The following is a 72,089-nucleotide window of genomic DNA, read 5'->3' as shown; positions in this document are numbered from 1 at the left end:
TTACGTCTCGTCTCTGGCAAACTTTTCAATCTGCTATGGGTACTAAACTCAACCTTAGCACTGCCTTCCATCCTCAGACTGACGGTCAAACCGAGCGTACTATCCAAACCTTAGAGGATATGCTTCGTTCATGCGTAATAGATTTTGGTGGCAACTGGGATTCACACTTGCCCTTGGTCGAATTCTCGTACAATAACAGTTATCACGCGAGTATTCAAATGGCACCTTTCGAAGCATTGTATGGTCGTAAGTGCCGTTCGCCTATTTGTTGGCACGAGATTGGTCAAGCCCAACTCACCGGTCCCGAGCTTATACAAGAGACGACGGACAAGATTTTACAGGTTCGAGACAACTAATTGAAAGCCAGGAGCCGACAAAAGAGTTACGCTAACAAAGGACGCAAACCTATGGAATTCGAGACAGGTGACTTCGTGCTTCTCAAGGTATCCCCTTGGAAGGGCGTGATTCGATTTGGCAAGAAAGGGAAACTCGCACCTCGCTACGTCGGTCCTTTCAAAATCCTCGAGAGGATTGGCGAGGTTGCGTATAGACTAGACCTGCCCGAAGAACTCAGCAATGTACACCCTGTCTTCCACGTATCTAACTTAAAGAAATGTCTAGCTGACGAAGGACTTCACGTTCCCCTCGAAGACTTGCAAGTCAACGAAACGCTTCACTTTGTGGAAAAACCGGTCGAAATCATGGACCAAGGAACCAAGCAATTGAGGCGCAGTCGAATTCCTATTGTCAAAGTTCGATGGGAAGGAAAGCGTGGCGCTGAATTTACTTGGGAGCTTGAAAGTGAAATGAAGTCGAAGTATCCTCATCTTTTCCCCGAGTCTTCCTAAATTTCGGGACGAAATTTCCTAAAGGAGGGGAGACTGTAACACCCGGCTCTTTTGTACTTTCCATTTATAGAAAGCTTTGTTCGTATTTCTATTTTTGGAAACCTTGTATTCTTGTAATCGCTCCTTTCATTGTAATCATTATCAAACCGAGACTTGGGTCATTAATGAAGCTTGTATTTTGTTACATTTATGTTATACACACTCTATGTATGCTCGTATGTTCGATTTGGTGAATCAATCGATGTTTAATCGTTATTCTTGGAAACTATGTGCGAAACTTGTAATTAATCTAAACTTATGCATTGAACGTGTTTTGAATGAGAACGATACTTGGTTATGACATTTATACGCTTAAACATACTTTGGTTTTGATTATCATGCTTAACTACACCTTATACTATGCTTTTGTATCAAAACAAGTCCCTAAACTCTCAAGATTGCACCTAAGAGGATCAAATACAAACTTCAGGGACTAAAGTGTAACAAAACGAAAGTTGGGAGACCCCTACCCACCGCGTGACGCGAGGGTCCTAGACGTCACGCGACGCCCTTGTTTCGGCAGAAGGTGTGTTTCTTGGGCTGTTGTGCACGAAATCCAACTCTCCAACCTCACCCAATCACCTTTAATCCACCTCTAATCACCTCCAATCATCTTCTAACTCCTCCATTATAAATACCCACCTTCTCCAACCCATTTGACACTTTCACAACTCTCTAATCTTCACAAATTCACTCTCAATCTGCAGTAAATCTGAGTTTTGGACAGATTCTTGTAACTTCACTAAAGTGAGTGTAACTTGCTTATTTCTTAACCAAATCACTTGGTTCTTCTTCCTATTGCTTTGTTATGTCCTTGGGTTTGAATCCTTGGTTTTTCCTTGGAAGAATCATGCTTGGATTTGCCCTAAAATGGACTAAAACTTTCTGTTTTGTTTATTATTAATCAACAACTTGTTATTTCTTATCCAACTTGTGTCTAACACATCTCACACCAATGTCCTAATGCTTACAACCTCTCCTATGGTTGGGTAAGCTTAAAAACATGGTTGAGACACTTAAAATCAGAGGATTAAACCTCATAAACTTGGTGTTTTGATTAGGGTTTTAACCCACAAGTCATGTCAAACTTAGACTTTGATGCATGAGTGATTATGGAACAACTTGGGTTGTCCAAACATACAATCCTCACATGATTTGATGATTTCTCTTAGCTTAGTTCATTTACATACTTGTATAAACCTTAGTTCGTGACCCTCCTTGGTTGTTTTTACATCAAGTGTAGTGGTGAACATCTAAGGGGTATCTAAATGGAAGCTTGTCTTCCTACCCCATACATGATATCTATGACATAACTTGAGGTACCTAAATGAAGAATAAACCTTCTACCTCTTACTTGAATATCTAAATATATATATTCTACAAGTTAAATAATATATATGTACATACACCTCTTTGATAATCATCTAAGGACCTAAACCTTGCCATGATTCTTATGAGTGTTCAACTCATGAAATCATTATAATCCTTGTGGTTACCAAGTGTCATGCAAGTGTTAAAGGGAAGATGAGTATTTTGATATTATACTCTATTACACTTTCGTGTCACCTTAATTCCGAATCTTCCGAACTCCCCAAACTCATACGCTTTGTTTCTTTGTGTAGAAGAACAAGGTGCTCCAACTAGCTAACTCAACCACCAACTTGCTCTCGGATTCTCAAGTTTAAAGACTTGCAAACCGTGAGTATACTCGTATTTTTTCCCCTTTTTACTTTTACCACTTTTGGGGTGTAACATGTTTACCTATTGAAACTTACACATGAACTTTTGTCTAAACACATGAACATTCCTATAACATGCTTGTATATGTGATGGCTTGATACTTTAAATTGGGTGATTCTTATGTGTTGAACTTATCATTAACTTCGTACGAGCCAAACCGTGACATATGTAGCGCTATAGGATTAACGACCCGCCTCTACTGAAACTTTGGTTATGTCATGAGCAAGTTGCGTTTTCTTGGTTTGATATGTTAGACACATGCCATATTTAATGTTTATCTTGAATCGCATGCTTGCTATGAGGGATTGTTCACACTTTTATCTTATGCTATTTATGTACCAAACTTGTATACTCGCCTTTGCTTTTGCATTGAATTGTATTTTAAACATGTTACAGGTTGATGATGATGAAATGAAAGAGGTAGCACGATGCCTAGATACACACTTTAGACGTTAGGTTTAATATGTTGTATCGAATTTTGGTTATGTTGGTTTGTTATTTTGATTAAACTTGTTGTTATTTGGGATCTTGTATTAATGACTACTTGAAGTTTGGAAATGAAATTTGGATTATTAAATTATTGTCACAAATAGCGTTATGATGTCTCGAGCAATCTTCACACTTCGTCTCATCCCGATGTTTCCACCATTGGTTGGGGTGTGACATCACTGTTTGTGACACCTGCTGATGACTTTTGGCTTACTACTTTGACCTTTTTGGCAAGGGCTTGTAGTTTTGCCAATCTTTCTTTATCTGAAGCTATTTTCTTCATAGCTTCTTTTATCTGTTCAGCTTCTTTGTTCTTTTCTACTCCAGCAGATAGCATTTCTTTCTTTTCTTTTCTCAATTTTGTGACAAAATCTTCTGCTGTGCTGATCTGTGTTTCAAAAATTTTGACTTGCTCCTGCAGCTTTTTGTAGTCAGACTTTTTAGGAGGGTTAGAGGCTTTCAACCTCTGCTTCTCAAGCCTTTCATAAGCTTCCTCAATTTGCTGCTTTGACCATTTTGCTATGGCCTCCGCAATATCCACCTTTCCATCCACCAACTCCTGCTTCTTTCTTTTATGCTCGGAAATAAGATCAGCTATGAATTTGTTGTATTTATTCCAATTTGGAGCTGTCTTTTTCTTCCATGGATCAAGTTTAATCTTTTCAATTCTGTCAGCTTCAAGCTTCAATGCAATGATTGGCCAGTCTTTGAACTCTGTGTCTTCAGCAGAATAGAACTTTTCTTTCATTATGTATGCAAGATATTCCTTTCTTAATTCATTTCGTTGTTCTGCTTCAGGAAATAAACTTGACACCTCTTTGTTCAATTCACTTGCATATTCTGCTATTTGTTTGACCTTGTTGAGCAGGAATTCCCTTCTTTCTAGAATGGCTTCATCGCCTTGATCCTTGCATTCAACTTTGCCTCTTATCCTTGCTTGTCTTGCTTTTGTTTCAAGATATTCATTCATGTTTTCTGGAATTATGAAACCTATGAGAGAAGGAAATTTCCTTTTTGTAAGATCATCTATGGTGTAAAACTGCTTCATCTCATTTTTCACAGCTTCTAATTCCAAAGGATACTTAGCCGCAACAGGATCATACTTTTCATCAGCAGCCTGTGCTGTTTCTCTTTTTCTTTTGAGAAGCTTTGTAGGTTGTGGTGTTGGAGTGATGAGATCAGTGGTGGATTTCTGACCAACAGTGGTTGAAACAACTGGTGTTTCATCCACTGTTGTCATTACAACTGCTGATATGTCAGCAGATGTCTTCTGCTTTTGAGCAGGGGATGGTGGTGATGGTGGTGAATCATCATCAGGAATGAAAACCCTTCTCCTTTTTAATGTAGGAGAGGCTGATGATGTTTTGGGTGGATCAGTGGTTTGAGATTTGATGGCAGTGGTTTGTGATTGTGATTGACTAACAGTGGTTGAAACAACTGGTGTTTCAATCACTGTTGTCATTACAGCAGATGTTGTAACATCTGTTGTCTTCTGCTTTATGGTAGGAGGCAGTGGTGTTATGATTTTAGATGATGATGGTTTGGTGGTTATTGGTTTTGATGAAGGTTTTTGTGCTGTGGACACAGGTGGTGGTGGTGGAACAGTAGTTGTGGTGGTGTGTGTTGGTGGTGTGTGTGTTGATGATATGGCAGTTGTTTGGCTACAGACAGTAGTTTTTGTAACTGCTGTTGTATCAGCTGTTTGAGTTGAAGTTTTTGTGGTTTTGGGTTTCTCTGGTTCAATATACAACCCATCTTCTATACCTTTCTTTTTCAGCTTGGTTTTCTCCCCGTTTTTGGCATTATCTGCCAGGGGTGTATCCATGAAGAAAATGGTAGATGGACCTTTCTCACTTTGAGCATTCTGTTGTATGCTAGCCTTTATAGCCTTGATATCAGCTTGAGTGTCCTTGAACCGAGATTCCACCATGTTGGTCAACATTTGTACTTGATTAGCATGCTTTTTAGCAGCCATTTGTTGCTGTTGTTCAAGCATGGGCTGGAAGATATTCCAAAGCTCATTTGCAGCAAATGCTTGTGGAGCAGGTGCTTGAGCAGGAGGAACAGTTGATTGGGCTTTTTGAGCTTCTAACAGCTGCTGCACCATATCTTTTATCTCGGCAACAGAAGATTCCAAATTTTCAACTCTGGCCGTCAATTCATTGTATTTTGAATCATCACCTGAATTAACAGGATCATCTGAATCCCCACCAGTGGTGGTTGTATCAATGTGTGACTTAGAAACAGAGTCCCAAAAATCATCCATTGATGCCCCTTTTTCTTGGTACTGGGGACTTCTTTCTTCAGCACTTGATAATCCTTTGATGTTACCAGCAGTTAAAGATAACTCACTGGTGGTTACCGATGTTGCCATGGAAGAAATTGCCTTCAAGGGAGTCTTAGTAATGTAACAACTGTCCAACTGAAGATCTGTTGATCCATCAGTTGTAGTTTCTGCTCCACTTGAACTACCACCGAGAGTTACTTGTAACTCAGGGGGTGTAACCTCCTCAGCTGTTGCTGGGGTAGCAGAGGCATGAGCATCAGACCTAGTCACTTGTAGAGGTATACTCTCAGTAATAGGTGATAGAGAGGAACTGGTTTGTGTCTGTGCCATATCAACTGCATGCAACAGGGGTATTATTGATTGTGGCAATATGATTGGTGAGGGTATGGGTGTTGAAAGAGACATGTCCTTGGGATCAGGACTGTGGAAGATGGATCCGAGTGGATACAGAGCTTCATAATTTGGTGTCCCTGTGCTTACAACCTAATCCTTTTGTGAGGATGCAGGAGGAGTTTTAGGTTGAGGTTGAGATCTTTCTTCCATCCAAGTGGATACAGAGCTTCATAACTCGTCTTTAGTAAATGAAGTTTTTCCTTTCAAATCATCGAGTTTAAAGGTTTCAGAAATGGATTTTGGTGAGATTTGTACCTTCTTACCCTTTATCGAGGAGTTGATGGCGGCGATGATATCTCCTTGTTTTTCAAGGGTGGCATTTTTCCAGAACTCTCTCTGGGTATCAAGGTAAATAGGAGCGTCTGCTGTTATCAAAGTTTTGTACTTTGATGCAGAAAGGATGTCAAGGATGGAGTTGAAGGTGTGGTTATCGGTAGGTTTTGTGAGTATACCTACATAGTTGTGTGGAGCTTTGTAGCGAATCTCCGGTGTTCCAGCGGCCATTTGAATGGCATCTGCTGTTGTGGAGGAAGATGATGGTTTTGATTTTGTTTTCGATTTTGGTTTCGTCATTTTTGATGAAGAAGATCGAAGAATATTTTTGGAGTTATGAGAGGGAAACTGCTTTGTGAAGAGAATGTTTGGAATTCAATTCGACAGTGAAACCCTGTTTGGATTTAATCAGGGTTTTATTTAGGGAAAAAAAGTGATTGCTGATGTGGCAGCGGTTATTTTGATCTGAAGGCTAAAAACTGACCACGTGTCAAACATCTGATGAAATGGAAAATGATGGAGGACAGTTGTTTTGACAACTACTGATGGATCAAGTATCAGTAGTTACGACGGTAATAAAATGAAACAGTGGATGTATCAGTGGATGGAACAAAGATTTTAAACATCAGTGTTTTGGAGAACAGAGGTTGACACTTAGCAGTGGACAGATTTTAGTGAGCAGATGTTGAGGCACAACAGCACTTTAGGAACAACAGTGCTAGAAAATAAAATTGTTTCAACAACTAATAGTGCAGCAGTATTTCAACTTTTGACAAACAATGTTAGCATCTGCTTGTTCAGATGTAGAACTTGATTTTGCTTTGTGAAGGCACAGTATCTTATCTAACATCTGTTGAGCATTTGAGATGCTATTCTTAACAAAATACATTTTAGATGTAAATTATCAAGATTAAATTGCCAGCAGTTATCTACATGGAATTTTGTTCAAGATTTTGCCAAATGTCTATTATTTTAGACAATGGTTTAGCATCCCAGATGATGAAGACATTTCTACTAGAACTGCTCATTTTGTGTCTAATTACTGGAACTAGAACATGAGTATCTCAGTAGTCTAAGTCAATTTGCAATCAATTTATGATCAGTGAAAACCTAACTTGAGCTCAACATGATCTTGATATGTGTTGCCATTTTCTTTTGACCAGTTTTAGGGATAGTAATTACACACAAAAATAAGGTAATTACATCCAGACCAGAGATGAACCTTTACTATATAAAAAATGAGTTAAAGATCATAATATATTTTACAAAAAAATAAAATACATCTGGTTTTTATTTTAGAGGAAAACACCTTAACAAAAAATCAAAGGAAGTTTTGAAAATAATCAAAAGGATCCAACAATTTTTCAGTAAATTCATGATCATATTATTCTCAAGTTATTTTGACCACTGTTTGGGTCATTTTCTTGTCAATTGATTGAAAGTTTCTTTTAAGCATAATCACTGGAGATGCCATTGCTACCAGAACAATTTCTGCATTGATGAGTGCACACAGTTGCATGATGACCACTGATGACCTAACTTTAATCTCAAGAGTGTTTTATGCTTATACTCTTTTCTTTTGATTTCAAAAGTTTTGAGATAGCCACACTTTGAGATTTGCTCATTTTCCTTTTCCCGTTTTACCCTTTTTATTCATATGTTCAGAAATACTCACTAGGAGATTATATTTTGAACATACTTTGTCCATAATCACTTGAAGCAATGTTTTGAGAGATCTGACCATATTCGATCATGTTTTATTACAGATCTCACATTACCTATGATTAGGACTGTTTTGACACCTTATTTTCTCAATGTGTTTTGGACAAAGTTGATTTGGTCCTTTTGAAGGTACTCAACCTGCCTTTGAGCACATGAGAGATTTTGACTAAAGTTTTATTTCCCTCTTTTCTCTGTCTGCAGTAGACTAGTGTTTTAAATGAACTCAAGTTCTGCTGAACTGAGGTACATACTTTAGTGTTTATTGAAAACATCACAAATATCGAAACAACAATTGAAATCAATTTTGAAAACATCGAACAAACCCATAATTTTATCAGATATTTTGCAGATCTGAAAACTATGAGTGACATATGCATGATAACACTTGTTGTGTGAGATTTGTGTGTCATATGACATCTGGGTTGATTTACAGAGTTTTGAATAACCATTTTGACCATGATTCACTCGTTACTCTGCTTTTTTTGTCACACCCCGATTTCCACGTGTCTCACCGGTGGGCCCGGTGGGGGATTACCGTGATGTAGTTGGCAACAATATAGTCAAACCACACAATATATGAATGCACAGCGGAAGCATAAAGATAAATATATATTTCAACGTTAAGTGTAATATCAAAGTATCACCATTGTTGAAATGAAATCCACAGGGGATCAAATAATAATAAAGTATTGTTCAACAGACTTCAGGCATCTTAAACTTGCGAGACTTCTAATGATGCTAAGGAGAAATCCCAGCCAATTACGCATAGTACCTGCATTTAGTCTTTTTGGGGAAAATACGTCAGTTTACACTGGTAAATACATTCAACTGACACTTTTGTAAAATGTTTAATAAAATTGGTTTAAATGCTCAAGGCACAAACTCTTTATAAATTGGGATAATTTATAATCAAATCTTGTAAAGAATTACATGTTACTATGCGTTCGGTCGCCCGGGTCGTGCCGGGTTAAAGTTTAATAGACACGCCACATAGCATAAAACCGTGGCGGGTAACCAACGGCTACACTTTTATAGTCATGGACATAATGCCGGGTGTACGCCTACACCGGGATGTCAAGGTCGTGGCCATTTCATAAAATGCTGCCAAGGATATCCGGGACATGGTCATTAAGCCCCCAAAGGCGTAAAGCCAACAAAACAAGTTTTTAAACGGGTCACATTGATAATACCCAACTACTAATGAGTTGGGGTCAATTGCCCGACCAAGCGGTATTTTAAATACCGTAACCCAAGCCCGTATAACGGAAAATAAGTTAAAAGTATTTACCTTTGCAAGTATAATTCCTTAATTGAAATAAATTGCAGATAGCTTTTACTGGTCCCCTAATCTGGAACGAAGGTTTAATTTAACCTATTAGAATCCTAACGGGTCTTTAATTTAGCCGTAGCTTAGACCGGTCAGTTTCAAAGTATAGTTACGGTTTAATCGCGTGAAAGGCGAAAACCGTGAATGGAGTGTGATTTTGACCCAACAAGTTTGAAGACTTGTTTTATATGGGTATGATAATCATACTCTGGATTTTGGGGTCAAAACAATATGGTTTGACCCGTTTCGGCTAATTTATGTAAACTAGTTACATAAGCCGAACCGTGCGCGCAAAAGGCGCAACGGGTAACCGTAAGTGTTAATGCATTATCTGTCTATCGCCTCCGTCAATCTAGTCCGTAGCAGAAACCGAAGAAAACGGGAGTTATATTGTTATTTTAGTGATTGTTAGTCAAAAAGGCAAGGTGGCATAATTGTAATTAATGAGATTCCTCCTTAAACTCCTTGGCCTATAAATAGAACCTTTAGGGTTCTCATTTAAAAACTTTTGGAACTTGGAGAGCTAGAGGTTAGAGAGAGAAGCTAGAGAGAGAAAGTTCATTGTTTGTGATTCAGGTGCTGTACGTTTTCAGATTTATCAATAGAATCACAGTTTAGATTATGTCTCGTGTGTTAGCTCACGTTCGTGTACGGATTTCGCACGTAACACGTTCGATTACGCAATCGTTTCAGAGTCAAACCGGTCCTAACAAGTGGTATCAGAGCAGGAGCTCGATTGCACTGATCTTTCACACGATTTCGCACAGGATTACATCAGATTCAGATCCAATTTCATCTTCTTCTTCATCTTTTTCATATTTTTCACGGTTTTTACTGTTTTTGGTCGAATCGAACAGGTTTTCACGGTCCGTTTCAGCTGATTTTTGGATATATTGTGCGTATACATCTGATCTACAACCCTACCAAGTTTCAGATCGAAACTCCTAGCCATTTAGAAGAAATCGAAGTTTTTTCGTTCGGATTCCCGTCATAGTTGCGGGTCCGCTCCAAAGTATATGGTTGGTTCGCTTTTTCGAACAAAAACAGTAGGTCCGCTTATTGGTTTAGTAGGTTTGGTCATAAATAAAGTTAACAGGTTCGCTTATTGGACAAAACATTAGGTCCGCTCAAACAAATCAGGTTGGTTCGCTCATTGATCAATGTTGTGGTCGTTCATAGGGTAAAGGTTAGTGGTCCGCTTATTAGTCGTTCAATAGGTCCGCTCATTGGATAACAAAGATCAACAGGTCCGCTTTTTAGTCGTCTTCATCATTAAGTCTGTCACATTTAATAATCGGTCATTTAATCATAAGTTGATATGCAAGTTTGTCGACCACATTATTAGGTAACTCATAAATGATCTTAAAGGCCCAATCGGCAAGTGATAGATAGTGGGCTAATCAAAACATTTGAACTTGTTGTCGGCTATCATCAAGATTGATTACTAAGTTGTGTCAGACCCATGTGATCGTGTTTAGGTCCAAGTTGCACCGCCCCACTATAAGTGAAGGCCCAATCAATGAATGATAAGCATATATTGAATGATAAGCATGTGTCGCCCATTTTTCTACAAGTTACATTTACAAGTTGGACGCCCACTACACAGACATAGTTGAAGGCCCAATCAAAGCATAGACAAGACATCACGAGGCCCATGTGACATGAGTGATAATTTCGGTCCATGAGAATTGTTTGGATTTAATTGCCGGTCCGCTTATACGAACTGTTTCTGGTCCGCTTGAATAAACAGATTATAGGTTCGCTCGAATAGACATTTACCAGATTCGCTCATCCGGTTATAACTTGGTCCGCTTATCCATACTTTAGTAGTTCCGCTTATTTGTCAAGTCTGGGGTTCGCTCGTTCGTTCAATCTGATTTCGTCCAAGTGTCAAGATCATTTCACGACAATCGAGTGTTACTGTATTTCAAATTACTTGATATTGTTTAAACTGATTAAGTTTGTTTGTGTGATTCAGGTCATTGACTTTCAGGTGATTAAAGATGTCAAACAACGGCGAAGAGTTCTACAACACATTCTACAACGCGTTCACTTCTGAATCATCAGATAGAAGATCTGAATTGAAAGAATATTCAAGAGAGATTTAAGAAAATTTGAAGTTCGAAAACATGTATGGAAGTCAGCAGAAGCCACCAAAGTTGATGAAAGTTGAAGACTATAATTGGTGGAAAAACAGATTTGAAGGCTGGGTTAAAGCGTTCGCTCCTGAAAGCTGGTTAAAGCTGACAAATGGATACATTGAACCTGTGAAAGAGGGAGGAGAGTTGATTGATCCAAAAGATTACACTGATATTGATATAAAAAGTGTTGTGGCTGAATCAAGAATGATAAAGTTGATCAAACAGTCTGTGAGAGAGGATATCATCTCTTTGCTTGAACAGGAGAAAACTTCAAAGAGTTTGTGGGAAGCGTTAGGGAAAAAGTGTGTTGGTAGTAATGAAATTGTTAAAAACAAAAAGAAATTGTTGCGTAAAGAGTTTGATGTGTTCAATTGCATGAAAAATGAATCTGTTTGTAAGATGATTGAGAGGTTTGGACATCTGAAAATGGAGCTAGCTAGATATGAAATCAAATTGTCTGAAGAGGAGATGGTGGATAAATTGTTTGATGCATTGCCCAAAGATCAAGATTGGCAATACTTTGCTCTAATGCTGAAGAATACAATCAAGCCTGATGATTTAAAGGTGGATTTGCTGATCGAAAGGCTTGAAAGCCATGAGTTGGAGAGCTAGAGGTTAGAGAGAGAAGCTAGAGAGAGAAAGTTCATTGTTTGTGATTCAGGTGCTGTACGTTTTCAGATTTATCAATAGAATCACAGTTTAGATTACGTCTCGTGTGTTAGCTCACGTTCGTGTACGGATTCCGCACGTCACACGTTCGATTACGCAATCGTTTCGTAGTCAAACCGGTCCTAACAGTAAGAGTCCTACACTGTTTTCCTAAGTCAACATGCTTTAAAGAGGTTGTGGTATCAATAGGATACCTTCCATAATGCCCGTAACGAGTTTAAGTTGATATTATGCCCCGTAGGGGTATTTCGGTCTTTTTAAAGATTATGAAAGAGGTTTATGAGTTCTACGGGAAATCTGAGTTTCCCGAACAATTTATAAGGTCTAAAATACTTTATTTATTAATTAAAATCAGTGGCAACTAGAATCGGGTCAAACGACCTTGTAGAACTCAAGTTATGGTCGAAAAGGGTATATCCGGTATTTACCGAACCGTTGCCATAACCGCAGGTTATGGGCAGGTTAAAAATAATTAAAAATCTTTAAAAATCCCAAAATATTATTTTACATCAGTGAGTAAAAGGTTTGGTGTCGAAATCCGGGTTTAGATAGGCGTTATGCTAATTGCGCTATTTAATTACTAAAGTTTCGCAATTTGCGCTATTTAGCATAACTCATATTCTGGACCTCGGATTGACGTGAAATTTTAGGGACATGCTTAGAAATCAGTAACCAAGGTTATGATCCTTTCACATGTCCGAAATTCTCGTTTTAATTTAAAAAGGGCGTTACGGTCAACTTTTAAGCATTTAACGGAAATGCGTAAAAGACTCGGACAAACAACGAACCGGTCACAGAGGGTTATACCATCATGTAACCTGGTCCTAAGAGAGTCCTAAGGCATATCTAAAACAGACTTTAACGGGTCAGAACTGAAGTCAATGCAAAAGTCAAACTTTTGCGACTTTCGGCTCCGAACCGGGTCTAAACGGAAAATGGTCGGATCAAACAAGCTTAGATTAGTTTATATACTTATTATCATGTTTTATGAGTGTTCAAACAGGTTACATATCATCTACATTACAGATTATGCAAGAAATCGCAAAAGGACATTTCTGTTGACTTTTTCTAAGCACGTTTGACTCGATATTTGAACTAGTTAGAGTGGGAATCAGAGGGTGCCATTTTAGGGGTTTAATGCCCACATGATTACCATCATATAACTATCTTTGATTCGACAAACCACTGGACCATTCGTGATTTATCTAAAGTCAATCGTTAATTACGACGGATTGACTTTTAGGCTAAAACTATGGAAAAACGAAACCACAAAGGGTTAGGCAACTTACAGAAGCTTGGTGCACGACTTAGAATGTTAGAAGAGTGCTTGAGAGCTCCAGAGATGGTTTAGAATGCAGGTTTGAGGTGTGATTTACTTGTGCACAATGTATGGCCTTTTATAGTAACATTTCATGCATAAGATCATTACACATCAACCTACAAGGCATCATGGATGTTCAGTAGGTGGCCCTGGGTGCTAGGGGGCATGTAGAGGGCGCCCATGCTTCATTTATTGCTCAAATGATCGTTCACAACTTCAAACAGCAAGTCTGTCCAAGAATTCTGCATCTGGGACTTGTACGCAACCCGCATTAGATTCAGGCTACATGCACGCCGGCCGCCTGAATCTTCATGTCAGGAAACGTATCCACAGGTGGCTCGCGGCCCGCATTAACTTGCTTATTTCACTCAGGCGGGCCGCCTGAGGCCTGATTTCCAAGATTTTCAAATCTTTTGTAATCATTAACCTGACCTTTCGGTTTCGAAGGGGTAACTTTACGATTTGGCCCTCGATTATTTACCGTTAAGGGCCTCGTGACCTTTACTCGCATTATTAAGTCCCCGGTTAGTTTAATTACTATCTGAAAAGCCTTAGCTTTCATTGTTGACGCTTTTAACCCCTCTCGTACGAATTTGATCATAACTTTCTCGTTTTAAAACGGAACTTCGCGAAATTTATATAGTATATTCTAGTGAGTATATTTTACTGTTACAAAGCCTCGGGTTCGTCAAAGGGTCACTCAGAGGTATAATTAAACATGTTGACACTGTTAACCCCTGTAGCTTGTAATCTCTCACTTTCTTCCGCGTTTCGCTCCGTACGATCCATGATTTATTCGTTTGAAGGTACGAGCATCGTTTAGGTTACTATACAGTATATTTAACCTTTGTTGACATTTATAACCCTCGAATTTACATACTTTCAAGGTTTGTCAACTTTAGTCCTTTATTTAATATTTAATGCCACGTGTAAACTCATGACACGTGTTAACACATTATTGGACACAAAATTTCGAGGTGTTACATCCTCACCCCCTTAAAATAAATCTCGACCCGAGATATACTCAAACAAATAAGGGTATTTTTCTTTCATTGTGGATTCAACCTCCCACGTGAATTCGGGACCTCTTCGGGCATCCCATTTGACCTTAACAATAGGTACATGCTTCCTTCGAAGCTTCTTTACCTGTCGATCTTCAATCGACAAAGGTTTCTCCACAAATTTCAAGCTCTCATCTATATGCACATCTGTGTGTGGTATCACCAGTGATTCATCAGCGAAGCACTTCTTTAGATTGCAAATGTGGAACACATTGTGAATTCCGTTGAGCTCCTCCGGTAAGTTTAACTTATAGGCAACTGACCCGACACGTTCGATAATCTCGAAAGGTCCTATGTATCTCGGGCTTAGTTTGCCTTTCTTACCGAAACGCATCACCCCTTTCCAGGGCGATACTTTAAGTAACACTTTTTCACCTACTTCGAAGTGAAAATCCTTACGCTTTGGATCTGCGTAACTCTTCTGCCTATCTCGGGCAGCTTTGAGACAGTCTCGAATCTGGACAATCTTGTCCGTTGTCTCGAAGACTATCTCTGGTCCTGATAATTGGACATCTCCAACTTCCGCCCAACAAACAGGCGATCTACACTTTCTACCTTATAATGCCTCGAAAGGCGCAACCTTTATGCTGGTATGGTAGCTATTGTTGTAGGAGAATTCGATTAGTGGTAGGTTCTTATCCCAACTACCACCCAAATCGATAGCACATGCACGTAGCATGTCTTCCAATGTTTGAATAGTACGCTCACTCTGACCGTCTGTCTGAGGATGGTAAGCCGTACTAAAATTCAAACGTGTGCCCAAAGATTGCTGGAAGCTTTTCCAGAAATGAGACGTGTATCTAGTATCTCTGTCGGAGATAATAGACACAGGTATGCCATGTAAGGCTACAATCTTATCAACGTATAACTGGGCTAACATGTCGGAGCTATTAGTCTCCTTGATGGGTAAGAAATGAGCTGACTTAGTCAGTCTATCGACTATAACCCATATTGTGTCATTTCCTTTCCTCGTCTTGGGTAACTTGGTAATAAAATCCATAGTTACACATTCCCACTTCCATTCGGGAAGTTCAGGCTGTTGTAGCAAGCCAGATGGCTTTTGATGCTCAGCCTTGACTTGCGCACAAGTTAAGCATTTTGCTACGTAAGCGGCTACAGACTTTTTCAAGCCTATCCACCAATAATTTGCCTTTAGATCCTGATACATCTTATCAGCTCCTGGATGAACAGAATATTTGGAACTATGGGCTTCCTGGAGGATAACGTCTCGTAGTCCTCCATAAATTGGAACCCATATTCGTCCATTCAATCGTATGATTCCGTCCTTGCTAAGAGTTAACTGCTCCTCAGTTACTCCTAACTTTTCTTTAGGATAGTTAGCTTCCAACACAGCTTCTCGCTGTGCAGCTAACAACCTTTCAATCAAATTATTCTTCACTTCAATGCTCTTGGCATTGATTCGGATGGGTTTCACCCTTTCCTTTCTACTCAGGGCATCAGCGACCACATTCGCCTTGTCGGGATGATATCTGATTTCACAATCATAATCATTTAAAGTCTCCATCCAACGGCGTTGCCTCATGTTTAGCTCCTTCTGATTAAACAGATGTTGAAGGCTCTTATGATTAGAATAGATCACAAACTTGATACCATACAGATAATGCCTCCACAGTTTTAGTGCGAACACAACGGCACCCAGCTCCAAGTAATGGGTGGTGTAATTCTTCTCGTGCACCTTTAACTGTCTCGAAGCATAGGCAATAACCTTGCCTTTCTGCATGAGCACACATCCCATGCCAGTGTGTGACGCGTCGCAGTAAACTACGAACTCTTCGGTTCCTTCAGGTAATGTCAGCACAGGAGCGTTGCTCAGCTTTTGCTTTAGAATATCAAAGGACTCTTGCTGCTTAGGGCCCCAAACAAATTTTATCTTCTTCTTGGTCAGGGAAGTTAAGGGCGCAGCAATCCTTGAAAAGTTTTCAATGAAACGCCTGTAATATCCTGCTAACCCCAGGAAAGTACGAATCTCCGTAGGCGTCTTAGGCTCTTGCCAATTCATTACGGCTTCTACTTTAGCGGGATCCACCTGGATACCACGCTCGCTGACAACGTGTCCTAAGAATTGGACCTCTCGAAGCCAAAATTCGCACTTAGAGAATTTGGCATAGAGTTTCTTATGATGTAGAAGTTTGAGAATACAGCGAAGGTGTTTCTCATGGTCAGCTCGGTTCTTCGAGTAGATAAGAATGTCGTCGATGAAAACGATGACGAATTTGTCTAAGTACGGCTTGCAGACGCGATTCATGAGATCCATGAACGCAGCCGGTGCATTTGTGAGCCCAAAAGGCATCACTAGGAACTCGTAGTGACCGTAACGAGTCCTAAATGCGGTTTTATGTACGTCTTCATCTCTGACTTTCAGTTGATGGTAGCCTGACCTCAAATCGATCTTCGAGAAATAACTTGCCCCTTGTAACTGATCGAACAAATCGTCGATCCTCGGCAAGGGATATCTATTCTTTATCGTGACCTTATTAAGCTCGCGATAATCGATGCACAGACGCATCGATCCGTCCTTCTTCTTAACAAACAGGACAGGTGCTCCCCAGGGAGACGAACTAGGTTTGATGAAACCTTTAGCCAGCAGTTCATCCAGCTGGGTCCTTAACTCCTTCATTTCGGTTGGTGCTAGCCTGTAAGGTGCTCTAGCAATAGGTGCTGCTCCAGGGATGATATCGATCCTGAATTCCACTTGCCTATCTGGTGGCAAACCAGGTAGATCTTCAGGGAAAACTTCTGGATATTCCGAAATGACGGGAATGTCTTCTATCTTCGGTTTAGGTTCTTCAATAGTCACCTATGCCATGTAAATGACACAACCCTTCTTTAGACATTTTGAAGCCTTGCGCATAGTCACTTGCTCAGGCAATCCGTACTGGGTATCTCCTCGAATGGTAAGCGATTCACCAGACGGAGTCTTTATCACCACTTGCTTTCTGTTGCAGACGATTTGGGCCTGGTTGTGAGATAACCAGTCCATACCCAATACTAGGTCAAAACCGGCCAATTTAAAGGGAAGTAGAGATAGAGGAAAAGAGTGGTTCTTAATGGATATCACACATCCATCTAACACAGTGGAGACGGTTTCTATGGTGCCATCTGCTAGCTCTACCTCGTAATTCACATTTAAGGTTTTGACAGGCATATTCAGCAATTTGCAAAATTTATGATCTACGAAAGACTTATCAGCGCCCGAATAAAAAAGTACTCTTGCAAAGATATCATTTACGAGAAAAGTACTTGTGATCACGTTGTCATCTAGCACTGCTTCTTTCGCCTCCATCCTGAAGACTCTAGCATTGTTCTTCTTGGCCTCTTCAGGCTTCTTGGCATACTTAGGGCAGTTGGTTTTAATGTGCCCCTTCTCGTTGCAGTTATAGCAAGTTGCATCTTTTATCTTTTTGCAATCCACGGTCTTGTGGTCCTTGGATTTGCATAACCCGCAAGCAGATGACTTCGACTGAGTCTGCGAGTTTGATTCGAGTCTACACTTTCCAAAGTGATGTCTCTTGCAGTTCTTGCACTTGGGCTTCTCACCAGACTGTTGCCCATCCTTCCTTGACTCCGACCCTCTCTTGTTATCACCGTTTCCACGGTGCTTCTTGCCCGACCTCCGTGAAGTATCATCTTCACGCTTTCTCTTTTCAGCCTCTTTGTTCCTCAGCAATCTTTGTCGGACCGCATCCAGAGTAAGGGACAAGGATATGTCGGCTACAGATCGAAAGGTCGCTGGCCGAGAGGCCTTTACGCTTGCCTTTATTTCGGGGGCTAACCCACCAATGAAACGAGCGATTCTTTTTGGCTCCGTGGTTACCAGATACGGAACCAACCGGGACATCGTGTTGAAGCTCGTTAGGTAAGCTTGACAGTCAAGGTTCGTCATAACCAACGATAGAAAGTCGGTCTCAATCTTTTCCACCTCATGTTGAGGGCAGTAATTCTCCTTGATGAGAGAAATGAATTCCTCCCATGTCATGCTGTATAGAACAGCCTTTCCCGAGGCCTGAACCAACGACCTCCACCAAGCCAGGGCCTCGCCCTTGAATGATTGTGACACATACTTTACCACATCTCTTTCTGCACAGCCACTGATGTCCACCACGGTGTCCATCTCGTCTAGCCACGTCATGCAGTCAACTGCGCCTTTCTCCCCAGTGAAGTCTCGGGGTTTACAAGATACAAAATACTTGTAGGTACAGCCCCTGGCGCGAGACGCATCAGTATACACTCTCTCTTGACGGACACTGTTTTCATTGGACGAGTGATTATCATCATCCTTTTTGGATTTAGATGGTGGTTTGCTGTGAGACTTTGAGTGGGTTTTTGGCTTTGAGTGTGGTTTGGATATGGTTCTGCTCCGAGATTCAGTATACTCCTCGTATTGTCGATCCAGGGCTGCCTTAACAGCATTGTCGACAAGAGCTTTCAGTTCTGCGCCCGTCAAATGAACCTGGGCGTTATCGTATTCGTCTTCTTTCGAGTGGCTATTTTCTCCACTAGGATCAGCCATGGTAACTTGAATCTGTTACAGAAGATAACGAAAATTTTATTTAGGAGTTTATTATGGAATTGTCTTTTATGGCAATTCATTAACCATGGTAAACAGAGGCCATATCTGGTTAATTTGTTACTCACTTTTATTTAGGATTTGAATATAACTTATCCTAATTACAAACAATATTGCTAGTGGCATAAAAGCCTAGTCACGAGGACGTTTTTATAATATTAGCCGAGATTATAGAGAATCAAGGTATGAAGGTTTGAACCGTAGTCCTTTTACCCTTTCTGACAGGGAGTCATAGACCACCACTGTCTTTTGTCTTATATGACAATCATTATGGCCCGTAGGCACGACATCACTAATGGATGTTTTATAATTTGGCCCGTAGGCACTACATCACTAATGGATGTTTAACAAGTGATCATCTTTATTGATGATTTAACCCATGATTTATAAATCATTTATTTGGGCTTTGGAATCCTTAGAAGGATTCTTATATAAGAATGACGCGTGCGATTTTAACGAATCACATCTGCCATGAACGTTAACATGATTACAGAGGTTAACTGGAATTCTGAATCTTTTAATCAGGTCTTACCATCTTGGCCGGGTCTAAAAAGACACCTGGCTAGGTTTCACTCTTAAGATTCTTTATTTAGGCAGATTTAAATTTAAAAGGAATGATTTTGATTTATTTCATATATAGTAATAACAAAAATGAAATTTGTAACATAGCATTCCATAAACTTCAAATATGATTACACGCTGCCCTAAACGGGACTTTTTAAATAAATAATTACCTACACAGAGGTTTATAGCAAACATATCCACGCAGGGACCAATTACAAGATAGATGTCCTCGTAGGGACTAAAAGATAAGTCCACGTAGGGACTGAAATACGATAAATGTCCACGCAGGGACTAAATTGCAAATACAACATTACATAAGGAGACTAATGGTCTCGTTTCTTCCTTCCTTTCAGTAGGTTTGCTAAGCCTTTGAGAAATCCGCGATTACTCTTACGTTCTTGTTCGAAGTCTCGTTCCACACGGTTTAAGCGGTGGAGTATTTCTTCTTGCTCCGGTGGAGAAAAACGTGGCTGCTGCGACGGTTGCTGAACCGGAGGTCTAGGAGGTATTGGATACCCATGAGCTGAGTAATCTGGTCTCCAAGAGGTTCCATGAAGGGCATTATAATTAGCCACTAGCACATATGGATCGGCATCATAGTTATAGTTGTAGTGTGTGTGAGTCGGCTGCTCAAACGGATTGTACGCCGTGGAAGCGCCGTACGCTGGTATCGGATTGTCATATCCGAATGGTGGCGGAGGTGGTGCAACTGGTGCAGAATTCACCTCTGCAGGGTGGCCAGAAGGTTCCCCAAATTGTGGTTCTTCTTCAGGTACCGACGGAAAGTGACTAGCACTCGAGTGGCGAGGGGTGCTGAAATGAAATTCCCCTCCTCGGGTAGACATCCGTGTGCCTGATCTTCTACGCCTTGGCGGATCTGGAATTACTGGTTGAACCGGTGGCGGTGGTGGTGGCGTAACGGCCACGAACCGTGAATCCTCAGAAGGATCCTGTTGTTGCTGTTGATCATGTGGCGAGTATTGATGTAAGGGTGTAAAGTACCAATTACATTGGCCAAACCTCGCCTGGTAGCTATCGGGACCTTGATAGGGCGTTACATGGAAGGACGACCCATCCGAGATCTCGATTGGATGATTGGGAGTACCCCGTGCAGGCTCGACGGGATCTGTATCCTCGTCCATATCCATTGCATTATCTTCAGAAAAGTGATCCTCTGGTCCTAAAGGGTTATACCCTATCGGCTCTTGGACATAATCCGCCTGGTTAATATGTCCTATGAAGAAAGGTGAGGGATCGCCATAAGATCGGTGCGAAGCAGATTGCTGGAGAGGTATAAAGGATAGTTGAGGGTTATTGGGATTATTTTCCGAATCTGGTCCAAATGAATGACGATATGAGGGTGTTGAGCTATGCGAGGTAGAATGTCTCGCATGTTCAAAAAGGTTTCTTCTTCGTCTCTGTGGTTCTTCACTCCTTGTACTGGAAGGAGCTCGCATGTTCGAAGGTCCAGCCTCGTGATCATTGTGAGTAATGATCGTTCCTCTGCCTCTTCCTCCTCTTCCTCGTCTGATTGCAGGTGGCATATTCCTGCTTTCAAAACTTTAAATAACAATAAACAATAAAAAGACAAACTGGAATAACAATTCGAATTTGTCCTATGTTCTTGTCTAGACTCAAGTATGTGCAATTGTGTAACTGAGATTAAACACAAAGGTTAGTGTTTAATTCACTCATTGTTGGCTCTGATACCAACCTGTCACACCCCGATTTCCACGTGTCTCACCGGTGGGCCCGGTGGGGGATTACTGTGACGTAGTTGGCAACAATATAGTCAAACCACACAATATATGAATGCACAGCGGAAGCATAAAGATAAATATATATTTCAACGTTAAGTGTAATATCAAAGTATCACCATTGTTGAAATGAAATCCACAGGGGATCAAATAATAATAAAGTATTGTTCAACAGACTTCAGGCATCTTAAGCTTGCGAGACTTCTAATGATGCTAAGGAGAAATCCCAGCCAATTACGCATAGTACCTGCATTTAGTCTTTTTGGGGAAAATACGTCAGTTTACACTGGTAAATACATTCAACTGACACTTTTGTAAAATGTTTAATAAAATTGGTTTAAATGCTCAAGGCACAAACTCTTTATAACTTGGGATAATTTATAATCAAATCTTGTAAAGAATTACATGTTACTATGCGTTCGGTCGCCCGGGTCGTGCCGGGTTAAAGTTTAATAGACACGCCACATAGCATAAAACCGTGGCGGGTAACCAACGGCTACACTTTTATAGTCATGGACATAATGCCGGGTGTACGCCTACACCGGGATGTCAAGGTCGTGGCCATTTCGTAAAATGATGCCAAGGATATCCGGGACATGGTCATTAAGCCCCCAAAGGCGTAAAGCCAACAAAACAAGTTTTTAAACGGGTCACATTGATAATACCCAACTACTAATGAGTTGGGGTCAATTGCCCGACCAAGCGGTATTTTAAATACCGTAACCCAAGCACGTATAACGGAAAATAAGTTAAAAGTATTTACCTTTGCAAGTATAATTCCTTAATTGAAATAAATTGCAGATAGCTTTTACTGGTCCCCTAATCTGGAACGAAGGTTTAATTTAACCTATTAGAATCCTAACGGGTCTTTAATTTAGCCGTAGCTTAGACCGGTCAGTTTCAAAGTATAGTTACGGTCTGAAAATGGAGCTAGCTAGATATGAAATCAAATTGTCTGAAGAGGAGATGGTGGATAAATTGTTTGATGCATTGCCCAAAGATCAAGATTGGCAATACTTTGCTCTAATGCTGAAGAATACAATCAAGCCTGATGATTTAAAGGTGGATTTGCTAATCGAAAGGCTTGAAAGCCATGAGTTGGAGAGCTAGAGGTTAGAGAGAGAAACTAGAGAGAGAAAGTTCATTGTTTGTGATTCAGGTGCTGTACGTTTTCAGATTTATTAATAGAATCACAGTTTAGATTACGTCTCGTGTGTTAGCTCACGTTCGTGTACGGATTCCGCACGTCACACGTTCGATTACGCAATCGTTTCGGAGTCAAACCGGTCCTAACAGTAAGAGTCCTACACTGTTTTCCTAAGTCAACATGCTTTAAAGAGGTTGTGGTATCAATAGGATACCTTCCATAATGCCCGTAACGAGTTTAAGTTGATATTATGTCCCGTAGGGGTATTTCGGTCTTTTTAAAGATTATGAAAGAGGTTTATGAGTTCTACAGGAAATCTGAGTTTCCCGAACAGTTTATAAGGTCTAAAATACTTTATTTATTAATTAAAATCAGTGGCAACTGGAATCGGGTCAAAAGACCTTGTAGAACTCAAGTTATGGTCGAAAAGGGTATATCCGGTATTTACCGAACCGTTGCCATAACCGCAGGTTATGGGCAGGTTAAAAATAATTAAAAATCTTTAAAAATCCCAAAATATTATTTTACATCAGTGAGTAAAAGGTTTGGTGTCGAAATCCGGGTTTAGATAGGCGTTATGCTAATTGCGCTATTTAATTACTAAAGTTTCGCAATTTGCGCTGTTTAGCATAACTCATATTCTGGACCTCGGATTGACGTGAAATTTTAGGGACATGCTTAGAAATCAGTAACCAAGGTTATGATCCTTTCACATGTCCTATATTTTCTCGTTTTAATTTAAAAAGGGCGTTATGGTCAACTTTTAAGCATTTAACGGAAATGTGTAAAAGACTCGGACAAACAACGAACCGGTCACAGAGGGTTATACCATCATGTAACCTGGTCCTAAGAGAGTCCTAAGGCATATCTAAAACAGACTTTAACGGGTCAGAACTGAAGTCAATGCAAAAGTCAAACTTTTGCGACTTTCGGCTCCGAACCGGGTCTAAACGGAAAATGGTCGGATCAAACAAGCTTAGATTAGTTTATATACTTATTATCATGTTTTATGAGTGTTCAAACAGGTTACATATCATCTACATTACAGATTATGCAAGAAATCGCAAAATGACATTTCTGTTGACTTTTTCTAAGCACGTTTGACTCGATATTTGAACTAGTTAGAGTGGGAATCAGAGGGTGCCCTTTTAGGGGTTTAATGCCCACATGATTACCATCATATAACTATCTTTGATTCGACAAACCACTGGACCATTCGTGATTTATCGCAAAGTCAATCGTTAATTACGACGGATTGACTTTTAGGCTAAAACTATGGAAAAACGAAACCACAAAGGGTTAGGCAACTTATAGAAGCTTGGTGCACGACTTAGAATGTTAGAAGAGTGCTTGAGAGCTCTAGAGATGGTTTAGAATGCAGATTTGAGGTGTGATTTACTTGTGCACAATGTATGGCCTTTTATAGTAACATTTCATGCATAAAATCATTACACATCAACCATACAAGGCATCATGGATGTTCAGCAGGTGGCCCTGGGTGCTAGGGGGAATGTAGAGGGCGCCCATGCTTCATTTATTGCTCAAATGATCGTTCACAACTTCAAACAGCAAGTCTGTCCAAGAATTCTGCATCTGGGACTTGTACGCGGCCCGCATTAGATTCAGGCTACATGCACGCGGGCCGCCTGAATCTTCATGTCAGGAAACGTATCCACAGGTGGCTCGCGGCCCGCATTAACTTGCTTATTTCACTCAGGCGGGCCGCCTGAGGCCTGATTTCCAAGATTTTCAAATCTTTTGTGATCATTAACCTGACCTTTCGGTTTCGAAGGGGTAACTTTGCGATTTGGCCCTCGATTATTTACCATTAAGGGCCTCGTGACCTTTACTCGCATTATTAAGTCCCCGGTTAGTTTAATTACTATCCGAAAAGCCTTAGCTTTCATTGTTGACGCTTTAACCCCTCTCGTACGAATTTGATCATAACTTTCTCGTTTTAAAACGGAACTTCGCGAAATTTATATAGTATATTCTAGTGAGTATATTTTACTGTTACAAAGCCTCGGGTTCGTCAAAGGGTCACTCAGAGGTATAATTAAACATGTTGACACAGTTAACCCTTGTAGCTTGTAATCTCTCACTTTCTTCCGCGTTTCGCTCCGTACGATCCATGATTTATTCTTTTGAAGGTACGAGCATCGTTTAGGGGTACTATACAGTATATTTACCCTTTGTTGACATTTATAACTCTCGAATTTACATAATTTCAAGGTTTGTCAACTTTAGTCCTTTATTTAATATTTAATGCCACGTGTAAACTCATGACACGTGTTAACACATTATTGGACACAAAATTTCGAGGTGTTACATTTTTCAACTGAATACAACCAATCCTTTAGTATCAATAACTTTTGAGCTGAACAGTTATGTCAAATTGATTGTTAGATCGAATTTGACTGTCCAAGCTCTGATACCAATTGTTGGGATCTGGGGCCGTCATGATTGTGTTTGTTTGCATAAAACGAATAATAAGTGCAGCGGAAATGAGTAGCAAACTTTGTAAACACAATCAAAGGAGAATATAGTTTGATAAACAATTGCTTCACATTAAGTCAAATGATTTACATAAAAAGCAAATGATTACAGCAAGCTTACAGACTAAACTCCCCCTCAGCCTGATACTCCAGAGTTGGTTGCACAAGATGAAATGATTGAATTGAGGAGGAGAACTCACTCAAAACGAATCAAGTATAACAGTACAGAATACTGTCATATTTATAGGCAAACCAAACTACTGATGAGCTTCAGCTAACGTCACCATGATAGTGACATCTAATGACCTAACAAACTATAAACACTGTTCTATAAAAACTACTGACATGTAACATCTGATAAGTAGTAAAATGCAAAGCTAAGGAAAACTACTGCTTCACGTTCCACTGTTGTAGCCTGAGCACAGATGTTGAATCTTCAGTGCATTCTTCAAAGGTGATCAGTCTTTGAGAGAGCAGTGCTTGAGTCTTCAGCAGTACTTAGGAAACAACAGTAGATAGAGCATCAGTGTTTGTCTTCAGCAGTCGTTGGATAATCATCAGAGTTTGGTTTGTCAGTTGTTGTAGTTGAGCAGCACTTAAGATCCATCAGTTGTTAGATAACCACTGTCAAGGGGAGAGTTTTAGAGTAAACTTCTGCTTATTGTGAATCCATTGTTGTGATCAGGTTTTGGCTTTACATTATATGTTCCTCTGATAGGGTTCAATCCCAACAACTGATGTATAAAAACTAGATGTAAAACTCTAGGGCGAAAATGTATCAGTTTCCAGATTCCAGGTTCATCACTTATAGTGCCTGGACAGGTTTTAATACAGGAGCCATAATCTAAGACACAGAATAGTCAAGTAATCAACTATAACAAACAATCAACAATGCCGGTTCTCACTATCCCGACTTCAACTAACCAACAACAACAAAAACTTAAGACAGAGATAAGAGAGGAAAGGTCTTACAAAGGGTGCGTATAATACCAACAGAGATCAGAACTGTAGTTTTCAAGAACTACAAATAACTGACCAAGCCACAACAAAATATACTTGGTTGGTTTACCCTAAAACCTTCAAGGGTTTTAGAGACCAACACAGGCCTTCAATAAGCAATCGACAGAAAACCTCCTTCTTCAATATCAAACTGATGTTAAAAGATCTTACAGATCTTGAAATATCCAAACACCAACCAGACAATATCCAAACAGATCTTACAAGATCTATACCTGCAACCACTTAAAAAAACAAAACAGAACAGACGAGAAGAAGAAAACAAACAACTAATCTAAACACAAGAACACAGCTTGTACAAACAATTTTCTCATCAAGACAACGAAAAAATATGCAAAAACATATGAACACACAAAAAACATCAAACAAGATCCACACAAACCACACGCAACTAATCTATTAGATTATAAACATGATGATCTATATACTCTAATACACTATCTAACAGATAAACGAACAACTAATGTTCAAATCCTTGAACGAATGAGAGAGCGGCTACAATACAAGAATTAGAGAAAACTCTAGTTGTCCAATGAATTAGATAGAAAAAGTGATTATGTGAAGAAAAAATATTTTGGACAACTTTATTAACAATACCTGGGGGAATCAACAAACTTAGACAACCAAATATATATCACCATTAAGATAAAACCTATGATCCTTTGAAAAAACACACCAACACAAGCAAGATGACATTACAATCTCGGTTCACATAGCTAACAACTAATTTTAAAGGAATCACTAGCCGACAGTCATTAACAACAGTTAACAATGAAACACAATAAACAGCGCATTTAACAAACTTGATTAGAGCCTATATTAAAAAAAAAAAACTATCACTTATAACCACTTATAAAAAACAAGTATACAATTTCAAAATTTTCGCAAGATTCTTTTACAACACCTCTTCCATAACAATTTCTTTTACACTATATTTAGAGGTTGTGAAACGTAATAAAGATCTGATCATAAAATTTTAACCCATGTCCAGTATGAGAAACCAACAATTTTCACTAGATATTAAAAAAACCTAAACAGGTCTAACCAGTAAAACTAACACAGATTACCTTGAAGTTTTAGTAAGAGATCGTTGTTAACCAAAAAAACAAATGCACACACAAAAAAAAATCACAAATAGACAGGGTGTGGCTCTCGCTGTAATCAAGCGCCGGTTCCCCTAACTCGGCCAATACATGTCAAGCCGCAGCAATAAACATGACTAAAAATAAAAGAGATAGGATAAAGAAAACTTACAGAACTCCAATAGTGATAAAAGTTCGGGAACCTTACATTGAGTTATAGACAATTATTAAGACTGAGAACATCAGGAACTTTCACTTAGAGTTCTGATGTCTTCAAGAAGCCCAATCGAAATAGTACCAGATCCCTTGACTTAGGGTTCCAGTTGGAATACGTCACCAAGTCAACATGCCGAAATGTTCTTTCACGGCAACATTAGACTGCTCTACCTTGCAAATAGATCGGTGGCAGCTGAAGGCGATACTCCTTCCCCAAGGACCTGATGAAAAACGATGAAAAACCCAAGACATAGCAAGTCAGAGAAGACTTAACCCGATGAACCGAACACGAATTTGACTGTTCGCCAAACATATACTCTTTCCACCAAAAATCCTGCAACCGGAGGTTACATACAACTAACAGATCTAAATCTTTCAAGATTCAGCAATGCTTGTCATCTTTTTCAACTGATTTTGCTGTAACTCAATGCGCCCAACAACCTCCGAGAACTCTTCAGTCGCAAAATTCATTCATCAGAAATCCTAATCTCATTCCACAAACCCTGATTCCTCCACAATTTAACGTAAACCTATCTAGATTCATAAAACTTCACTAAATCTCCAACAATTCCAAAATTCATCAACAAACAACCCTAAATGGATAATGAAAGAACGAAAACCACGGGATTGAAGAAGAATTAGGGCAAATGAAAGGATTTCATGAACGGATCAGAAGATTACAAGAGCAGAGTTACCAAATCTAAAGAACTTCGACTCAAAACAGAACCGAAGAACAACCCACAGCGGAAAAACACACACAGGTCTGAGCATAAAGCTCTGATACCATGTAAAAAATGGTACAGATCTATAAACAACTACTGAAGATCAAACGGAAATAACAGAAATAACGACAAAACGTGACCAAAACTTTTATTGATTCACCCAAACCAAAAACGCCCCCCAAACCCTAGATCTTACTTATGTAAGATCTAAAACAACATATACAAAATACAGGATCAACAGATAAAATATCTGTTGATCATAGAAAGAAATATCAAATACCAAGATCCAACACAGGATCAACAATAACCAGACCATACTAGACTGGTTAACAAAAGGATATAGAAAGACCAAAAATATGAAGATTCACACAATCTTCAACAATACAAAAAAATAAATCAACAAGACCTTCAACCCTTCTACGGTGTTGAAGCCACAATCGGACCATCAGCTAAACAAGTCCCACAACTGATCTACATCAGATCAGAACTTGAATGGAATGGAAATGAAGCCCTCACAAAAAAGAAAGAGACTCGAAACCCTTATGGAGTCTTTAACACCCAGCTAATTGGAAATTACATCCAGCACCCTGATGATATCAACAATTGCACCGTCTTAACAAAAAGTTACACTTTAAACCCTCAAATGTTTCATCCAGGCCCTCAGACTTACATCTGTATATAACAACTTACAACAACATTAGATTGTTATAACAAACAACCAATATGATCTGATAATAACAATCAACCCAGTCAACATAAGCCAAAAATCCAACAGGCCCAACTCGACATAAGGCCCAACACTACAAGCCCATCTGCCAATAACAAAGTCCAATGACAACATGATCCCAATATATCAACGACATAGTATATGAATGAAAGTTACATTATTTTCAACATGTTGGGGGGGGGATTGAACCTAGGTCACTTGGAACACATGTCTCCCCTTACCACTCCACCACTAGCACATTAGGGTTAACTTGAAAACATGGGAAAAAGATGCAATTGGTTGAATACTTGAATATATAAGGCGTATGCGTATTCACTTACTTTAATGGGCCGCAAGAAACTCATTGTACAATGAATACATGGTCTATTGGTCCAACTATAAACTGTTAATGGGCTGAACTATCCAAACTTGGATTTAATGACGCAATGGCAGGCTGGGAATCAAAAGTTATAGGGTCTTCAACAGACCATGTAATTTTCACAATATAGGTTAGCATTAGTTTAATTCAAATATTCTTATTTTAATCTTCCTATACTAATAAAAAAAAATCTTTTTGTACACGTGTCACTCTCTGGTGCCTCCTCCTTTTGATAATAATATTACATATTAATTTTTATACACAAAATATAATATAATATTAATTAATATAGTTAAAGATAAACGTATAAATTCAAATTTAATTAATAATTATCTATAACAAATATAAATGTATCAAATAATATAATAAGTATAATATTATTTAATATAGTTAGAGATCAAACGTATAATTTCAAATTTAATTAATAGTAAATTACTTTTTGAGTCCCTATGTTTTAGTGGTTTTAACCACTTGAATCTAAAATCAAAAAGTTTAACGTCATGAGTCTCTAACCGCTCATTCACACCCCCTGTAAAAAATTCAAAAAACTTTTTGTAAGACCGAGTTCTCTAAGTTCTCACAACTTGTAGAAATGTAATAAAGTATCAAATCACATGTACAAGTACTTATAGTATATAACTTAGAAGACTAAAATTACAAGCGGGTTAACTAAATAAAGTACCAAATTATCTTTAAAACGAACACTAAATGGTTTTTAAAAGACATATTTTGTTTTGTTATTAAGTATATAACATTATATTTACTTAAACCGTGTAATACACGTGTTCAATATTTTATTCCAATTTTAAATTTATGTTAATATCAATATGTTTTCATCTTAAAAAATGGTCCAACTTCCTAATAACATTGAGTTTTAAATATTAAACTTAGTTTCAATCATATTACGTAACTAAAAACATTATCATCATGCTAAATAAAGACATTATATAATATTATAAAAATTTTAATTTGAATATTTAAATGTCGACTACTAATTAAAAAGTTATTGTAGACGCTCAAATTTATAGTTTAAAAAACTTTAGTCCTATTTTTTTAAACGTGTACTTTATTTTTAGTATGATTTTTAAATGTAATATTTTCTATACAATGATGATATTCATATATTGTCTCATGATCCATATATCTAAAAATAATATTTATATCAAAGAATTTTTTATATCAGTAATATACATAGTAGAATTTAATTACAATTCATTTACCATAACCTAATAACTTATAATTATTTTTAAAAATACTTACAATTTTATGATTATTATTATTTTTTAATTTTTTAGTGTTACTTCTTTTTAAGACATAAAATAAAATGGATTGTAGTATCTCAAAAGAGAAGTGAAAATTTAGAAAATTATTTTGAATAGCGAAAATATAACTGTTCTTTTGTTTAACTATTTTATTTAAATAAGTCATTTCATTAATAAGGATTATATACAAGTTTATCATTTACATTTTTTCGTCATTTAACCCGTGTAATACACGGGGTTGTAAGCTAGTTTTCATAATCAAATGAAACAATACTGACCATACGTTCCTTGTTGATAGGATACGAAAACTATCAAGGTTAATTTGTTTTTGATTGACTTGATTACGATTATCGGTTACATAGTCGTCTTATTCATTCATTTAAAGCAAATCAATCATGTTTATTCAGTATAAAAATTCTCCGCTTAAAACCGATTGTATAATAAACACCTCCTATAGATATACAAGTTCAAAAATATAATCATTCACTTTTAACGATAGATAGTTTATGTCGACATTAGAGAAAAACAACTAGACAAAATTCTTTCTTAAACAAAATTACAAGATAGCCATATTTTGAATAATCGTAATATATAAATAAACCATTTATAAAAAAAATCATTATAATTAAATTAATTAATAAAGGAAATTATGATTATGAAGAGAAAAAAATATTAAAAACAAAAAAGTAATAAAATATTGAAAAAAAACTATATATTATTATAAAATTAAAATCACTATTAATTATCATTCGTCAACAATATATATATAGTTAGGCATGAAACTATCTTGTCCATCAATTATTATGGTGTAGAGGATTTGTAGCATACTTCCTTTCTGTATAAATTGAAAGTTGAAGTTGTATCCTAGAATGAATTGTACCAAAATGGCTAACAAGAATTTGGGAATCTTCATCCTCATAGCAACACTAGTGGCTCAAGTTAGTTGGGTTAGAGCAACAAAGCATATAGTTGAAGATGATAAAGGAAGTCTCCGCGGATGTCCGCCTCCGCCTGGCGGATGTCCATGCGGTCCATCATGTCCTGGCGGATGTCCCGGCGGATGTCCATGCGGTCCATCATGTCCTGGCGGATGTCCCGGCGGATGTCCAGGAGGATGCCCCGGTGGATGTCCTGGAGGATGTCCCGGCGGATGTCCCGGAGGATGTCCTGGCGGATGTCCCGGCGGATGTCCATGCGCTCCATCATGTCCTGGCGGATGTCCGGGTGGATGTCCAGGAGGATGCCCCGGTGGATGTCCTGGAGGATGTCCCGGAGGATGTCCCGGAGGATGTCCCGGAGGATGTCCCGGAGGATGTCCCGGTGGATGTCCTGGCGGATGTCCCGGCGGATGTCCATGCGCTCCATCATGTCCCGGTGGATGTCCGTGTGGAAAACCCGATTGTCCTGCAAAGCCCGATTGTCCTGCAAAGCCAGAATCTCCTGCAAAGCCATGATGTCCTCCTGCATGATACCGTCATAAATTTCTTTGAAAAAGTATCACCGTATTAAAAGTTCTACTCTTACGAAAATGTCTTTATGCTTGGAGTTGAGTCAATTTCTTTTTTCCGACAAACACATAAACCACTTAGTATTGTAATAATCACAATGTCTTGGCATTTTATTAATAGTAACTTGGTTATTCCCCGTGGTACCCACGGGTTGCTATATTTTACGGATATTAATATTTTATTAATTTTATTAAAAGGGTTTTTTTATAAAAAAAATTGTGAAGACATATATACAATGATTCAATGTTAATCGTATATAATAATATAGGTTATTACCCGTGAATACTCATGGGTTGGCCATTAAAATGATGTAAAGAATGAATGTAATTTTTTTTAAATGTGTAGGATTGAGAATAGTAAAATTTTCTTTAGAAAGCAGGTAGTCTTCAAAAATAAAAACAAAAAAAAATAAAACGGATGAAGTATTAGTTTAATGTATACTTTATTTAGAAATGAGTAAGGTATTAATTTGGTTTACATAACAATTTAACTAATAAGGTGTTCTTTAAATAAATTAAAAGCTGTAATTTTGAAGTGGGTATTTTATTACCTAATCGGTCACAAAGAATAGCAAGATATCTTTTTAAAAAGTAAAAAAAAAGGTCAAACCAAATGAAGTAGCGGAACACACTATATACATACAGACCGTCTACACCCTATTGATTATTTCAAATGTAAACATACCGTCTACACCCTGTTGATTATTTCAAATGTAAACATACCTATGAGAATCCATCCCCACTACAAATAACACACATATATGTCAACATGAAACATAACAAAAACAATTATTATAGGCTTAATATCACTTGGTTAAACAAATTATAGTTTAAAAACTCAATAAGGCCAAAATTTATTAAACTATGACTACAACTCAAGCCAAAATTCCTTAATTTTAAAACAACAAAGCGAGTAAAGTACAGTTTTAAGCCACGAAACCATGAATTTGCTTGATCTTTATCATTGCATATCTGCATAATAAAATACGAAATCTTAGCTGAATCAAAAACTTAACATAGATCAAGTTGAAAACCTAACCGATCAAAGGATGATTAAGCTTGATACTTGCTGTAAAACAACAAAAACAAATTGCATCCTTTTTTTCATAAAAATTGATACTTTTTTAGCTCATGATTATCGTGTTTCAAATTTTAGAACTTGCCAATAAATGATTAGGTTCGAACAATGTTTATATCTATAACAAAAGTCAAACACAAGATTGACTTTCCGCACGTATATATGAATTGGTGTTTACCTGGTTCTGGAATGGAAATGCTTTCTTTTTACCGTAATGGAACTCCTTGGGATTATAGTGAATGATCTTGGGCTCAGGGAATCCACCAGCCTGCAAGATTAAATCGTAAAATATCTTGTTATAAATTTTTCGATTAAAACTTCAAAAATTATAACGAAATTTACCTTAGCACAAGCTCTTGCTAATCCATCGAAAGTAACATATCTATCTCCTAAAATGTTGTACACTTGTTTGCTTGCTTTTTCATTCCCCAAAACTTTTATAAAAGCTGTAGCCAAATCCTCCATTTGGTCAACTTTGACACATCAAGACCGTTTGACTTTTGAAGTTACAAAATACTTATTAGTTTTACACTTTTACTAACCTTTACGTGACCGAGTTGGGTTACTTGCAAACCTGAGTTGGGAATGGGGATGAGTCGGCCCGCTTTCAACCTATGGAAAAGTCACTCTTCGATATGGTTGTAGTTCAACGGGTCGTAAATATAAACGGGCCTTATAGAAGTGTAGTTGACACCCTTTGACTGTAGTAAGTCCTCGGTCTTGAGCTTCCCAGTAAAAGGTTGTTTAAAAAATGTTCAAAAAACGAACCTCACGATGTGGTAAAATATCGGATTTAAGGTAAACACCGGCTGAAGAGCGGTATATGTACCTATAATTTAGTAAAATATTCAAAAAAAAAAAAAGTATAAAAATACAATAGGAAACAAATATAACTTACCATCGGCAATTAATTCTTATGGTGATAACTTACTGTTCTAGATTCGGCAATGCATCTAGTATGGGCTCAACCTCTTCCGCCTCACGCCCTTGGAAATAAATATTAAAAAGTCAAAACTTATAAAAATGGTGTGGAGCATGTATTATGAAAATTTGACTATTATAACTTATGAAAACTTAAACAATGACCATCATAATGTAAAGATAAAAACTCAAAGATTTTACACAAGATTTGTTTTTATTCCGATATATCAACCATGCATTCTAAAACAACTTTTTCCCGAAAGTGTAATAATAGGTAGAAAATGCTTCAAAAACATCTAGCAATTGTTAATGAAATCAATTTGCGAGTTGCCATAAGCAATTACATACCTCTTGGTCTAACCTTTGCCATATTTTGGACGTATTAGACACCGATCTTGAGCATATGGGACACTGGTATCTGGAAGACGAAGAAATTAGCATCCATAAACTACAATTCTGCACCCATAGAAAATAAACCATTTTAGAAAAAGTGAAAATCCATAAAAGGATTGTGAAATAACTAATCCTGGTCAATCAACTTCCTGTAGCAATCCAGATGAATGGAATGTCCACAAACCATGTTTTATCATCTTTTCTTGCCCTTCTTGAAACATTCATTCATTTTATTATCTTCTTCAACCTACATCGTCAAGAAAAAAATAGTTATAAAAAAATAATAACAAATTAAAACCTACATTAATGCTATTTTGCATCATATTGATATATGCATTATTTGCGTCACTAATTGGCTTGACGTTTTCATATTGCATGAGTCCATTCAACCAAATTTTGGTACTTTACATATAATTATAGGCCAAATTGACTAAATTATCAACAACCAATATAGCAAATTCAACACCGGGATGTTTCTCAGCAAAAAATAATCTAAAGGTTACACCTTTTATGTTTTAAAAACACATTGGTTTAAAAAGTCCATTTGGTACTTTACACATGATTACAGGCCAAATTGACTAAACTATAAGCAACCAATATAGCGAATTCAACACCATGATGTTTCTCAGCAAAAACAATCTTAATATTACACCTTTTAAGTTTTAAAGCGCAATGAACTCTGAGGCGCATCATGTACGTGGGACGCTTGTCTATGTACAACCATATACACTTTATTTACAACCAGTAGTTGCGTCTCTCTCATTTGTTTTACACATCAGCCTACTTAGTACTTATCAAGTAAACCTTTCATAGTTCCTTAATCACTTCGGTGGCTTTTACATATAAACCTCCTACTTATCAAGTAAACCCTAATGTTGACCAATTCTGACCCAGAACTACATGATGCACACCTTTTCCCCTGGGGCGTTTTCCTGAGCGCATATTTTCATAATGACACCTTTTATTCAGCCTATATCTTAGGTTTTAATCAATGTCGTACCGCATAACATGTATTCAGTTAACATAAGTACAATTGCATTCAACTTTGCTAATGCAACATGCAATACATATCGATAAAGTTACAGTCAAAATCCTCATTCATAACCAAAATAACCTAAAAACAAAAATTCACTTACTTGTTTCCCATTAATAACATGTGTCTCAGCAATAACAATGTCAACAACCGAAGGATCCGCATACGTAACAAACCAGAAGCCCCTCAGCCGACCGGTCTGTCGATCATTTATAATAACCGAGTCCGTAAGGTCTCCATACTTTCCAAAGTACTTAACAAATGTATCTATACCCAATTAAACACATCAAATCAGATACAATAATACAAACAATGGCACTTTCGTAATTACAGAAACACATGCAATTAAACACTAACCTATGGTAGTATCCTTCGCTAAACCACCGATAAAATCTTCCTGTAACAATTCAATGAACAAATTTCAAGTTAATACCATCAATCAATTTAAAAAGAAAAAAGAAAAAAAAAAAATGAAAGTGAATACGAACCCGGGGCTAGCGCCGTCACCGAAGTCAAGTCGCTTGGAGCCCATTGGATATGAGTTTTTGCTTCTTGAATCGATGATTTGTGACAATTTGAGGGGTTTAACGGGATATATAAGATTTATAGCATATAATGTAACATTTGTTTAATTAATAATCATACAAAAAATAAATAAATTACTACTTGAGACAGATCGAAATTGATTAAACATTATTTGGAAAAGATCTACCTGAACATATGGTGCAATTCGCATAACATATTAAGAAGTTGCAGCACCTTTGCCATTACCTACAAAACCCACACATATGTCATATGGAGCAATAAGCCTAAATCATTAACACTTGAAACTGGATATACAGTTTTTAAAACACATTTAATTACCCAATCGAATACCATCAAACTCTTACATAAGTAAATCATACCTAAAAAACTGAAATTACATCACTCTTTGCTGGCTAAACCATGCTTTTCAAAATGACCATCCAGCACTGAAACTTCTTCGGTGAAGCTGCGGTGAGGGTACGATTGAGCACTGGGAAAGATAAAGCAACCGCGTGTGTATCTTGTTGACTGGACAATAAGCGAAATCGATTCCACCAGCTTGAGAATAGCCGATATCGAGAGCAGCAGTCTAGTGGTTACACAAGTTTTGATAACGATTTTGTAAGGGAACACAAACCGACTCGGTTCGGATAGAACATAAGAGTCTACATGCTCATTCGACAATGAAGAGACAATTGTGCATTCAGCAGGGTTCAAGATCTCATCCACTTGGGCTTTGGTAAAGCCTGGAGACCTTGACCTTCAGGGTCAGTGAAGATGTTGGGCTCGAAAAACGTAATTTCAGCCATGGTTTTAAACAGAAATTAACACCAACAATGGAGCTTCATAAAAGGAATTACTAATGGTAGACTTCTTCCCACCTTTGGTCTCGATCAAAACATTCAAATTTTCCTGTTTTTCAAAAAGATTAGACATTTAAATCATTAGATTTTCTTTCAACAATAAACAAATATACACTAATTACACTAATTGATTCATGATTATCAAAGAAAAAGGCATTAGAGCTTCAACAACCATTGAAATATGTTAATCTGAACATTGTTGGAGTATTCTCATAAAACTTGTATTGAAATTGCAAGTTCAACCACCTTGGATGCCAACGAAGATTTATGTATGAAGTAGGATTAACTTTTACCTCTAAGTTGTAATTTAAAAAAAGGATAGCTTAAAACAAAACAGGTCAAAAGTTGCCCAAATTATATTTTTATGCATGAAACTTGAAAAATATTTTACTTTGGACTAAAGAGTCATTTATCCAACAATGAGAGCTCCAAGCTCATTGTTTAACTTGGTATAACGCATCAAAAATGTATTTATTAATTCAAGGGTTGTTTTCTCACTTTGTTCCTTATAAAGATCATGGTCCTCTCACGATTATCATCTGTAATTACTTCATATACACTTTCATTGCACCTAAAAATAAAACAAACCAAAATTCTGAATAAGCAACCTAGCAAATAACCGGCAAGATCAAGCTTTTGTTGCCGGCAATTCTGAATAAAACAAACCAAAATTCTGAATAAGCAACCTAGCAAATAACCTAGCAAAACTGAAAAAATGCGTACTTGGAAGAGACGTTACAAATTTGAAACAAAAGAAAAACTAAAAAATCTGAAACATACAAAAATTGAATAATCACTTTGAAACACAATGAATAATAACTGTTTTTAACAAAAGAACAACTAAAAATTGAAACCAAATCTTGAACCTCAGTAATCACTTTGATTTAAATTTTATCATATTGGCCAGCCCTAAATATTATCGTATCCCGGCACCGTCGATGTTCGTCTTACCTATATGAAATACAAATCGGGATTTCACAACGTATAATATGAAAACATCAAAAAGTTTGGTTTGTTTCTCCGATTGTGATTTTTTAAAAACCCTAAACGATGAACAAATGAATGGTAAATCAAGATTTTACAAATCGAAAACAAAAAATCATAAAAGAAAAACTTACATTGATGAAACGGTGAGACTTTAGAGATGATCGGGGTTGGTGAAGTTTGAATGTAGCGTATTGACAATGTTTTCTCGAGTTGAACGAAGGGAAGAGGAAGAGGAAGAGGATGCAAGTTAGGGTTTATTTGGCGTGTGAAGAAGAGAGATGCAAATTTAATCTAACTGATGTAGATTGATTTCAAGGGAGAGATGAGAAGAAATGGTGAAGAATTTAGGTCACAAAGAGAAGAGAAGCGGCCGTGAATGAGATTGAATGAGATGCAGATTTAGATTTAGGGTATTAGAACATTTAAATAGTCGGGTTATAATACGGATCCCGTCTGTACCCATATAAGGAAAAAAAAGACCCGGAAGTTTTCCCGCCAAAATGCACAATTTAGAGGCCTCTTAGCTTGACACATCAGTAAAATTTAACACATTTATTATATATAATAGATTAGACTAAATTCATAAATCGTCCTTGTAGTTTAGTAAAAGTTAGGAATTTCAAAATTTAGTTTTTGAAATTACATAGATTGTCATCTCTTTCATTTGAAGTGTAAAACCTTTAGTTGGTCTCTAACAACTAAAACACTTTGTGGTAGAGTGGTTGAGGAAAAAATTGGTATTTCTGTGACACTCGAGGTTTTTCTGAACGAACACCTTGTAATATTTTGTGTATATAAATATTATTAAATGGAAACGTGATCTTTATTTGCTTAATGTGTGTTGAATGTACGTATTATATATAAATGTACGTGAGTCGAGACCATGACTCGCAACCGGGCGGTTGCGAGTGGGCCTTTGGGCCGTAACCGGTTTGGGCCGAAACCCCAAGCCCAACCCGAAACATCCCTTGGTATATATACCCCATCTTTCCCCACTTTCCCTCATTTCATACACAACACACAAACACACTTCTACTATTTTTCTCTCAACTAGAAACCCTCAACAACACACCCCAATCCCTTTCAATTTTCGGTTCAAGCAAGAATCCCGGACAAGGACTCGGTCAAGACCACTAACTCGGACACTCCATCTTCTCGGTTCTTTTCCTTGTTTACGGCTTCTTCTTCTCAAACCGGTTAGTGTTCTATTTTGTGTGTAGAAATTATGTGTGATAAATGAACTAGAAATGTTTGGTTAGAAACAAGATGCATGATTCTTAGGTTGGTTTGTAAAGCTTGACAATATGTGGTAACATGTTTAAAAATGGTTAGAAAATGGTAGTCTAAGAGTATTCATGGCTAACCAATCTATGCTTCATTGTCCTTGCAAAATGATGTTGTTAAATATGAGATTTCGGCTACAAACATGTGTGTTTCTTGTTCTTGCATGATGATCTTGCTAGAAATATGTGATTTTCGGTTCATAAATGTGTGTTTATGTTGGCATGAAAACCCTAGAAAATGATGAACATAAGATGAACTTGTTTGAATATGACTTGAAGATGTAAAAATGGCAAAGTTTGATCTATTTTCATTGCTGGTCAGTTTAGGAAAAGTGTTAGTGAAACCTTATTGGTTGTTTCCTAATCTGGGTCTGAATACATGGTACAATTTCGGACTGTTGCATCTGCATCATCACGTGTACGTGAAAGGGACAGCTTACGACTCGCAACCGCGTCGTTGCGACTCGCAACCAAGGCAAGACAACTCGAGACCACGTAGTTGCGACTCGCAACCACAGCATGACTACTCGAAACCACGAGATTGCGACTCGAAATCACACCGTTGCGACTCGCAACCAAAACATGATGACTCGAGACCACGGTTACGACTCGTAACCACAGCGTGACAAGCCGAGACCACCTGGTTGCGACTCGAGACCAGCTGGTTGCGAGTGGGCTGTCCATTCTGGTTATTGGGCCATTCTGTGTTAACTTGGGCTATCTGTTAAATGAACTATGTGTTGCTGTTGACTGCTTAATTATTTAGGCCGGCCCATTAACCCACTGTTTACTTATATGCTTGATACATGTTAGTTATGTGTAAGTTTTACGTGAATACTTGTATACCGAACCTGACCTATACCGGTAACCATGTTAGGACGTGGTGACCAACGTGATTGACAAGTAACCTAAACCTACCGAGCAACCCAAGGTGAGTTCACAACTTAAAAGCATGCGTCCCGGTGGTTTGGGACACGAGACCAACAATCCTATCCCCTGGTAAAAGGGGATACCATTTACATACTTTCCCTGGTTATTGGGAACACAACTTACTTTTCCTTCCCGGGTATTGGGAAACCTTTTGGTTAATTACTGTTTATACGGATTGCAACTAACGGCACTAAACGAAACTCTATCACTCAAGTCCCTACTACAAATACCGATTAGTCGCCGGGTTAGGCGAGCGGGTTATTAGTTGATAGCGCTATTTAGGTGTTTACCAGCCTCACACCGTGCCCTGGTTTGGGACGGGCGTGAACTAATAGACTCAGAAATCCGTCAATGATGATAGAACATTGACATCGGGGCATCCTGCGGATACGCAACGGTTACCTAGTGTTCGGTATTGGAAAAACAGTTTAGTCGCTAACTTTTGGGGTAGCTCCCCAGGGCATGTATAAACGGATAAATTAACCGGTGAAACAAGTTTTTGGTAATTAAAACTGGACAACTAGTGAACTCACTCAGCATTATTGTTGACTCCTTACTGCATGCTTTGCAGGTAACCAATGATTCAGGAGCTGCTACTTGGGGAAGTGTAGTGTTCGTCAAACCCGTGTGTTGGGATAACTGTTTTGATCAATGAACTGTCTTTAAAACTATTTTGGTTTATGCTTCCGCTGTTTTGTTTAACTAATTACCGAATCTAAACTCTAATGTTGTTAATTACTTCGGATTTTAAATATTTCTACTATTAATTAAATGCTCAGTATAATTGGTGGCTGGATCCTGGTCAGTCACGCCCTCGAAGCGGGTGTTATCCGCAGGTGGATTTTGGGGGTGTGACAGATTGGTATCAGAGCCATTGGTTATAGTGAACTTGGTTTTAAAAAGGGGTAAATCTTTTTGGAGAAAACCAGACTATAACCCGTGACTCGTGACGACACTACACTCCAAGTGCAAGGCTCAACACTTTTGACCTCATAGCTCGGACCAGTGTTTACTTGTTTGCTTACTTTATGTTTCCTGTTTCGCTATACGTACTAGTATGCCTAACTAGTGAAAGCCCACATACGATATTGCATGTGATTGCACGTTAGCACACCAACATGAATTTATGTACACTTTCTCGTATCATGTGATTGATAGGGTGGTAATTCCCTAAACCTCCATGACTTACACTACTTGATACTCTTTGAAATCTACTCGAGTGTGGGGAACCATTTGACATGAGTTAAGAGGAGCTGAGATGAACATGCAAATCACAATATTATTGTGGGTGCACACATAATAATATAGTGGGGTGGATGTGAGTCCCAGTGAGGCTTAACAAGTGAAAAAGGGGTTCCGTTTCGTTATCTGTATGATGAGAGACACAACAGTTCATAGGAGCCGTAGCAATGATTGCCTCCTACTCGAACACGATCTTTTCACTTCTCCCTGCACCCCTTTCGAACCTCGATGCTATCGAGTAGTACCTGAACACCCATATGAACGCCTAGCAAACTGTGTAGAACATTAGGTGCCTGTACGAACATCCCCGGGATGGGTGTTGAAACGACAACGATTGGTCTATATCCTTCTCACCTTTCTTCGCTTACTGGAACTTAACGTGTTGACGTCTTAAATCCCGAAGTGCGATCACTTCTGCAACACTATCTCAACATACCGTGTATTACTCAGTCAAGAGGGTAGACGTAGTACCTTACTGGCTTCAGCATTTGAACGACCCTAGTCACCGACAACGAGCATCAGCGAATTGACTCCAATCGAACCCTTAACCCTAGTCAGCGGCTCATAGGAGCCAGCTCTTACGAATCAGTCGGGCCATAAGCGATGACAATTGACAATGGTGCGGAAATGCGTAACGGCCAGCTCAATAAGTACACCTTGGGACGCGGCACGGAAACGTGACAAGGTGGACTTGTCAGTGAAGGATCGTAGCGCACCATTCCAAGCAACGACATCAGAAACAACAGTCGCGACAACATCAAGGTCAACAACCAGGGAATGATGATAGTAATGGAAATCCTCGCAACCGTAACAACAACATTGGAAATGATGCTCGTGGAAGGGCATTTAGGATTGGCGCCGGCGACGCCAGGCATAGTAGCAACATGGTAGCTGGTATGGGTAGTTGTTTGCTTCATCTCTGTTCTGCTTGACCCTGATACTTCTTGAAACTGAACCAGATGTGGAATCGACTGATGGCAAGTCAAATAGAATCTCAAGAGTTCGTCAGGATGTAAACACGACCTTGTGGGACGAGTGTCCGATGTCGACCTTCCTTCTACCACACTCGATGGTTACAACGCAGTAGTTAGTGTGAATTGGTTACCCAGGAATCACGCGAATATACCCAGTGAGGAGAAAACTTTGTGTGGAGAATCGGCATTTGTTCTAAAGCGTCAGAGTAGTTCAATAGTTAGCGCCATTTCAGCTGTGAAGGCCAGAAGCGTCTACAGAGGGATTACTCCGCTGTGTTAGCAACCGCTACGGATGTTAAGGCTAAGGAAAAGTGGATCGAGGATCCACCAGTTGTTCGTTGTTTCTCTCGGCGTGCTATCCGAGGAACATTCAGTTTTTCTTCCGAAAATTTGTTAGGCGGAATCTCAGTTTGATCTCACGTCTGAGGCAGCCCTGATTACTTGTACTTTTTACCATTTTGCGCCAGGAAGGTCGCAAGGCCTATCAAAGCAACTACAGGAACCGTTGGACAGGAGTTTTGTAGGGTCTAGTTCTTCGCTTTGGGGGAGCCTCACTTATCCTAGGGAAGATGGGCCTTTTCTTGTGTATACTGACTATTAAGAACTCATCAAGGTGACAGCCCATAACCGTTTGTCTCGATCCTGTATTGACAACCTGTTGACCAGTTACATGGGTCATGCTCCAATGTGAAGATTGAGTAGCGAACGAACTAACATCAGATGGAAGTCCAGAGGGAGGATGTTCCTAAAACGGCATAGTGAACGCAATAAGGCCATTTCCAGGAGACACCGGATGAATTATTCCATGACCTTTTGGGGTGAACAACCCACCAGCTGCTTTATGGATCACACTGCAACTGTGTTTATCTAGTACGTTTTGAATCACTTCTAGGAGAAAGGGGCACCTTGAACAACACTTGTATTCCATTATAGAGCTTCTAGGGGAGGAGCGTCTACGTGCGAAGTCTACCTAAGTATGACTTCAGGATTCGGGAAGTACACATTTTCTTTTTATCAAACAACGAAGTGGGAATACACATGGATCTCGCTAAGATCCATTTTGTTAGGAACTGATCAACATCAAAGATCCCTTCGAGGATACAGGAGTTTCTTGGTCCCACTAGATACTATCGCAGCTTAATCACAAGATTTTCGAAGGTCGCACAGCTTAAGTCTCGTTGGCACAGCAGGGTGTTGTGTTCGTGAAAGACCAAAACAGGAGGACGTCTTTTCAGCTTTCGAATCCCAACTTTGTAATGCACTGAGCATCATCTTCACCCTAGGGTACGGGTGATCTAGCGGTATACCATGATGCTTCGAATCAGGATCCCAGTTACACACGGATGCAACGCGAGAAGGTTATTGCTTACGCCCCTCGACAACTTAGGACGCACGAAAGGAACTACACAACGCTTGATTTGGAACTGGGAGCAGTGATCTTCGCACTTAAGTTATGACGGCATTACCTATACGGAACCAAGTGCGCCGTCTACACCGACCGCGGAAGTTTAGAACACATATTCAAGCAGAAGGAACTGAATATGCGACAGCGACGATGGGTCGGACTGCTGAATGATTACGAGTGCTCTATCAGGTATCACCCGGGCAAGGCCAATGTAGTGGCAGACGCCCTCAGTCGGAAGGACACTACGCCTAAACGCGTAAGAGCTTTACAACTCACGATCCATTCTAGTCTACCTTCGCAAATACGAGCTGCTCAGATAGAAGCACTGAAACCAGAGAACGTTAGAGCTGAAGCCCTACGCGGGTCAAGGCAACGCTTAGAACAGAAGGAAGACGGTGCTTATTATGTAACAGGACGCATTTGGGTCCCACTCTATGGCGACTTACGGGAACTTGCGATGAAAGAAGCGCACAAATCTCGCTACTCAGTACACCCTGGTTCGGATAAGATGTACCACGATATTAAGACTACGTATTGGTGGCCTAGCATGAAGGCCCACATAGCAACTTACGTCAGCAAGTGTTTGACTTGTGCGCGAGTCAAGACGGAATATCAGAAACCCTCAGGCCTACTCTAACAACCAGAGATACCACAATGGAAATGGGAGCAAATTTCCATGGATTTCGTTACTGGCCTACCTAGATCACAGCGCGGAAACGACACTATCTGGGTGATCGTGGATCGACTCACGAAATCCGCACACTTCTTGGCAATCGAAGACAACAGATGAATTCTCCACTCTGGCGAAGATATACCTCAAGGAAGTGGTTTCGAGGCACGGGGTGCCCACCTCTATCATCTCTGATCGAGATGCACGTTTTACTTCGGAACTGTGGCAAGCAATGCACAAGTCTTTTGGCTCACGTTTAGTTATGAGCACAGCATATCTATATCACCCACAGACGGACGGGCAGTCCGAACGCACTATTCAAACATTAGAAGATATGCTTCGCGCTTGTGTAAACGACTTTGGCAACAGCTGGGAAAGGCATCTGCCACTCGTGGAATTCTCGTATAATAACAGCTACCACACCAGCATTAGAGCTGCTCCGTTTGAGGCATTGTACGGACGTAAATGCCGGTCACCTCTTTATTGGGCAGAGGTGGGGGATAGTCAAATCACTGGTCCAGAACATGTGATAGACACTACTGAGCGGATTGCTCAAATACGACAACGCAGAAGGCCTACGCCGATAAGGGCAGGAAACCACTTGAGCTCCAGGTTGGGGAGCGGGTATCACTCAAAGTTTCACCCTGGAAGGGTGTGGTTCGTTTTGGTAAACGAGGCAAACTCAACCCACGGTACGTTGGACCTTTCGAAATCCTTGAGAAAATAGGCAGGGTGGCCTACAGACTGAACTTACCAGCAGAACTCGGTGCAGTTCACAACGTTTTCCATGTGTCGAATCTGAAGAAGTGTCTGTCAGATGAGACGCACGTAGTTCCTCTGAAGGAACTCACGATCGACGAACAGTTGAAATTCGTCGAAGAACCTGTCGAAATCACGGACCGGGATGTTAAGGTCCTCAAGAGCACTAGAATACCTCTTGTTCGAGTTCGTTGGAACTCACGTCGCGGCCCAGAGCTTACCTGGGAGCGGGAGGACCAGATGAAGTCCAAGTATCCCCAGTTATTCCCAAACGAAAACCCCAGCACTGAAGCTACAACCGAATTTCGGGACGAAATTCCAAACTAACGGGGGGATGATGTGACACCCCGTTAAAACACGCTAGCTTGGCAGTGGCTGCTTCAACTTTCGGGACGAAAGTTCTTAAAACTTGGGGATAATGTGACACTCGAGGTTTTTCTGAACGAACACCTTGTAATATTTTGTGTATATAAATATTATTAAATGGAAACGTGATCTTTATTTGCTTAATGTGTGTTGAATGTACGTATTATATATAAATGTACGTGAGTCGAGACCATGACTCGCAACCGGGCGGTTGCGAGTGGGCCTTTGGGCCGTAACCGGTTTGGGCCGAAACCCCAAGCCCAACCCGAAACATCCCTTGGTATATATACCCCATCTTTCCCCACTTTCCCTCATTTCATACACAACACACAAACACACTTCTACTATTTTTCTCTCAACTAGAAACCCTCAACAACACACCCCAATCCCTTTCAATTTTCGGTTCAAGCAAGAATCCCGGACAAGGACTCGGTCAAGACCACTAACTCGGACACTCCATCTTCTCGGTTCTTTTCCTTGTTTACGGCTTCTTCTTCTCAAACCGGTTAGTGTTCTATTTTGTGTGTAGAAATTATGTGTGATAAATGAACTAGAAATGTTTGGTTAGAAACAAGATGCATGATTCTTAGGTTGGTTTGTAAAGCTTGACAATATGTGGTAACATGTTTAAAAATGGTTAGAAAATGGTAGTCTAAGAGTATTCATGGCTAACCAATCTATGCTTCATTGTCCTTGCAAAATGATGTTGTTAAATATGAGATTTCGGCTACAAACATGTGTGTTTCTTGTTCTTGCATGATGATCTTGCTAGAAATATGTGATTTTCGGTTCATAAATGTGTGTTTATGTTGGCATGAAAACCCTAGAAAATGATGAACATAAGATGAACTTGTTTGAATATGACTTGAAGATGTAAAAATGGCAAAGTTTGATCTATTTTCATTGCTGGTCAGTTTAGGAAAAGTGTTAGTGAAACCTTATTGGTTGTTTCCTAATCTGGGTCTGAATACATGGTACAATTTCGGACTGTTGCATCTGCATCATCACGTGTACGTGAAAGGGACAGCTTACGACTCGCAACCGCGTCGTTGCGACTCGCAACCAAGGCAAGACAACTCGAGACCACGTAGTTGCGACTCGCAACCACAGCATGACTACTCGAAACCACGAGATTGCGACTCGAAATCACACCGTTGCGACTCGCAACCAAAACATGATGACTCGAGACCACGGTTACGACTCGTAACCACAGCGTGACAAGCCGAGACCACCTGGTTGCGACTCGAGACCAGCTGGTTGCGAGTGGGCTGTCCATTCTGGTTATTGGGCCATTCTGTGTTAACTTGGGCTATCTGTTAAATGAACTATGTGTTGCTGTTGACTGCTTAATTATTTAGGCCGGCCCATTAACCCACTGTTTACTTATATGCTTGATACATGTTAGTTATGTGTAAGTTTTACGTGAATACTTGTATACCGAACCTGACCTATACCGGTAACCATGTTAGGACGTGGTGACCAACGTGATTGACAAGTAACCTAAACCTACCGAGCAACCCAAGGTGAGTTCACAACTTAAAAGCATGCGTCCCGGTGGTTTGGGACACGAGACCAACAATCCTATCCCCTGGTAAAAGGGGATACCATTTACATACTTTCCCTGGTTATTGGGAACACAACTTACTTTTCCTTCCCGGGTATTGGGAAACCTTTTGGTTAATTACTGTTTATACGGATTGCAACTAACGGCACTAAACGAAACTCTATCACTCAAGTCCCTACTACAAATACCGATTAGTCGCCGGGTTAGGCGAGCGGGTTATTAGTTGATAGCGCTATTTAGGTGTTTACCAGCCTCACACCGTGCCCTGGTTTGGGACGGGCGTGAACTAATAGACTCAGAAATCCGTCAATGATGATAGAACATTGACATCGGGGCATCCTGCGGATACGCAACGGTTACCTAGTGTTCGGTATTGGAAAAACAGTTTAGTCGCTAACTTTTGGGGTAGCTCCCCAGGGCATGTATAAACGGATAAATTAACCGGTGAAACAAGTTTTTGGTAATTAAAACTGGACAACTAGTGAACTCACTCAGCATTATTGTTGACTCCTTACTGCATGCTTTGCAGGTAACCAATGATTCAGGAGCTGCTACTTGGGGAAGTGTAGTGTTCGTCAAACCCGTGTGTTGGGATAACTGTTTTGATCAATGAACTGTCTTTAAAACTATTTTGGTTTATGCTTCCGCTGTTTTGTTTAACTAATTACCGAATCTAAACTCTAATGTTGTTAATTACTTCGGATTTTAAATATTTCTACTATTAATTAAATGCTCAGTATAATTGGTGGCTGGATCCTGGTCAGTCACGCCCTCGAAGCGGGTGTTATCCGCAGGTGGATTTTGGGGGTGTGACAATTTCTTGCCTAGGTTCAACTCCCACTCTCCCTATTATTTTCTACGGTATCCAGGTGAAGGGCGAATACGGGTGGCGCCGGTTCGTCTTGGATGGGAGGCGAGGTTTTACTGATTATTCCACTGTCGTGCCTTCGGGCGGGTGGAGGTCGGGTTTCCGCGCATCTGGTAGAGCCAAGGGGCTGGCGGCGGTCGAGTAGTTGACCTTGGCCACAACGGCCGATGTCACGGTGGTTGACACGTCGTTACTTACCATTAAAAAAAAATCACATTTCAAAATTAATGACGATACATGTAATTTTGAAAACTAAAGAAAAAAAATCGTAATTAACTCCAATCTTTAACATGCAAGTATGCAACTATAAAATATAACCCGATAGTTTGTTTAAAACATCGGTTATGGTTCACAAATATATTTCTGACTATCATAATTTCTATATAATATTATTACCTAAGGAAATTAGAAATATAAAACTAAAAATTAGTGAATTAGTAGATTATTGTATTACCAATAACAAAAGAAAATAATATATAATAAAAAAGGAAACATTAATGAATATGGTTCAGGTAAACGAGTATGCATGTTTCAGGTAATTGAGTTGCCTGATACAATACACGTCTTCAGGGGCGCAACTTTCAAGGGGCCGGAGGGGGGGGACCCTCCGAACTTTTCGCTCAGTAGTGTTATGTATGTACGTTTCGTATAGAACTTTTAGGCATACACGTTTTCTACCCCCGGTTTTATAAAAAAATTTACTTATATAGAATTTTTAGGTCTGGTGACTTCCGATCTCCCGGTTGAAATTTTCAAGATTCGCCACTGCACATCTCATACTCATAATTTTTTTAAATTATTGCCATACCCAAATATGTGTTCCATTGTTCGTCCCAATTTAGATTTTTACACATGGCAAATTGATGAATCGCAAGATTCATGTATTTATTGGTGTATTATATCAACTTGATACTTCAACTATATTTCTCGTATATCACCTTACGTGTTGATGAAACAATGGTTAACCGGGCAGGGTTAACACACTGGTCTCGTCAAGAAGGGTTAATCCCTTCCTCTCGAGGATCGCTGGCTGAATCACCGGTGGTTGATCTCCTGCATAAGGAAACAAGCCGTGACTCGTAACAAGGAGGATGGGGTGGGGGTGCTCCTTGTTACCACTCTCCGGCGTGAGAATCAGTAGTTTGCTTGGGAAGCAAAGTAAGATAGTAGTAGTAGTGAGAGAGTTGTGAAGAGATACCTCAAACCTGGTTTGGGGTTGGTATTTATAGCCGAGGAGTGAAGGAGGAGGATGATGGATGGACTGACGACGTGCTGCACCTTTGCAGGTGTGTCAGGCTTGTCGGTTGTGGAGGTTACGCCACGTCAGTCCATTGCTTACGTAGCTCTGACAGGTAACTGCCATTGGTGCCACTTGCACTGTGGTGTCAGTCCCACTTGTTGAGTGCATAGGATGCGGTGCAAGCCGCATCGCTGCATGCGGTAACGTCTGAGGTTACCGTGTCTCCTGCTTGTGATCAAGAAATACGCGAGATGCGGTGCTAGCCGCATCGTCGTCCGCGGAGACTGTTTGCCTGCATCCCTTATCGTGACGAAAATGCCCATATGATGCGGTGCCAGCCGCATCGTTACGTTCATCTTCTTCTACGCCTAAGGTAAGGCTTCCTTGTATTGATAGAAGTGTTCACTGGACGCGGTGCAAGGCCGCATCGCTGTGAATACTTCCGTTTTCATACACCAGATGTGATGCTATGTCGCATCACTCTACCGTTCTCATGTTCCATGTAAGTCCTCCTTCGTTACTAGATAGATTGGATTCAACCCTTGTGTCGACGCGTTCTTGCGTGGGCACAAGTAGGTTGTTAGCTGGTGGGGGTTTTGATAAGGGTAATGGTCACTCGCGGTCGATGCTGACGCGAGATCTAGGACCATACCCCTTCAAGTCCCCCCAGTCTAGTGTTGCTGCCACATACAAGTTGTATGTGGGAGGAGTACTGGACTATGGTGTTTAAAAGGTAGTTTGGAGTCTGGAGAAGATCCTAGACCATGTGGATGGTCTTTTCTGTATGTAAATCAAGCTGGAGGTCTGGAAAGGTCATCTGACGCCTCTTCCGTACCGGTGAAGGAGTTTCGTCTGATGCGAAATTCTCAGCCGTTTTATGTCACCAGGTGGGTTGCCACCTGTTGTTGTGTCGAATGTCTCTTGGAGACCTTGCTAGTAATGCTGCACAAACTTCGAACCAACCTCTGAGATGGTGGTTTGAAGGTGTGCACAAGCTGTCAACCTCTGAGAGGTGGTCCTGTCTTCAAACCAATTGTTGAAGTGGTGCATGAAGAAGAAAAGAAACTTTGGACTAATCTCTGAGATCGGATCAAAAGTAGTTGATGCTTGTAAGTGCTTTGCTCAAGCTCTATGTTCAGCATCTAGTCATGAGATGACGATCCCTTTTTTGTTGGGTTTTCGTGTTCATCGTCATAGCTCTCTAGTAACTGCACGTCCTTTGCGGTTACCTCGTTGCGTCATTGTTGGCCATTTTTGGTCGAACAATGTAGATTTGTACTATGGGTAAATAAACATGGTCATAGGCAAGGGTGTGCCCACCATTGTTTATTCTATGCGGCCCATAGGCGGGCAAACAAAGTCATAAGCAGACTTGTTACCGCTGTTCGGACGCTTGCTGTTCGACAAGGGCTTGTTTAGAGCGCTTATCTGCGTTCTTTCTGGAGCCACTTACCTTCACGCTCCAATACCGAGTTTGCCTTGAAGTAGCTTCGCTCGGTGATGTGGGGTTAGCTATGGTTATGTCCGCAGCTACTCATGAGTGTCTGCGGTTTTACATTCCCATATTCGCTCGAAGCGGGTGTGTTGCTCGGATGTAGCTCTTGAAGGTTCAGGAGTCAGGGTTGCTGATGTGCGGTCGCGTACATTCCCTTCCTTCTTCGCGCTGAAGAAGTTGTTTATGCACCCTCTGTGGTTGTGAACCGGACAGGAGGGATTTGAAGCTTGAAAAGAATGAAGGTAATGCGGTTTACCTGTTCCTGAGATGCGGTTCAGTCCAAAGAACAACGCTGGTTCTGAGTATCTGACACACCTGAACGGGCTCGTGTGTGTCATGTCCGCATATTCCACGTGTGCCCGTGGATAGTGCGGATAGGTATTATACCCCCTTATAGTATAGAGATATATATTTTTACCTATTTTTAGGGGTATGTAAAAAAACGACATGCGGTATGGGTTATGGTGCGGTATACCAGAGAAACCGCATGCCGCTTATAATTGGATAATGTAGTCGCTTTTTGTTGCATACGTGGCTGATCTCACGTGTGAGTTGGTGGAAGTTGGTGAGATCTTTCTGGCATGTGCTGAAATGAAAGGACATTTGCACTGCCCGAGGCATTAAATGCACTGTAGCAAGGAGTGTAAACGTCTCCTATGTCAGGCGCGTGGGCGGCCATGCGCGCGTGGTAACCGTCAGCGAAAACGGCGCTTGACACGTGGTGTCGCGCAATTCGTTCTTTTTGAACATGATGATTCGTTTTCTCCCTCCGCATTAATTGCGATGGGTATATAAGGGGAAACCGTTCGTGGTTTCCCCTCACTTGTTCCAAATTTCAAAAATTTGCCGGTGAGAGAAAAGAAGTTACTTGTCTTCTCCGATCATCTGTTTGAAGTTTCCGGTGAGGTTTTTAGTGTTTCTACTCACTTTCTTTCATTTCTTCGACATTTTCTGATGGCTGAATCATCGAGTCCACACAATGTGGAGGGTGAAAACCCTAAACAGCCGGTAGTGGCGGAGGAAGAAGAGGGGGGAGCCGCCGGTGGTGGTTTACCGGTGTTAAGGTGGACCAAGAAGAGCTTTGATCGTCTGATTCTTGATGTCCAAATGCCCCCTGAATATGGGGCCTGTTACCCATCGGAGGGTGACACTGGTGCCGATGCTCCGCCCGGTTATGTGACCATGTGGGCAGACTTTTTTGGTGACTGTAATCTCCGGTTACCTTTGACTGTTTTTGTTGTCGAGGTTTTGGAGTGGTACAAGGTCCACATTTCTCAACTGAGTCCGTTTGGTATGATCCGGATTCGAAATTTTGAATTCACCTTTCGTGCTCTTGGCATAGAGCCTACCGTTGGAGATTTCCGACGGTTTTATCAAATGACGGTGTCCTTGGGGTTCTTTTCTTTCCGTCAGCGAGAGGGTAGTCCCAAGCTGATGACTCCTCCCAAGGGGATGGCGATGTGGAAAAAGAAGTTCTTTTACGTCAAGGCTGCTGCCATTGTTGCAAAGATGACGTTTCGGAATGTGACCGAGACGATCATAGCAGAGACCATTCCCAAGTTTGAAAACGGTGGAGTGGTTTCCGCAGTTGCAGACCATTGAGTCGGTGAAGCTGAGCAACACACAGTTGTGGGTGTTGCGCATGATGCTTACAAGGAGGAACAAGAAGTCAAAGCCCGTGGTGCGGGAGAAAAGTGGTGGTACGTACTTTTCATTTGTTTAACTTTCTAATCCCTGTATACGTTACTGAGTTGTGCGTTTTCTATCAGAGGATGCTCACGTATGGAGGATGTTTGCCCCGGATTTCCAGGGTCAGGTGGAAATAGTTGTTTGTGCGGATGGCGAGGAGGAGTTTAATGTTATCATTCGAGATAACTTCCGGGTGCCTACTGAGGCCGCATTAGCAGTTGAGTTGCCGCGGGGCAAAGGTATGTTTAGGAATCCTTTATTCTTGTGATAACAATAATGGTTGCACTGACTCACCTCTTGGATGGTTTTCATGCAGGTGATCTTGGGGCCTTAGGGGACCCTGATGCGAAGGGTGTGCCTAAGAGGCAAACGGTGAAAGGCGTGCGCTTTCGCCAAAAGAAAATATCGGAGGTCACTGTTGTGCCTCATCTGGTACCGCAGGCGGCAGGTATCTCTCACTCTTCTTTCCGTAGATACTTGGATTATGTGATAGTATCTGATACCCTTGAGGGTTTGGGTACAGCTGCGGGCTCGCAGTCTGGTGCTGGGAAGAGGCAAGTAGAAGAGACGGCTGCTGGTGCCGGTGGACCGAAGCGTCGGAGGTTGCAGTCTAAGAGGACTGGTCCGACATCGAAGAAACCTGCGGTTACTGTTGGTAAGTGTTGTTTAGCTTGTCTCAAGTGTTATGTACAACCTGTGTTTTGATAGCTATTTGACTTTGTTTTGCAGAGCTTCAAGATAAAGATTTCTCTATCTTTGATGCTCCGGAGTCACCCCCGCATGATGCGGGTGCAGGTATGACTGAGGAACCTTCGACACCTCCTGTCAAGGTGGTGCCTGAGTCAACCGTGCGGAAGGAGGGTACCGCAGAGAACGTTGCGACCCAGATATTTGATACCGTTGACTCGTCCAACAATCTGATCTCTCCCAATGAGGGAGATAATTTGAGTGTGCGGTTTTCTGATTCTGGGAAGCAACAGTCTGATGCAGAACCGCAAAAAACTGATGCTGAAGTGCGGCAGCATGATGCTGAGCCGCAGAAGTCTCCTGCTGGTGAGAAGGGTACCGGTTCGTCTGCCGGTGGTGCGGGTTATGATGGGCCTCCAATTCAGCCTCGGCAGTCTGAATTGGAGTATTACTACCGCACTTATACCCAGGGTCGAAGTACTGTGTATCACCGACCCCCCTGGACTGTTATGCAGGGAGATGATATTTCCAACGACCCCTCTGCGTGCAAGGAGATTCTGGGTGGTTTCGGCACCCCCTTTGAAGTAGAACGTGCCCGTGCCGCCCCCCCGTGAGTTGCGCATCAATCAACTCTCCACCTTGCTAGTAGGAAGTTCCATAGTGGCTAACGCCATATTGGAAGACTACAAGGTGCTAGGCCGCAGAGAGGATGAAGCTGCTCGTATACGGGCCGAAGCAGAAGAGTTGATCAAGGCTGCTCGTGCGGGTGCGGAGCAGCTTGAGAAGGATAGGGCTGCTTTTGAGAAACAGAAACAGACCTTGGAGTGGGCTGCCACTGCTCAGCTGAAACAGGTTCGTACTCTTGCCAAACTTCTTTCTGATGAACGCAAGAGTTGGAATGAAAAGTATTCCAATGAGCGTAAGAAGTGGAATGAATCTTGGGCGAAGCAGAATGACAATCTGTTTCGTGCTCGTCAGGAGTTGACGAATGCCAAGGCAGCGAACGTTACCTTGGGCAAGGAGAAAGCTGCAGCTGAGGCAATTGCGGTTAAGGCGCAGCAGGCAGAGGCCCTGGCTGTTAAAGCGCTGGAAGAAGCCAAGGAAACGGGGGACCGTACTACGAAGGCCCTGGAGGAGGCCGAAGAGAGGGAGAGCCGTTCTTCCAAGGCTCTTGAAGAGGCGAATGCTGAGCGCATTCGTTTAGACAAAGTTGTTGCCAGCCTTCAGGTATGACTTGTTACCTTTGTTGTATATTTCTCTGCCTTTTTAGAATGTTTGCTGATGTTTGAGAACTGTTTTTTGCTCTTTGGAAGTGTCACACCCCAACCGATGGCGGAAACATCGGGATGAGACGAACAAATTGCTCAAAACAACATAACACTATTGTGACAATATGGATTTAAATTATTTTATTAAAACTAGAAGAAAAAACAAAGTCTCAAATATCCAAACATAAATTCAAACAAATAGTTTATTGCTAAAATGGGTATCTAGTCCATCCTAACTTGATTCCTTCATCATCTTGACTATCAACCTGCAACATGTATTAAAATAACATCAACAAAAAAATGTTGGCGAGTATACAAGTTTGATACATAGCATAGTAGAATAAAATAGTTTAAGTACTCATATCCAACATGAACAACATAATACAAGTTACCAATATGCTGAAACAGTGTCACTATATGTCAAACCCAAGTTCCAAATGCAAACACCCCAAGACTCACTCAAGGGCGATGCGTACTCCTATAGCATAGGAGTTTAATGAGTATAACAAGTCTAACAAGTCTCACAAGTTTAACAAGTCTAACAAGATTAAATAAGTTTAACAAGATTAATGAGCATATAGACATGATGTGTTTACATTAGCATTACGTGTATAACAAGCATCAATCGTTCATGTGAAATTTGGATAGAGTGTGAATGAATAACGTTCAACGTGTTTGTGAATTTGAATACGAATACATGTTGCGCCCAAAGTGTGTAAAACAAAAATGGGATCGAGTATACTCACCTTAGTTTGCGTTGCGTTTCTTGGTAAGGAATTACGAGAGTGGATTGGATCCAAGTTTTGCAAGAGATTATCCTATTAGGTTTGGGAATTCGTTAATTAATGTTGGTGAAATACTTTAAATATCAAAATGGTAGATTTAATGGGAAATAACAATAGTAATATTTTCTTTTAAAATAGTAATAATAATGTTATACTAAAATTTCTAATAATGATATTAATGATATTCATATAATGATAATATTAACTTTATTTTTGTAAATCAAATAATATTAATATTTGTAATAATAATGTTAACAATAATAACTTGGTTATTATTATCAATATGATAATAATAATAATAATACCGGTAATAATAACAACAACAATAGCATTATTGATATTAATATTAATATTAATATATGTAATATATGTTAATATTAATAATAAATTATAATAATAATGATAATACTAATTTTGATTAATAATTGAATTATAATGATTTAATTTTATTAATAATATTAATAGTAATAACCGAATTTATAAGTTAATAATAATTTTATTAACCAAATTTATAATAATAAAATTACTGAATTTTATTAATAATAACCGAATTTAAATTAGTATATGAACTTTATTTATTTAATAAACTTAAATAGCTGAATTAACAATATAATGGCAATAATAATATGTTGATAATAATAATAATTCTGAAAATAATATTAATATTACTTCAGAATTTTAAGATTTATTACTGAATTACTTTTAATGTTAATAATAAATTTGATTATTATTAATAATATTAACATAAATAACAGTAAAGAAAATAAATAAAAAAAGAACAAAGAAGGAAGGAACGAAAGAAGGAAGGAAGGTCGGAGGGGTACCGGCGGCGGTGGCAGTTCCGGGCGTTTCCGGTCGTCCTCTCCGGCGACGGTGAATATTTCTGGAAAGTTCTAGCTCCGACGGTGGCCGCGGTGGTGATTTCCGGTGGTTGCAGGTGATCCGAAAGAGGTTGTGTTGGTGTGAGAGTGTCGAGATGGATCGTGTGGGGTAAAACCGGTGATGAGAGGTTCGATATTTATAGCGTTCGAAGGCCTCGTAAAGTATGGAAACGATCCTTGATTGATTGTATGTGTATCATTATAAGTCTAGGTTCACTTTCTTTGTAGACATGGTAAGTTTCAATCACACGAAATTAGCGTAACAGATTTTTTGAATACGCGGAAATAATCTCGAGCAATCAGTAAGCAAGAAAGGAAATACATCATGATTGTTGTTGTCAACAGTTAATGGCGGAAAGTTCAAAGGGAATTCAATCGTAAGGAAAGTATAAGTATAATACGTTTCCTAATTTAAGCGGATGTGGCATGCCCGGCCGAGTGGTTGAGACGTTGTTTGTTGAGCGAGAGGTCCCGAGTTCGAATCCGGTTTGGGGCCGGTTCTCACCCAGGAGAACCCCCCTTTTTACTTCCTTTTTGACTTAACTGTACTAACAGAAGTTAACTGAGTTTTCTAACTCAGTTAGTGGGTTCCTTTGATTACTACCAACCTAGTTAGAGGTTTAACTCAATTTCTTTAAGGTTTAACTAACCAAGTTAGTTTTAACTAACTAAAATTCATTAAAAATCCCTTTATAAAACTAACCAAGTTAGGCTTTAACTTGGTTAAATTTATGTTCACAGGGGTTGGTGAAGTTTGAATGTAGCGTATTGACAATGTTTTCTTGAGTTGAACGAAGGGAAGAGGAAGAGGAAGAGGATGCAAGTTAGGGTTTATTTGGCGTGTGAAGAAGAGAGATGCAAATTTAATCTAACTGATGTAGATTGATTTCAAGGGAGAGATGAGAAGAAATGGTGAAGAATTTAGGTCACAAAGAGAAGAGAAGCGGCCGTGAATGAGATTGAATGAGATGCAGATTTAGATTTAGGGTATTAGAACATTTAAATAGTCGGGTTATAATACGGATCCCGTCTGTACCCATATAAGGAAAAAAAAGACCCGGAAGTTTTCCCGCCAAAATGCACAATTTAGAGGCCTCTTAGCTTGACACATCAGTAAAATTTAACACATTTATTATATATAATAGATTAGACTAAATTCATAAATCGTCCTTGTAGTTTAGTAAAAGTTAGGAATTTCAAAATTTAGTTTTTGAAATTACATAGATTGTCATCTCTTTCATTTGAAGTGTAAAACCTTTAGTTGGTCTCTAACAACTAAAACACTTTGTGGTAGAGTGGTTGAGGAAAAAATTGGTATTTCTTGCCTAGGTTCAACTCCCACTCTCCCTATTATTTTATACGGTATCCAGGTGAAGGGCGAATACGGGTGGCGCCGGTTCGTCTTGGATGGGAGGCGAGGTTTTACTGATTATTCCACTGTCGTGCCTTCGGGCGGGTGGAGGTCGGGTTTCCGCGCATCTGGTAGAGCCAAGGGGCTGGCGGCGGTCGAGTAGTTGACCTTGGCCACAACGGCCGATGTCACGGTGGTTGACACGTCGTTACTTACCATTCAAAAAAAATCACATTTCAAAATTAATGACGATACATGTAATTTTGAAAACTAAAGAAAAAAAAATCGTAATTAACTCCAATCTTTAACATGCAAGTATGCAACTATAAAATATAACCCGATAGTTTGTTTAAAACATCGGTTATGGTTCACAAATATATTTCTGACTATCATAATTTCTATATAATATTATTACCTAAGGAAATTAGAAATATAAAACTAAAAATTAGTGAATTAGTAGATTATTGTATTACCAATAACAAAAGAAAATAATATATAATAAAAAAGGAAACATTAATGAATATGGTTCAGGTAAACGAGTATGCATGTTTCAGGTAATTGAGTTGCCTGATACAATACACGTCTTCAGGGGCGCAACTTTCAAGGGGCCGGAGGGGGGGGGACCCTCCGAACTTTTCGCTCAGTAGTGTTATGTATGTACGTTTCGTATAGAACTTTTAGGCATACACGTTTTCTACCCCCGGTTTTATAAAAAAATTTACTTATATAGAATTTTTAGGTCTGGTGACTTCCGATCTCCCGGTTGAAATTTTCAAGATTCGCCACTGCACATCTCATACTCATAATTTTTTTTAAATTATTGCCATACCCAAATATGTGTTCCATTGTTCGTCCCAATTTAGATTTTTACACATGGCAAATTGATGAATCGCAAGATTCATGTATTTATTGGTGTATTATATCAACTTGATACTTCAACTATATTTCTCGTATATCACCTTACGTGTTGATGAAACAATGGTTAACCGGGCAGGGTTAACACACTGGTCTCGTCAAGAAGGGTTAATCCCTTCCTCTCGAGGATCGCTGGCTGGATCACCGGTGGTTGATCTCCTGCATAAGGAAACAAGCCGTGACTCGTAACAAGGAGGATGGGGTGGGGGGTGCTCCTTGTTACCACTCTCCGGCGTGAGAATCAGTAGTTTGCTTGGGAAGCAAAGTAAGATAGTAGTAGTAGTGAGAGAGTTGTGAAGAGATACCTCAAACCTGGTTTGGGGTTGGTATTTATAGCCGAGGAGTGAAGGAGGAGGATGATGGATGGACTGACGACGTGCTGCACCTTTGCAGGTGTGTCAGGCTTGTCGGTTGTGGAGGTTACGCCACGTCAGTCCATTGCTTACGTAGCTCTGACAGGTAACTGCCATTGGTGCCACTTGCACTGTGGTGTCAGTCCCACTTGTTGAGTGCATAGGATGCGGTGCAAGCCGCATCGCTGCATGCGGTAACGTCTGAGGTTACCGTGTCTCCTGCTTGTGATCAAGAAATACGCGAGATGCGGTGCTAGCCGCATCGTCGTCCGCGGAGACTGTTTGCCTGCATCCCTTATCGTGACGAAAATGCCCATATGATGCGGTGCCAGCCGCATCGTTACGTTCATCTTCTTCTACGCCTAAGGTAAGGCTTCCTTGTATTGATAGAAGTGTTCACTGGACGCGGTGCAAGGCCGCATCGCTGTGAATACTTCCGTTTTCATACACCAGATGTGATGCTATGTCGCATCACTCTACCGTTCTCATGTTCCATGTAAGTCCTCCTTCGTTACTAGATAGATTGGATTCAACCCTTGTGTCGACGCGTTCTTGCGTGGGCACAAGTAGGTTGTTAGCTGGTGGGGGTTTTGATAAGGGTAATGGTCACTCGCGGTCGATGCTGACGCGAGATCTAGGACCATACCCCTTCAAGTCCCCCCAGTCTAGTGTTGCTGCCACATACAAGTTGTATGTGGGAGGAGTACTGGACTATGGTGTTTAAAAGGTAGTTTGGAGTCTGGAGAAGATCCTAGACCATGTGGATGGTCTTTTCTGTATGTAAATCAAGCTGGAGGTCTGGAAAGGTCATCTGACGCCTCTTCCGTACCGGTGAAGGAGTTTCGTCTGATGCGAAATTCTCAGCCGTTTTATGTCACCAGGTGGGTTGCCACCTGTTGTTGTGTCGAATGTCTCTTGGAGACCTTGCTAGTAATGCTGCACAAACTTCGAACCAACCTCTGAGATGGTGGTTTGAAGGTGTGCACAAGCTGTCAACCTCTGAGAGGTGGTCCTGTCTTCAAACCAATTGTTGAAGTGGTGCATGAAGAAGAAAAGAAACTTTGGACTAATCTCTGAGATCGGATCAAAAGTAGTTGATGCTTGTAAGTGCTTTGCTCAAGCTCTATGTTCAGCATCTAGTCATGAGATGACGATCCCTTTTTTGTTGGGTTTTCGTGTTCATCGTCATAGCTCTCTAGTAACTGCACGTCCTTTGCGGTTACCTCGTTGCGTCATTGTTGGCCATTTTTGGTCGAACAATGTAGATTTGTACTATGGGTAAATAAACATGGTCATAGGCAAGGGTGTGCCCACCATTGTTTATTCTATGCGGCCCATAGGCGGGCAAACAAAGTCATAAGCAGACTTGTTACCGCTGTTCGGACGCTTGCTGTTCGACAAGGGCTTGTTTAGAGCGCTTATCTGCGTTCTTTCTGGAGCCACTTACCTTCACGCTCCAATACCGAGTTTGCCTTGAAGTAGCTTCGCTCGGTGATGTGGGGTTAGCTATGGTTATGTCCGCAGCTACTCATGAGTGTCTGCGGTTTTACATTCCCATATTCGCTCGAAGCGGGTGTGTTGCTCGGATGTAGCTCTTGAAGGTTCAGGAGTCAGGGTTGCTGATGTGCGGTCGCGTACATTCCCTTCCTTCTTCGCGCTGAAGAAGTTGTTTATGCACCCTCTGTGGTTGTGAACCGGACAGGAGGGATTTGAAGCTTGAAGAGAATGAAGGTAATGCGGTTTACCTGTTCCTGAGATGCGGTTCAGTCCAAAGAACAACGCTGGTTCTGAGTATCTGACACACCTGAACGGGCTCGTGTGTGTCATGTCCGCATATTCCACGTGTGCCCGTGGATAGTGCGGATAGGTATTATACCCCCTTATAGTATAGAGATATATATTTTTACCTATTTTTAGGGGTATGTAAAAAAACGACATGCGGTATGGGTTATGGTGCGGTATACCAGAGAAACCGCATGCCGCTTATAATTGGATAATGTAGTCGCTTTTTGTTGCATACGTGGCTGATCTCACGTGTGAGTTGGTGGAAGTTGGTGAGATCTTTCTGGCATGTGCTGAAATGAAAGGACATTTGCACTGCCCGAGGCATTAAATGCACTGTAGCAAGGAGTGTAAACGTCTCCAATGTCAGGCGCGTGGGCGGCCACGCGCGCGTGGTAACCGTCAGCGAAAACGGCGCTTGACACGTGGTGTCGCGCAATTCGTTCTTTTTGAACATGATGATTCGTTTTCTCCCTCCGCATTAATTGCGATGGGTATATAAGGGGAAACCGTTCGTGGTTTCCCCTCACTTGTTCCAAATTTCGAAAATTTGCCGGTGAGAGAAAAGAAGTTACTTGTCTTCTCCGATCATCTGTTTGAAGTTTCCGGTGAGGTTTTTAGTGTTTCTACTCACTTTCTTTCATTTCTTCGACATTTTCTGATGGCTGAATCATCGAGTCCACACAATGTGGAGGGTGAAAACCCTAAACAGCCGGTAGTGGCGGAGGAAGAAGAGGGGGGAGCCGCCGGTGGTGGTTTACCGGTGTTAAGGTGGACCAAGAAGAGCTTTGATCGTCTGATTCTTGATGTCCAAATGCCCCCTGAATATGGGGCCTGTTACCCATCGGAGGGTGACACTGGTGCCGATGCTCCGCCCGGTTATGTGACCATGTGGGCAGACTTTTTTGGTGACTGTAATCTCCGGTTACCTTTGACTGTTTTTGTTGTCGAGGTTTTGGAGTGGTACAAGGTCCACATTTCTCAACTGAGTCCGTTTGGTATGATCCGGATTCGAAATTTTGAATTCACCTTTCGTGCTCTTGGCATAGAGCCTACCGTTGGAGATTTCCGACGGTTTTATCAAATGACGGTGTCTTTGGGGTTCTTTTCTTTCCGTCAGCGAGAGGGTAGTCCCAAGCTGATGACTCCTCCCAAGGGGATGACGATGTGGAAAAAGAAGTTCTTTTACGTCAAGGCTGCTGCCATTGTTGCAAAGATGACGTTTCGGAATGTGACCGAGACGATCATAGCAGAGACCATTCCCAAGTTTGAAAACGGTGGAGTGGTTTCCGCAGTTGCAGACCATTGAGTCGGTGAAGCTGAGCAACACACAGTTGTGGGTGTTGCGCATGATGCTTACAAGGAGGAACAAGAAGTCAAAGCCTGTGGTGCGGGAGAAAAGTGGTGGTACGTACTTTTCATTTGTTTAACTTTCTAATCCCTGTATACGTTACTGATTTGTGCGTTTTCTATCAGAGGATGCTCCCGTATGGAGGATGTTTGCCCCGGATTTCCAGGGTCAGGTGGAAATAGTTGTTTGTGCGGATGGCGAGGAGGAGTTAAATGTTATCATTCGAGATAACTTCCGGGTGCCTACTGAGGCCGCATTAGCAGTTGAGTTGCCGCGGGGCAAAGGTATGTTTAGGAATCCTTTATTCTTGTGATAACAATAATGGTTGCACTGACTCACCTCTTGGATGGTTTTCATGCAGGTGATCTTGGGGCCTTAGGGGACCCTGATGCGAAGGGTGTGCCTAAGAGGCAAACGGTGAAAGGCGTGCGCTTTCGCCAAAAGAAAATATCGGAGGTCACTGTTGTGCCTCATCTGGTACCGCAGGCGGCAGGTATCTCTCACTCTTCTTTCCGTAGATACTTGGATTATGTGATAGTATCTGATACCCTTGAGGGTTTGGGTACAGCTGCGGGCTCGCAGTCTGGTGCTGGGAAGAGGCAAGTAGAAGAGACGACTGCTGGTGCCGGTGGACTGAAGCGTCAGAGGTTGCAGTCTAAGAGGACTGGTCCGACATCGAAGAAACCTGCGGTTACTGTTGGTAAGTGTTGTTTAGCTTGTCTCAAGTGTTATGTACAACCTGTGTTTTGATAGCTATTTGACTTTGTTTTGCAGAGCTTCAAGATAAAGATTTCTCTATCTTTGATGCTCCGGAGTCACCCCCGCATGATGCGGGTGCGGGTATGACTGAGGAACCTTCGACACCTCCTGTCAAGGTGGTGCCTGAGTCAACCGTGCGGAAGGAGGGTACCGCAGAGAACGTTGCGACCCAGATATTTGATACCGTTGACTCGTCCAACAATCTGATCTCTCCCAATGAGGGAGATAATTTGAGTGTGCGGTTTTCTGATTCTGGGAAGCAACAGTCTGATGCAGAACCGCAAAAAACTGATGCTAAAGTGCGGCAGCATGATGCTGAGCCGCAGAAGTCTCCTGCTGGTGAGAAGGGTACCGGTTCGTCTGCCGGTGGTGCGGGTTATGATGGGCCTCCAATTCAGCCTGGGGAGTCTGAATTGGAGTATTACTACCGCACTTATACCCAGGGTCGAAGTACTGTGTATCACCGACCCCCCTGGACTGTTATGCAGGGAGATGATATTTCCAACGACCCCTCTGCGTGCAAGGAGATTCTGGGTGGTTTGGGCACCCCCTTTGAAGTAGAACGTGCCCGTGCCGCCCCCCCGTGAGTTGCGCATCAATCAACTCTCCACCTTGCTAGTAGGAAGTTCCATAGTGGCTAACGCCATATTGGAAGACTACAAGGTGCTAGGCCGCAGAGAGGATGAAGCTGCTCGTATACGGGTCGAAGCAGAAGAGTTGATCAAGGCTGCTCGTGCGGGTGCGGAGCAGCTTGAGAAGGATAGGGCTGCTTTTGAGAAACAGAAACAGACCTCGGAGTGGGCTGCCACTGCTCAGCTGAAACAGGTTCGTACTCTTACCAAACTTCTTTCTGATGAACGCAAGAGTTGGAATGAAAAGTATTCCAATGAGCGTAAGAAGTGGAATGAATCTTGGGCGAAGCAGAATGACAATCTGTTTCGTGCTCGTCAGGAGTTGACGAATGCCAAGACAGCGAACGTTACCTTGGGCAAGGAGAAAGCTGCATCTGAGGCAATTGCGGTTAAGGCACAGCAGGCAGAGGCCCTGGCTGTTAAAGCGCTGGAAGAGGCCAAGGAAACGGGGGCCCGTACTACGAAGGCCCTGGAGGAGGCCGAAGAGAGGGAGAGCCGTTCTTCCAAGGCTCTTGAAGAGGCGAATGCTGAGCGCATTCGTTTAGACAAAGTTGTTGCCAGCCTTCAGGTATGACTTGTTACCTTTGTTGTATATTTCTCTGCCTTTTTAGAATGTTTGCTGATGTTTGAGAACTGTTTTTTGCTCTTTGGAAGTGTCACACCCCAACCGATGGCGGAAACATCGGGATGAGACGAACAAATTGCTCAAAACAACATAACACTATTGTGACAATATGGATTTAAATTATTTTGTTAAAACTAGAAGAAAATACAAAGTCTCAAATATCCAAACATAAATTCAAACAAATAGTTTATTGCTAAAATGGGTATCTAGTCCATCCTAACTTGATTCCTTCATCATCTTGACTATCAACCTGCAACATGTATTAAAATAACATTAACAAAAAAATGTTGGCGAGTATACAAGTTTGATACATAGCATAGTAGAATAAAATAGTTTAAGTACTCATATCCAACATGAACAACATAATACAAGTTACCAATATGCTGAAACAGTGTCACTATATGTCAAACCCAAGTTCCAAATGCAAACACCCCAAGACTCACTCAAGGGCGATGCGTACTCCTATAGCATAGGAGTTTAATGAGTATAACAAGTCTAACAAGTCTCACAAGTTTAACAAGTCTAACAAGATTAAATAAGTTTAACAAGATTAATGAGCATATAGACATGATGTGTTTACATTAGCATTACGTGTATAACAAGCATCAATCGTTCATGTGAAATTTGGATAGAGTGTGAATGAATAACGTTCAACGTGTTTGTGAATTTGAATATGAATACATGTTGCGCCCAAAGTGTGTAAAACAAAAATGGGATCGAGTATACTCACCTTAGTTTGCGTTGCGTTTCTTGGTAAGGAATTACGAGAGTGGATTGGATCCAAGTTTTGCAAGAGATTATCCTATTAGGTTTGGGAATTCGTTAATTAATGTTGGTGAAATACTTTAAATATCAAAATGGTAGATTTAATGGGAAATAACAATAGTAATATTTTCTTTTAAAATAGTAATAATAATGTTATACTAAAATTTCTAATAATGATATTAATGATATTCATATAATGATAATATTAACTTTATTTTTGTAAATCAAATAATATTAATATTTGTAATAATAATGTTAACAATAATAACTTGGTTATTATTATCAATATGATAATAATAATAATAATACCGGTAATAATAACAACAACAATAGCATTATTGATATTAATATTAATATTAATATATGTAATATATGTTAATATTAATAATAAATTATAATAATAATGATAATACTAATTTTGATTAATAATTGAATTATAATGATTTAATTTTATTAATAATATTAATAGTAATAACCGAATTTATAAGTTAATAATAATTTTATTAACCAAATTTATAATAATAAAATTACTGAATTTTATTAATAATAGCCGAATTTAAATTAGTATATGAACTTTATTTATTTAATAAACTTAAATAGCTGAATTAACAATATAATGGCAATAATAATATGTTGATAATAATAATAATAATTCTGAAAATAATATTAATATTACTTCAGAATTTTAAGATTTATTACTGAATTACTTTTAATGTTAATAATAAATTTGATTATTATTAATAATATTAACATAAATAACAGTAAAGAAAATAAATAAAAAAAAGAACAAAGAAGGAAGGAACGAAAGAAGGAAGGAAGGTCGGAGGGGTACCGGCGGCGGTGGCAGTTCCGGGCTTTTCCGGTCGTCCTCTCCGGCGACGGTGAATATTTCTGGAAAGTTCTAGCTCCGACGGTGGCCGCGGTGGTGATTTCCGGTGGTTGCAGGTGATCCGAAAGAGGTTGTGTTGGTGTGAGAGTGTCGAGATGGATCGTGTGGGGTAAAACCGGTGATGAGAGGTTCGATATTTATAGCGTTCGAAGGCCTCGTAAAGTATGGAAACGATCCTTGATTGATTGTATGTGTATCATTATAAGTCTAGGTTCACTTTCTTTGTAGACATGGTAAGTTTCAATCACACGAAATTAGCGTAACAGATTTTTTTGAATACGCGGAAATAATCTCGAGAAATCAGTAAGCAAGAAAGGAAATACATCATGATTGTTGTTGTCAACAGTTAATGGCGGCAAGTTCAAAGGGAATTCAATCGTAAGGAAAGTATAAGTATAATACGTTTCCTAATTTAAGCGGATGTGGCATGCCCGGCCGAGTGGTTGAGACGTTGTTTGTTGAGCGAGAGGTCCCGAGTTCGAATCCGGTTTGGGGCCGGTTCTCACCCAGGAGAACCCCCCTTTTTACTTCCTTTTTGACTTAACTGTACTAACAGAAGTTAACTGAGTTTTCTAACTCAGTTAGTGGGTTCCTTTGATTACTACCAACCTAGTTAGAGGTTTAACTCAATTTCTTTAAGGTTTAACTAACCAAGTTAGTTTTAACTAACTAAAATTCATTAAAAATCCCTTTATAAAACTAACCAAGTTAGGCTTTAACTTGGTTAAATTTATGTTCACAAGGTTTAAGCTAACTTAGTTAGCCTAAACTAACTAAAATCAAATAAAATTCCTTTTATTTATTTATTTTATAAAATATGATAAATAAAAATAATTTATTTATTTAGTCTAACTAATTATTTAATATTAATAAATATTGTAATTATTCGATTTAACCCAACTTTCTGGTAAACTACCGAATTAACGTACGAATTCCCGATTTTTGTCCGGTTTAGGGTAATCTCTTGATATTACTTGTTTCGAGAGCCAAGATTAGGATATCTTTCCACTGTTTTTACGTGTTTGACATAGTTTAACGTGTTTTAACATGAAATAACATAACATAGTATTAAAACAAGCATATGATCAAAACGATGCACTTTTTTCATTATGATCCAAGTCTCGAATACAAGATAGGATAAAACGAGAGTACAAACGACTGAAATTGGAAAGTACAATCCATAAAACTATAAATAGAAAGATCAAGAATACGAAATGTTACAGGAAGGCCGAGGTTCAGACCCGGGAGGTCGCGGTCACAGACCTCACAGCCCGCGTGACTGCAGCGGAAGAGCGGGCCAATGTTGCCGTTGAGGCCAGAGATGCTCTGACCTCTTCGTTTAACCAACTGGAGGCTGACCGTGAGTGGATGCGGAGTCACGGTATCGCGCGTGTAAGTATCCCTTGCCTTTATATTTGCTTGGATTAGTATCCGAGACTTATCATCCTTTTACTGCAGATTGTTCAGGCTATCATGGATGCACCTGAGACCGCAGTTGGTTTGGACCTGGTCAAGGAACGTGCCCGCGATGCTGGTTTTAAAGCTGGTTATAACCGCTGCATTGCTCATATGAATATAATGTCAACGGGCGGTTATACTGATGAGCGATCTGAGTTCCATGGTGTGGACACCGAGTCGCTTCTTAAAGCGGCCGAAGCCTCCTTTTACGATACGTCCCTTGCTTGTGTAGAGGAACTGGACAATTGTTTAGAGGCTGCGGATTATGTTGATCGCCTGCGGATGCTTTATCCTGATGCGGAAGAGGAAGATCCCGCTGGTGGTGCCGGAGATGACGCGGGTACCAGCGGTACGAAATAGGGTTTAGGTTGGCAAGTGTGCCCCCTTTTTGTTTTTCCCTTTGTATATATTAGGAACTTCATGTAAATCCATTAAGCACCGCGTGGGTGCTTGAATTTTTTGAATATAAAGTTTTTTGTTCAATTTGTACAAGTGTTTTTAATTCTTGCATGTTTGAACGTATGTATGTGGAACTTTACCCATTTGTGAATGGGGTCAAGTATATTCCATACCTTTGTCGTATGATTACGTGTCAATTCTGTTATTTACCCCGTTGGGGTTTTAGAATTGTGGAAGCTTTGTAAAACTTATATATTCGGACCTCTACCCATTTGTGAATGGGGTCAAGTATACTCCATACCTTTGTCGTATGAGTACGCGTCAATTCCATTGTTTACCCCATTAGGGTTTAGGAATTGTGTTAAGTGTTAACAAAACTTGTTTATCCGGCCGGATAAATATGCAAGTCTTTTTGCCTTTTGCTGGCCTATTACAATATTTGTGTGTGGTTACCACTTTGTATGGGTATCGCGAATGAAGATTTTGCCAATCTGTTTTTGGGATACCGCAAAGTGGAACGCGCATTTGTAATAGTAGTAACAAACAAAAATTGCTTATTTATTTACTTGCAAATGGCCTGCGGCCTGATGGGTTACATAGAAAATGTAAGAACATGGCTTACATATAACAGCGCCGAAGCTGTTGTGCATTCCATGTTCGTGCGATAGGTTTGCCTTCTAGCGTTTGTAATTTGTATGCGCCTTTCCCTAAGACCTCTTTGATGAGGTAGGGTCCTTCCCACTTGGGGGCCAGTTTGCCTGGGCGCTCGGCATTAGATGCCTCATTGTCGCGTAGGACGTAGTCTCCTGGATTGAAAGTACAAACGCGGACACGCGTGTTGTAGTACTTTTCAAGTTTGGATTTATATTTGGCCTCGTTGATGGCAGCGTTTTCGCGCCTTTCTTCCAGGAGGTCCAAATCGATCCTGCGTTCCATGCTGTTTTCTAGTTTTTCAATAGCCAACATTCTAGGAGAGGGGAGACCTACTTCTGAGGGGATCACCGCTTCTGAACCGTAGACTAGGCTGAAGGGTGTTTCCCCATTGCTTGTTTTTAGGCTTGTACGGTGAGCCCATAAGATACTTAGGAGTTCATCGACCCAGCCACGCCTGGCCGTTCCCAACCGTGCCTTGATCCCTTCGACTAGACTTTTATTGATACTCTCAACTTGGTCGTTCCCTTGCGGGTGTGCGACTGATGAGAATATGTGCTCAATATGTAGTTCTTGTAGCCATTTTTGGAATACGTCGGCCGCGAAGTTGGTGCCGTTATCGGTGACAATGCACATTGGTAAACCGAAACGGCAGATGATGTGCTCCCAAATGAACTTTCTTGTTATCATAGCAGTGGTTGAGGCGAGCGGTTTTGCTTCTACCCATTTTGTGAAGTAATCAACCGCTACTATGATGAATTTGACTGCACCTGGAGCGTCAGGGAAAGGTCCCACAACGTCAATTGCCCATTTCTGAAAGGGCCATGCGGTTGTGACGGGGACTAAGTTGTTCTTTGGCCGCAAAGTTTTGGGAGCATGACGTTGACAGTCAATGCATTTGCGCAACTCTTTGACGGCGTCCAGATGCATGCCGGGCCAGTAGTACCCAGCATTCATGATTTTGGCCACTACCATGCGCGGTCCGGCATGTATGCCACATATGCCCTCGTGTATCTCTCGGATGAGGTATGTGGCATCCTGGGGGTTGACGCATCGCAGGAGTGGTCCTAGGTATGATTTTCGGTATAAGATACCGTCTCCCATTTGATAGTGGCACGCTTTATGTTGTAACTTGCGTGCCTCGGACTTGCTTTCGGGAGTCACACCTGATTGCAGATATGCGATAATAGGTGTCATCCATGATGTTGTACCGTATTGAATGACGTTGACTTGGCGCAGGGGTACCGAAGGATTTTGCAGAACTTCGATGCGTATCTCCTTTGCCAAGTGTTGGAAGCTGGTAGATGCAAGTTTTGAGAGTGCATCTGCGGACTTGTTTTCACTTCGATTAATATGTTGGATATTAAACGAAGCGAATTTGGATGTTAGTTGCAGGGCTTGTTCAAGATAGAGGATCATGATGTCCCCTTTTGCGGCATAGTCACCGCGTATTTGTCCCGCAACCAACAAAGAATCGACGTGCGCTTCCAGGTGTTGCACGCCGAGTTTGACTGCTAAACGTAGTCCCGCTAACAGGGCCTCATATTCTGCCTCGTTGTTTGTGCTTTTGAAATCGAGGCGGATTGCATATGTAAGCTCTTGGCCGTCAGGGCTGACGAGTCGCAGACCTGCGCCCGCACCTTCCTCGTTGGAGGCACCATCGGTAAATAGTGCCCATGTTTCTGAGGAGGATGGCGTTGGTGCAGGAGTTTGTGCTTCTTCGCATTCTTGGATGTGATTAACCGGTACTTCGGCGGCGAAATCAGCTAAGATCTGGCCTTTAATCGCGGGGCGCGGTTTGTAGTGTATCGTGTGCGCGCCGAGCTCGATTGCCCATTTTGCTAATCTCCCAGAGATGTCAGGTTTGGATAGGATCGGGCCGATCCTGTAATTGGTTAGCACTGTGATGACGTGGTTTACGAAGTAGCGTCGCAACCGTCTTGAAGCGTGCACTAATGCTAGCACCAACTTCTCCATTATTGAGTATCTCGTCTCTGGGTCGTTGAGCATCTTGCTGATGTAATAGATGGGTGTTTGAACCCCCTCTCGCTCCACTATCAATACCGCACCCACCGCGTTGTCCGCGGCGGATAGGTATAATATGAGTGGCTCATCCTTGCGTGGTGCGGTTAGAGTTGGGAGTTGTATCAAACACTCCTTCATTTCCCGGAAGGCCTGTTCAGCCTCTGCGGTCCACTGGAATTGTTCTTTCTTTGAACAGCTCCGCAGGGTCTTGATGAAAGGATAAGACTTAGCTGCATGGTTGGCTAAGAATCTGTTGAGTGCCGCTAGCCTGTCGGCTAGCCGTTGCATATCTTTCATCGATGAAGGCGATGGCATGCGCTCGATCGCCTGGACTTTCTCCGGGTTTACCTTGAATCCATCTTTAGTCACGATGAACCCAAGGAATTTGCCTTCTTCCATTCCAAATGAGCATTTCCCTGGATTGAGTTTTATGTTAACGCTTCGCAGAGTTTGGAATGTTCTTTCAATATCTGTGAGCATGGTATCCTCTTCCATGCTCATGACGACCAGGTCGTCCATGTAGATTTCGACACTTTTGCTTATTTGCCCGCGGAAAGTGTCGTTCATCAACTTTTGATAGGTTGAGCCCGCGTTGCGCAACCCAAACGGCATCTTTGTATAACAGTAATTTCCGGTGGGAGTCCGGAATGCCGTTTTGTCTTCATCCTCGATTGCCATTTGTACCTGATGGTACCCTTTGTAGCAATCGAGGAAACACTTCCACCTGAATGGTGCGAGATTATCGACGTTTTCGTCGATTTCTGGAAGCGCGTAACAATCCTTGGGGCAGGCTTTGTTAAGGTCTTTGTAATCGACGCACATGCGCCAGCCCCCGGACGGTTTTTCTACCATGACTGGGTTGGATAACCAAGTCTGGTATTTAACTTCCCGCATGATGCCTGCGGAGAGCAGTTCTTCGATCTGCTCTTGCATCGCCTGATTTTTAGCGGACCCAAGGTGGCGTTGGCCTTGGATCACTGGCTTAATACCTGGCAAGGTATTCAAGTGATGTTGCGCGATATCACGTGGGACCCCGGTCATGTCCGCGGGTGTCCACGCGAAGATGTCCTGGTTCCTGAAGAGAAGCTGCTTCAGGTGCGTTTTGGTGGTCGGGGACAAGGCGTGACCCAATGTGACCTTTTGTTCTGGGTATCTCGCGTTGAGAACCCATTTTTCTGGTTGGTCGTTGGGAGTGGGCCTTGCGACCTTGGTCGGACGTACTTCGTCCGACATCATGACGTCCCTGCGGGCATAGATTATCGCGACCCCCGATTCAGTTGGGAAGCCGACCGCAGAGTGGGGGACGGATGTGATCATATTGAAATCTCCTTGGGATTCTCTCCCGAGGAGCACGTCATATCTGGAGGTGTGAGGTAAAACCATGAAGTTTACCTCTTCTGTCCTTTTGTGTCTTCCGTTGGAAAGACGCACAGGAAAAGTAATCTGGCCCAGGGGAAAGACAGTTCCCCCTGCGAACCCGGCCAACGGGTAATCTACTGCTTGCAACTGATCTTTGTCCTCTTGGTCGAACTGGTTAAAGCATTGTTCGTAGATTATATCAGAAGTACTGCCCGGGTCGATGAATAGACGCTCGGTGCAGTAGTGTGCCAGTTGGCCTGAAATAACGACGGCGCGCCTATCGCGCGGTCCGCCTCGGACTTTTGGAAAGACGACTTGCTCGTCTTTCCAGTCATTGTCCGGCCTTCTCGCCGCTTTGCGCGGCCTACCTTTGCCTCCGTGGATCATGTGGGTGGAAGCCACGTACATGGTCCTCTTCCCGGAGGAGGTACCTTCGCCATGAGGGGTGATGCGCTTGGTGGGTTTTTGCCCACCTGGCAAAAGGTGTTGCAGTTTCCCCTCCTTTAAGACCTGCTCAATCTCCAGCCGGAGACTGATGCAGTTGTTGGTGGTGTGGCTCGAGTCCTTGTGGTACTCACAGTAGAGTGTGAGGTCCTGATTTTTCTTGGACTTCATTGGTTGGGCCGGTCGCAAGAACTGTGGGTCCGCAAGAAGGACCTCACTTGGCGACATGGTGATCTCGGTCCAGTTGCGATCCCGAGAATCTTTTTTTGACGCCCGATTGTCTCGGGCGGGGTTGTGGTTCCTTGGGTCAAACGTGTTGGTTCGCGGGAAATATGGTTTGGAAATGTTGTCACGATTTCCCGCGTCCCTGTTGCGTTTATTATTACGCTTGGACCCTTGGTGGGAGGTTTCGGCTTGGGGCTGTGCCTTCGCCAGATGCGGTTCAAGAGACCGTTGCGTCTGGGCGTATGTCTTGACCGCGGTCATGACATCTTCCCATTTTTTAGGCAAGCCTTCCTTGCCTGAGATGGTCTTGACCATCTGCTTGTCCCTGACGGCCTTGATGAAGTGGTTCCGTGCCATTTGGTCTGCCACGTCACCTATCTCCAGGCACTCTTTGTTGTAACGGACAACGAATGCTTCGATAGATTCGTCGTCCCTTCGCCAGATATTC

The 72,089-nt window shown here is 40.8% G+C and overlaps 1 long non-coding RNA gene across 10 annotated transcripts; it reads right to left on the bottom strand.

The window, feature by feature from the left end:
* Positions 1 to 32,529: 32,529 nt before the first annotated feature.
* On the bottom strand, positions 32,530 to 37,947 carry LOC110889290. Of its 10 annotated transcripts, none has more exons than XR_004860671.1 (13): positions 37,684 to 37,941; positions 37,432 to 37,516; positions 37,064 to 37,136; positions 36,083 to 36,614; positions 35,666 to 35,948; positions 35,535 to 35,574; positions 35,281 to 35,444; positions 34,100 to 34,391; positions 33,762 to 33,816; positions 33,373 to 33,659; positions 33,173 to 33,289; positions 33,009 to 33,098; positions 32,530 to 32,724 (listed from the first exon to the last, which is right to left on the bottom strand). It is a non-coding gene; the product is annotated as an uncharacterized LOC110889290 (long non-coding RNA). The 10 variants fall into 10 exon arrangements; XR_004860676.1 differs by lacking the exon at positions 37,432 to 37,516 and having other exon boundaries at positions 33,729 to 33,816; positions 34,100 to 34,169; positions 34,273 to 34,391; XR_004860675.1 differs by lacking the exon at positions 37,432 to 37,516 and having other exon boundaries at positions 34,100 to 34,169; positions 34,273 to 34,391.
* Positions 37,948 to 72,089: the final 34,142 nt, after the last annotated feature.

The sequence above is a fragment of the Helianthus annuus genome, chromosome 6, assembly GCF_002127325.2.
Source record: "Helianthus annuus cultivar XRQ/B chromosome 6, HanXRQr2.0-SUNRISE, whole genome shotgun sequence".
NCBI classification, from domain to species: Eukaryota; Viridiplantae; Streptophyta; class Magnoliopsida; order Asterales; family Asteraceae; genus Helianthus; species Helianthus annuus.
This window is presented reverse-complemented; position numbering and strand designations above follow the sequence as displayed.